Below are 72,089 nucleotides of genomic sequence, written 5' to 3' on the forward strand. Positions count from 1 at the left end.
AACCCTGAACTCTTCAACTTCTCAACCTCTCCTTTGATAGCTTCGTGCTTCTCCTTTGGATCACAGGTTTTGCCTTTGGGTCAATCCAAAGCTTGTGTTCCACCACTTTTCAATCAATTCTTGGCATGTCCTCAGCAGACCATGCAAATACATCTTTATTTTCCCGAAGGAAATTCTTTAGTTCTGAACTTGAATTCTTCCAGTTGTTTGGATCCAATATGAGTTTTCTTTTTTCATCATCAGGATCCAGATGGATTCGCTCCAACTTCTCCACTGGCTTAGGCCTTTGCATCTCTTCTTCATCCCGATCGTCACGTATCTCAATTGGTAATGCCGTGGCCTTCTTTGGACCATCCTTATCCTTCAAGTACGCTACATAGCATTGTCGGGAGATTCGTTGATCGGAAGATACTTGACCAATTCCCTTATCAGTTGGGAATTTGATCTTCATATGCTTCGTTGATACAACAACACCTAGCTTGGTTAAGGATGGGCTGCCGAGAATGACATTATAGGCCAGGAGCTCCTGAACCACAAGGAAATTCACCCGAATTGTAGTTTCCTTGGGGAAATTTCCAACCGAAAGGTCTAGTTGAACTAATCCTTCGGCTATGGCCGACGAACCAGCAAAACCATACAGATGCGTGGACGACAGCTCCATTAAGTCATTCTCAACTTTCAATTTCTGATAAGCTTCGTAGGATAAAAGATCTGCTGAAGATCCTGTATCGACTAGTACTCTATGCATCTCCCGATGTTCGATCTCCACCTTGATTACTATGGCATCATCATGAGGTGTACACACACCTCTTTCGTCTTTATCTTCAAAGGTAATCGAACTTCCATCATTTTGCCTCTTTAGTTTCTGGGCTCCCATCCCAACGATCTTAGATTTGGCCTTCAGCTTTTGGAGGGACTCTGGCTCGGGTCCCCCAAATATAGTTAGGATAGGGGATTGGCTAGCGTCGATCACCTCCTTTCCCTTTTTTGATTTGGGAACCTCGACCCGTTGTTCTCGGCTTCCCAATTGTTCCCTTTTCTCAACAGCTACTCACGGCTCAGTTTGTCATCCTTTGATAAAACTGGAGAGATGCCCTTGAGATATCAATCTCTCAATATCAGCCTTTAGGTGCCTGCACTCATTAGTGTAATGCCCGTAGTCTTTATGAAAACGGCAATATTTCTCCATGTTGCGCTCTCCTGGCTTAAATATGACATTCGATGGCCATTTCAAAATATCTTGATTTTTTATGATGTTCAAAATTTCCAACCGAGGAGTATTCAATGGAGTGTACTCGCTTTGATCGGGAGAACACTGCCTCCATGCTGGACGGGGCTTCCTCGCCCGATCATGATTGGGTTGCTTTAGCTTCTGTTTTTTTTCAGGAGCCTTCTGTTCTTTGTTAGAGGTTTTTGTTTCCCCTTGGCGCACGTCTAGAATCTCGATCACTTCCACCTGCTTTTGACACCTTTGCACCAATTCGGCATAGGTGGTTGGCATGTCCTGAAGCACCAACTCCAAAAGCCTCCGGTTTGTAAGTCCAGTGAACAGAGCAGTTTTAGCTACCAGCTCATCCAAATTCTCGATCTCCATAGTGACCTTGTTGAATCTTTTCAGGTATTCCCGAATTGATTCATTATTGCCTTGCTTAATAGTGAATAGAGTCTCCTCCATCTTCTTAATCTGGATTCCACTCTGGAAGCGACCGATAAACTTTCGCGCCAATTCCTCGGAATCCACAATTATTCCCGAAGGAAGATTTGAAAACCACTTTTGTGCCGCCCCAGTCAAGGAGGAACCGAACACTCTACATAGGATCTCATCAGAATTACCAACCACACCCATAGTCTGCTGGTAATAGCTGATATGGGCGATGGGATCTCCCGAGCCGTCGAACGAGGAAAAAGTTGGGAGCCGAAAATTGTGAGGAAACTCAAATCTAGCTATAGCCTCAACAAATGGGGTCTTTTTGATGACCGAATAAATGTCATCGGCCATCCTCCCTCGGGAAAGCTGTCCCAGCCTTTGATTGATGTCAGCAAGCTCTTGTCGATGTGCACTGAATGTCCACCATTGATCCAAATGTTTTCTCGTCCCGAACTTCTGAAGGTTGGCGAATGAGTGCGTACTCCTCGGCCCAACCTTGTTACTGTCTGGGTTCGGCTCGTTTGCGGCCGTTCATGAAGATCATCCCTTTTGAGTAAATCCCCAGTTCTCAATTACCTCTTTGCCATCGGGAATCCCCCTGCAAGTTTGAGTCATAATTTTGGCCTTCGGCCGGTTGCCTATGTCCTTGTGGGGAATGCCCTCGTGGTGGCGGTATAAGCATCTCTGCCTCTCCCACATGCCTTTTAGCCTCCTGTTGGTCAGGAGCCTGGGGAGCCACCACCTGCCTGACCAACATACGAAGCGTCTGGTTCATCTCCAAGAACTGGAGCTGCATTTGATCCAACTGTTGTTGGAGAGGGTTTGGAGGGTTCAAGCGTTTGTTGTTGCCCAATCCTCCTTCTTCACGCACTTCACGAGTATGACTTACTTTAGGGATATCTTCTAGATTATTCCCTTTTGGGAGTTGAATGCCAGGCTCTCGTTGAGCCAGGGCAGCTGCTGTTGCTGACCTGGTAACCATGACTTTCTGAAGCGTTTCCCACAGACGGCACCAAAGATGTGTCCAGAATCTGCTCAGCCCTTAGATCACTGATGAATGACCTGCAAAACAATTGTCAGATGTGGCCCGACTGTGAGGGTCGGGAGGCCACCTCCGAAGGCTAAGTCAGTTAATGAACTGATTACAAAGACTTTGGCTAATTGCAAAGCAAAAGTATGAATACGATTACTAGGAGTACGATTCGGTTACCTTCTTTGTACATAGGTTATGACTTATATAGTGTTTACCTTCTAATCTTGTCCGTTGAATTCGATTGAACATTTTTCTGGTGGCCGTTGGATCTTTACGATTAGACCTAATCGTGGGGTGTTGGACAACTTCCCTTGATCACACGATCCCTTGCTGCGGGTGTGGGAGTTACCCTAGTTTGCATGATCGTCTGCTTTCGCGAGAGCTAATAACCGCCCCTTGGTGGGTTATCCATCTCGAGATTCCCAGACGTGCGCTCGTCTTCTGAATGTGCAAGGTTTCTTCCTTAGCATGCTACCTTCAAACCTGGTTCATTCGAACCTAAAACGGTCAAATCGTTCTCGATTGGGGTCAATGGTTGAATCGAGGGTGGACCCGGTTTCTTTATATTTTTCCCGTATCAAAACCAAACCTCAGAGGTCCAAATGAAAATTACTCAGGATCGGGGTCAATTACGGCAGGAATGAGCTTGACTTGGCCCTCTCCCAGGCAAGGTTTAAAGTATCCCACGGTACTATACGATACTTGCCGATACGTATCCATATTTGATCCAACCGATATGATACATCTCGATACGTCTCTCCATGAATTACACTAAAATACATTAGCCAGAGCGATACAATACTCGATACAGGACGATAAGTCTCTTAAAATCACTTGACAGATATGATATTCGATACCAATACTTTAAACCTTGCTCCCAGGTCAATTTAAATTTAGATATATTTATATTTATTTGTCATTTCGTGTCGACGATATCGGTACCTGTCCGGTACGTAACCAACCTGCTTCGGAAGAAAAACAAGGGTTTCTTCTTAAAGGCAGAACTCAGGTCTCTTCGATCTGCAGAGTAGTAACCGCCTCCTCTTCTGCTGCTGTTCCAGTGACTTCTCCTATAGTAGCTCCTACCTCTTCTCCTCTGTTCTTCTTCTTTGCCGCAACTCCTTCTGCTCTTTCTTCCTCCTTCTCCTGCAACCCCACCGCCACTCGCCCTGCTAGTCGCCCCAGCTATCTCCAGTGTTCAAGGACAGTAGCCCATTTTAGGTGAAACTTGAAATCGCAGTCATATATCTATGCATTATTAGTAATAATAATCTGAGTTTTGTCACTTTGATTTTAATTTTTTTGTTCTCCGTTTGGTGGTTTGCGGTCCCAAGTGTGATTAGGTCCCTAGGAATTAGGATGCATTGGCTTCCATGGAAGTAATACGGTGTGGTGGTTAGATATTGGTTCATTTTTTCTTTTATGCAGGAGGGAATTCTTGTCTCTAAGCACTTGTTCAGGCTATAATTTTATTTACAGGAATATATGGGATCAACCTGAGTTCCTGCTTTTAATGTGTATTTATTTTTGAGTTTTGTCGTGATTCTTTTTCCCTGTTTCAGTCCGTCGATTGGCATAATAGTTGAGTGGTTTATCCATGTATGGGGTGGTGGAGAATACAAAGCAGTATATTTGCTGGGCACTAGTTACTAAAAAATTATCATTTAGTCACTAGACTCACTACGTGTTACAAAAGGGGGGAAAAACTTAATGGCCACTTATTCAAAAGCTCCTTACTGCTATGAATATAAACATAGCTGAAGTGTTCGTTATTACAATCTTGTTGCTTTTACTTGTCACTGAACTTGAATGAACGTGTTTGTTTAAAATAAGATCTTTCATTCTTGTTGGGTATGAATTACACATGTTCAAGTAATAGTTGCATGATAGAATGATTATTTATGAGCTATATCTAAGACCATTTCCTTACATATTTTGATCATTTCCATCCAATCCAAATCCATTGATAGGTATCTACGATAGGATATGATGCAATACAAAGTGAAACGTCTCTTAAAATCACCTGACTGATAGATGATATGTTAAACCCTGCTTAAGGTCAATACTCATTGTTGGAGCTCTTATTGCAGGGTAGGGAAAATGGCAAAGAAGAAAGAGAAGAAGGTTAATGTATCTGGGAAGCCAAAGCATTCTTTGGATGCCAACCGAAGTGATGGGAACAAAGAAACTCGGAGTGCTGCAACGGTGCGGCGCCTTAAGATGTACAACACCAGGCCAAAGCGTGACCGGAAAGGAAAAATTTTGAAGCATGATTTGCAGTCGAAGGAGTTACCTTCTACCCGGATTCAACCTGACCGTCGATGGTTTGGTTAGTGTACTATTTATTACCAATGGGCTTTCTACTAGACCATCTTTCTTGCTGATGTGCACTTCTATTACTAGTTTTGAACTTCTAACTAAACTTACTTGCATGGTCGAACTGGTTAATTATGGGCTAGCAAAATGTGATAGCATTTACTTATTTTACTGGATGTCAATACTTTAACCATCAACAGAAAAATATGACCCATACGTTGGAGTATTTTTGGTTACTTAGAAAAGCCAATCATGTATCCTGTGTCTCCCCCATATCTCATCTGACCAATGGATTAATTTGTTAGAATCATTCACCATCTTTATGATCTATGTCCGTTGTTATTGCATGTGCCATTTATTTTTGAACTTTGCAGGAAATACCAGAGTGGTAGGACAGAAAGAGCTTGAGTTTTTCCGTGATGAGCTTCAAAGTCGAATGTCAAGTAATTATAATGTCATTTTGAAGGAGAGGAAACTGCCACTGTCCCTGCTAAATGACCACCAGAAGGTACAGCTCTTAGGATTACTGCAGTTTGCTTGCCAAAGGCAGTTGAAGAAGGCCCTTGTTTCATATTAATTGGCTTACTCTTTTGAGAGTTGCTAACTCAATTTTGTTTGATGCCCTCTTTTTTATGTGCTACTTTTCATTGAGTCTGCCGACTCTGCCCTAGTATTTTGTGAACTGTTGCCCATTGGTACATAAATTCTAGGTCTAGATATGGATTGGGGGGGGGGCTCCCCTTTCTTATATGAGTTCATTTGGGTGTTATTTCTGTAGTTCTAGTTTCCTACACTTTTCCTTGACTGTCTCTTCCTTGGGATATTTTGATAAGTTACGAGGTGATTATTGGTGAAGTTATTGCTGCGCTGATCTGATACCTGTATATAGCTTCAATGTAGTTTGGTTATACTTGGACTGTTGGACATATGGATGTCCAAACTGTACTCATGCATTAATGGGGAAGCATTGTTTTGAGGGTGTTGAAGGTCCCCTCCCCCCTTTCTTCTTTTGATTGCAATTTCTTCATTTTCTGTTGATTCCATGCAATCCATCTCAGGGACTACATTTGCTGATACTTGAAAACTTCCTAATACCGTACTATCCATATGGATAGAGTGGAACATAATTTGCTGCTTGAAGGCTGCTGATTTTTTTTTTTTGGGGAGATGAATACAAAAAATTTAATTTAATTTACTCTCTTTTTTCTGGGCAGAAATTCATTATACACAATCTTTTACCCTTAACTCAGTTGCAGGAAAATCTGAGGCTAAGAATTCAAATCTGAAGGAGTTTGCTATAGTTCACTTACACTTTTATTTTTGATTTTTGAAAAAAAAAGAAGAAGTGAATATGCTATGAATTTGGTTGTGTCAGTATCTTAACTTTTATTGTTTTCTACTGATTCAAGTCTTTCTTGTCAATCTAGCAATCTCGGGCTCATCTTCTGGATAATGAACCTTTTGGGGATGCTTTTGGACCTAAGAAGAAGAGGAAGCGCCCAAGGCTAATGGTTTCTGATTACGAGTCTTTGCTTAAGAAAGCAGATGGATCTCAGGGTAACAACATTTTTCCCCTTCTTATTTTCATTATTGGCATTGTTAAATTGATCTACTTTCAAGTTTCAATGCATTAATCTTATTACTTTCCATGATTTAATTTGAATTTTCTGATGTTAATATGGAGATATAACTAAACCCAAGGGTTAAAAAAAGGGTTCATATTAAGAGTTCCATGAGTTCAACTCTCCTAGGGTTTTATTTGTTAAAAATGAAACTTACTCCATGTTTGTACTAGTGTAGATAATCAGTATCAGAACCATTGTAATTTTTGTGATGACCTTATTGCTTGATTGCGATATTCATAGTGTTTGAGTTGATGAGACAGTTATGCAATTATCTCTGCGTTTGAGTGTCACAGATGCTTTTGAGCAAAGGTCTACAGCCAATCCTTCTGCAGAAGGATGTGAGGAGGATGGATTCAGAGACCTGGTTAGGCACACGATGTTTGAAAAGGGACAAAGCAAGCGCATATGGGGAGAGCTCTACAAAGTCATTGACTCCTCAGATGTTGTGATCCAGGTTTGTACTCCTGAGGCCACTTCTGGGCCATATGAATCAATTGAATTCAACTCAGTCAAGCATTTGTGGCTGCAATTGCAACTGGATACTTGAATCAATGATCCAAGAATCCATGAATCCTATTCTAATGTTCGTCTCTGTTTAAATCCATAGCAACTGTTAACTCTAGGCCCTTGTGTCTTTATCTGCAATCTGACATTGAAATATTGACCTGCGACTGTCATAATGGACATCCTGCATATTTGCTTCCTGAATTATGAGATTTTGTTAGAGAAATATAAACCATGCAATATACACCATGAGCCATGACAATACCAATATCAGATATTAATTCGTAACTTCTCGTTCATTTGACTTGCCACTCTAGCATTAGACAACATCTGTTTTACTTGTATGTTCATGGGAAATAGACTATGTGAGGAACTGGATGAGAGTTCTAAGTCTGGACTGGATCAGTATAAGAAGTTAATATGTGTTCTTCAGGGAAAAGGGTGAAAGCTGGGCGGGTAGGATGATAAAGTCTTTTGGGCAAGCTGATTACAATGAATCTTCCTGCCAATACAAGTTTGCAATGGATCATCCATTGGGGGGGGGTTGGGAGGGAGTGGGGAGCCAATATAGCTTAGGTTGATTGATCAACTAGTCGCATTTCTTCTGAGATCTTGATCAAAACCACCTTATGGGACAAAATAGGTTGGTTTGTTAATTCTGTTAGGACTTATAGGGAGGGTTTTGTGATATGTGATCAATGCTCATCTATGCAACTATGCCTATTAACCTCACATAAGAGGGCTAGGTTAGGATTCAAAGGAAAGTAGTCCGGTTCAGTGCTAGATCTGCATCAGAAACAGTTCAACATGGTCATATATTGCTTCTTTGGGTTTCACTTTATCTTGGGTAGGCCCTTCATTTAAAAAATTCCGCTTGTCTCTTTTGATAAAGTGAGGGCCTTTTTATTTTATTTTAAATTAAAAAACAAGGAACATAATCAAAAGCCTCCACCCTGGTTAGGACTTCTGTTACAGGTTTCCACTTCTCTGTTTTGATAAATTTTAAGAAGGGAAGATAATCGATATCCTCCCTATTCATGTTTTATTTATGTGCATTCACTGTGCAGCTTGTAGTGCTGCGTCTTCTATTATGGCTTATTTTTTCTTTTCCTACTGCATCCAATCTCCACTTATTTTATTCTGCTACAGGTGCTGGATGCTAGGGATCCACAAGGTACAAGATGCTATCATCTAGAAAAACACTTGAAAGAGCATTGCAATCATAAGCACATGGTTCTTTTGCTAAACAAGGTTGCTGTTCTATTCCTGTTTGAGCTAAATGTGTTTGGGGTTATTTTCTTCTATTGTGTTCTGTAGAATGCAGTTAAGGATTTCCATTTTTTTCTTATCAGTGTGACTTGGTCCCAGCATGGGCTACAAAAGGATGGCTAAGGGTTTTATCCAAGGAATATCCTACTTTAGCCTTCCATGCTAGCATCAATAAATCCTTTGGCAAGGTAACTTTTAGCATGTCTCTCAATTTTCTTTACCGTTGGACCTCCTCCTGGTTTTCTTATTCTGCAACATTTAATCTGTTTGTCGGCTTCTGTAGCTTCATAATTTTATTTTGTTGTCTGGCAGGGCTCTCTTTTATCTGTACTGAGGCAATTTGCTCGTTTAAAAAGTGACAAGCAGGCAATATCTGTGGGCTTTGTTGGCTATCCAAATGTTGGGAAATCATCAGTGATCAACACATTACGTACAAAGAATGTAATTATCCTTCCTCATTCTGGATATAATGTTTCAAATGATAAATGTTGATTTCATTTAGCTGAAATCCATGGTTGTCTTTGGAATATTGCAATGCTTCAGTTATCAGATGTAAATGAAATCCATGGTTGCCTTTGGAATGTTGCAATGCTCTAGTTATCAAATGGCACTGTGTATTAGATGCTATTCATTCTTATTCTGTTGCATCTCTGTATGATTATGCTTCATTTAACTGTGAATTCTCTGAATAAAAGGTTTGTTTGCGCAATGTCAATTGTTGTTGAGGCAAAATGCATAGGTGACAAAGTGCTCTTTGATTCTCAACACTCAAGGCATATATCAGTAATGCAGGAGCAGTTCTTTGGACCAGGCTGAAGGCACTGAATCTGTTTGAGGGTTCTGACTAAGAACAGAGGCAGGAATGGGATTTGGATTTAGTAGGATATCTGCAGTTTATCTATTCACTTAGGGTAAATGACATACTCAGCTGCTTAGGTTACTTAGTGTTAAGCTCTGCCTTCTTAGTTTGATAATGACAAATAGCTCCCGCACTATACAATATGACAAATGTACCCATTCCATGAAAAGAACTGTTAGTGGTGACATCTCCATTAAAATTTAATTTAAACCCCAACATGCTATCATCCCTAATGAAGAAGTACCCCTTCACTCATCTTCTACCTTCTTCCAAAGCAAAACCCAACCCCTAGCTCCACCTTGCCTTGGACTTCACTCCCCCATCCCTATGCCAACCCCACATCCACCACCTGAAGTTCATAAGCCTTAGAAATACCTTGTGGTTTTGGCTCTGGCTCTAGGTCTTGCTCTGGTTCTAGTTTTGGTAACTTCAACAATGTGTTCAATCCATGGTACAAATTTCTTGAAGATCTTGATTTCCCTTTTTATGTATCTTGATTTTGGCCTAATAGTTTCATCCCTTATTCAATGTTTGCTTATGCACCTTTTTTTAGATGATGATGATGGTTATGTTGATTTTATTTCCTTATTTTGTTAGATGCATGTTTAGGACTGTTAGTTTAATTAATTCAATTAAAAAGATTATATTTATTTGTTTGTGAAATTAAAAGTAATCGCAAGTGCATGGTATTGTGTAACTAACGGGTTGATCTCAGCAAGACATACCACCTATTTTTAATCTTCTTCAAGGGTGAGGCCGTGAGAGTGAGATATTTTTTTAATTAATTACTTAAAGTAAATTAATGGTCTTAACACATGCATCTAATGAAATTGATTTGAAAAAATAAAATAAAAATAACAATAAACATAATCAAACGATACCATCTATCTAATATTAAAAAGTGCATAAGTAAATAAAGACAAGAGTAATGGATGAAAATAATAAATTAGTAAAATAAAGAAATAAGTATAAGGGAAGTTATCCGAGTGTTAACTCAGGATCGAGGGAAGTGGAGCGTAGTTAAGATGCGTTTGGCTTTGGACCCTTTGTTGTAGTTTATTGTCCATTGAGTGGGGGAAGGGATATAAAATAAAAATTGCGAAAAAGAAATCACAGAATTACAAATAATGAGAATAATAAATGAAAAGGAAACCTTAACAAAAAAGATACACGAATGTAAGCATTTTTGGTCAAGGACCCATGGGGAAGGGAAACAATGATAAAAATTATGGAAAAGTAAATTCCTCAATTAAAACTAAAAAGGGTAGTCAAAAGTGGGAATGGAGGGGGAGAGAAGACTACTGAAGAAGGCTACTTGCATGTTGAATTGAAAGAAAACTTGATTGATTTGAAATTCAACAACCCTAACAACCAGATCTAGAGTAAACCAAATTTGAAATTGCTAGACCAATAGAAAAATGAATCCCTTTAGGCCCTCTAATAACCTTAAACTTGAAATTGCTTTAAATGAAACTAAAAATTACACTTGTATAAGCAAAAGTAAGTAAACAACCAAAAAAATTCATTGCATTACATGAAAACTTGAAACCTAAGCAGTGAATCTAAAACTTGAAACCCACAAAGCATAATAAAAATGAGAAGGTCTTTAAAAAAAAAAAAGACGACTACTAAAGAGAAGGAAATGTAACTTAGGTTTAAAATTGAGAGGGGTATTTATAATATTCTCTCTCCTCATGTCCCTTTCATCCTCTCTCTCTTCCTATCTTTCTCTCCTCTTAATTTCTCTTGTACCTTCCCTTTGTAATTTCTCTCTCTACTCTCCACTTCTTCTCTCTCTTCTCTTCCTCTTCTCTCTTTTGTGCATGTTATTCTCTTGTGCACGTATTTCTCTTTTCTTTCTCTATGTTATTTCTCTCTCCTCTCTTCTCCACTTCTCCTCTTAATTATTCTGTAGATTCTGTACTCTTCTTTCTCTTTCTATGAAAACACAAGTCTCTTTAATGGCTGCTCTCTCTTTCTTCTTAACTCCTCTCTCTTTGTTTACATGCATAAATCACTTTTCCCATTTCTCTCTCCTTCCCTCTTATCCTAACACCTAAATAGGCAACGTGTATAACACTTACTCTATCATATATGCCACCTTTTGTGAAAATCAACCACATAGGTGGGAGGGAGAGTGGGAGGTGTCACTCCCTCCTCTCTCTCCTCCTTTTTACCACGTATAACAATATATATGTAAATAACTTAATAGTGGGCTTCTTTATGGGCTTGTGGGCCCGCTCTATTATCTTATGCAAGGCCTACTTTGAGGTGCGAAAATTAATACTTTCGGGTTCAGAAAATTATGCTGATCATTTCTTTGTTTTCAGTTCAGTCTAATTATACCGTTGTGGGATCCACAAGTGATGTCAGACCTCGACCAAGATATCAATTGGAATTCAATTCCATTTAAGTTATTCTTTAACAACACTCGAACTAGTTGATTAAACCATCAAACCAACCATCATGATTCTTTAATAATCTTAAAGACTGAAACATTCACTAATAATGATAAAATAATAATATAAAAAGATGCGGGGCATCACATCCTCCCCTCAAAATAAATTTCGTCCTCGAAATTTGCGTACCTGATCAATTGAAAAGTTGGAGATATATAGGACCATTTGAGATTTTGGAGAGAATTGGAGCAGTAGCATATAGACTTGCCCTACCTCCATATTTGTCCAACATATATGATGTGTTTAATGTATCTATATGCTAAAGAAGTACGTAGTATACCCTGCTCATGTGTTACAATACGAACTGTTGGAGTTGAAGGAAGATCTTTCATATGAATAGAAACCAATTAAGATGCTACAACGAAGAGAGAAGAAACTGAGATATAAGGTGGTACCACTAGTGAAAGTGTTGTGGAATAATCACTCGGGTCAAGAAGCCTCATGGGAGCTTGAATCAGATATAAAGACTCGATATCCCCAACTTTTCAATTGATTAGATACGCAAATTTCGAGGAAGAATTTTTTTTAAGGAGGGGAGGATGTAATGCCCCGCATCTTTTTATATTTTATTTTATCATTGTTTGTGAATGTTTCAGTTTTTAAGATTATTAAATGATCATGATGGTTGGTTTGATGTTTTAATCAAATGGTTTGAGTGTTGTTAAAGAATAGCTTAAATGGAATTGAATTCCAATTAATATTTTGGTCGAGGTCAAACATCACTTGTGGGTCCCACAACAGTATAGTTAGATTGAACTGAAAACAAAGAAATGATCAACATAATTTTCTGAACCCGGAGGTATTAATTTTCGCACCTTAAAGTGGGCCCTGCGTAAGATAATAAGTGGGCTCACAAGCCCACCACTATTAAGTTATATATGTATATATATTTGGTTATATTATATATATAACAATATATATTGTATTGTTATATATATTATATATATAAAATATAATGTTATATCTAACCATCCATATATATATATATATATAGAAGGAGGGAGTGACACCTCCCACCTACGTGGTTGATTTTCATACAAGGTGGCATATATGATATAGTAAGTGTTATACACATTGCCTATTTTAGGTGTTAAGATAAGAGGGAAGGAGAGAGAAATGGGAAAAGTGATTTATGCGTGTAAACAGAGAGAGGAGGAGTTAAGAAGAAAGAGAGAGCAGCCATTAAAGAGACTTGTGGTTTTCGTAGAAAGGGAAAGAAGAGTACAGAACCTGTAGAATAATTAAGAGAAGCAGAGAAGAGAGGAGAGAGAAATAACATAGAGAAAGAAAAGAGAAATACGTGCGTAGGAGAATAACGTGCACAGAAGAGAGAAGAGGAAGAGAGGAGAGAGAAAATAAAGGGGAAACCCCTTGATGGCCCCCGCGTCCTTGAAAATAGCTGATAATTGTTCGGAATACAGGAGAGAGAGGAGTTTTAACTGAACCAGGATCAAGACACACATGGAACAAGAACAAGTAAGTGATATCGACCAACCTATGTATGTTATAAGTGGGTGATTCCACTTAGTAGACATGTAGCATTCAAATGTTAATATAAAATTTATCTTATTTATTCACTTATACAATTTATGGAAATGCATGATATATTGCTTTGTGAATGAAATAGAATTGCATGGGATTGAATGACAGCTTGAGGACTTGATTGAAATGCTTGAATTGAAATGTTGGTAGTATTCTTGAACTGTTAATCATGAATTTGAAATGATGCTTATGCTTGTTAAATTCAGAATCATCCTGCATGTTTTCTTATTTAAATGATGGGATTGTATGAATTGTATCACGTCTTATTCAGATAAGGCTAAGTGACAATTGAAATGTAAAAGGTACATTGAAATGGACAGGGTATAGTAATGCAATACGGAAATTGAATATAAAGAAAGAAATAAAATGTAATGGCTTCCGTAAGTCCTGGTACTTAATGTATCCAAATGGGAGGGCATGAAGCAAGACTGAAAAGTGAAAACACTGAGTTTGTGACAATGGCAATCCACAAGGTGTACAAGGCCTTGTGCCTAGAAGCCACTTCGGTGGTGAAGGTATAGAAGCCACTCCGGTGGTGAAGAGATAGAAGCCACTTCGGTGGTGAAGAGACAGAAACCACTTCGGCGGTGAATAGAAATATGCATCCTCTGGATTTGCTTAGGCTCAAGACTATAATGCCAGATGACAGAGATGAAAATAAATAAATGAAAGGAAAATTGGAATGCATAATGTTATGTGAGATGTGATAATGGATGCATGATGAATTGCCTGACTTACTTACATGGTTATCTATATTGCTTACTGGGCCGTAAAGCTCACTGTTGTAAATGTTGACAGGTCCCCATATAGATTATAGGGGCAAGGGTGTTGCCACCTGACAATGCCTTTGAAATAGAAGATGGAAAAGTTTTTTTTTTTTTTTTTTGTTGCAACTAATGGTTGCTTAATTGGACCGTGGATGTATATATTTCCTTTGAGACTGTATGTACTTAACTAAATGTTGTTGAAAACTCAAATGTAAACGTAACAGGACTTTGGATTGTATACAGATGTTTATAAGTCAAACTGTCAAATAGATTGTCTGTTTTCGTCCTTGGAAATGTTTAGTTTAACATTTTTGTTTTAGTGGTTATAAATAGGTTGATAAAAAGAGGAACTGTCATGTGCCCTTGGTTGAATGTCTGTAATGTGGGCCTCACCAAGCCTATGAAAATTGGGGTCGTGACAGAGATGGTATCATGGTTGGTGAAGAGGGTGTAAGTAAGGAAAGAGAGAGATAAAATAATATTAGTTATAAGACTGAATAAGATAAGATAAAATAAAAAATAGAAACTAATGTATAGAGAGGTGTGGAATTCGAAGTTGAAGCAGAGAGAATAAAAGGAAAAAAATGGAGAGAGAGAGAGAGAGAGGGGGGGAAAAAGGGCTGAAAATAAAAAATGTATTAATGATAGAAAAGGAAAGATAGAGAATTAGGGGAAAAAAGTTGACATTTGAAATGTGGAAGTGATGTGGTCAATTTTAAGAAATTTGAAAAAAAAAGGGTAGAAAAAGGAAGGTAGGAAGAGAGAGAATCTTTAACTACTTTTGTGGGCCTCATGTGTACACTTATAATAAAAAATAAATTTTAGCCGCTAATTGTAAATAATTTCCTTTTACGCCGAAAATATATTTTGAATGGTTCAATCTTGCCTGTACTTGCATCTCAATCCACTTTCGCCTGTCATGCTTAGAATTGGGCCCTCTTTGTAATTGAGAAATTAAACTGGACTGCTTTTATAAAATTATATGTATCGTACTTGAAAAATCCAAATATTTTCTGAGCTCGCAAAAAACATGCATTTTACACACTTAGAGTGGAGCTACCTTGGGTTTCTTCTTGGTGTTTTTGTAGATTTTAGGATATTTTGGGAGCATAGAGAATATTTGGAACTTTCGGGTACGATACATGCAATTTTACGAGTAAGGAAGGTTTACTTTAATTTCTCAATTGCAAAGAGGCACAATTCTAAGCATGAGGACCGGAAGTGGATCGAGATACAATTTTGGGCTAGATTGAACCATTCCAAGGATACTTTTTGAAAATTAAGGGAAATTATTTACAATTAGGGGTTTAGGTTTATTTTTACAGGTGTACATATGAGGCTCACGAAAGCAATTATATATACTCTCTCCGCACTTTCTTTATTCTCTTTTTCCTTTTGTTTTTTGTTATCACTAATATATTTTTATTTTCATTTCCCCCTTTCAGTCTCTTTCCTTATTCTGTCTCATTTCCAATTCCACACTTCTCTCTGTGTTAGTTTTTATTTGATTTAGTCTTATTCATATTATTATTGTTTCGTATATTTCTTTCCTTACTTGCACTCCCTTAACCAACCCTTATAAATATCCCTTTCAACCTTAAGCGTAAGTTACATTCCCTTCTCTCTAATTTTTTGGCTGTTTCCATGCTTTGTGGGTTTCAAGTTTTTTGATTCATTGTTTAGGTTTCAAGATTTCATGTAATGTAATTAATACTTTTATGTGTTTACTTTCTTTTATTTATGCAAATGTAATTTTAGCTTCATGCAATGCAATTTCAAGTTTCGAGTTCAAAGTCATTAGAAGGATTCATTTTTCTGAGTCTAGTAATTTTAGATTTGGTTTACTCTATATCTAGTTGTTAGAGTCGGTTTAATTTCGAATCGATCAACTTTTGTTTCAATTCAAGAATGCAAGTAAGTAGCGTTTTTCAGTAGTCTTTTCTCCCCCTTCCATTCTTTCTATCTACCATTTCCATTCTTAATTTAGGAAAAATTGTTTTCCCGCAATTATTATCATAGTTTCCCTTTCCCCCATTGATCAAAGATGCCTACAGTCGTGCATGTCTTTGGTTAATGTTTCATTTTATTTATTGTTTCATTGATTTATTATTCTATTATTTTCTTTCTGCAAATTTTCTTTTATATTCCTTCCTCAATAAGTGGATTGTAAGCTACGGCGAAGGATCCACATACAACGCGTCTTAGCTGCACTCCCCTTCTCTCGATCCTGAGTAGACACTTTGATCACTTCCCTTTTATTTATTGTTCGTGTCTATTATTCCTGTCTTTATTTATTTATGCACTTTTTAATATTAGATAGATAGTGAATGGTTATGTTATGTTTTTTTTTTTTTTTTTTCAATTCAATTTCATTAGATATGTGTGTTAGGACCTTTAATTTAGTTTAAATAATTAATTAAATGAATTTCTCACTCTCGTGTTTCTTGAAGAAGTTTAAACTAGATTATATATCTTCTTGAGATTGATTTTTAAGCTGCATGATACTATGTGTTTGCGGTTATTTTTAATTTCACCAACAAGAATTATGAAATCTAAGAAAAAATTCCAGCAGATATAGGTTCTTAAATCAAATCAAATTAAGTGGTTATATAAGGGTGCTCAGATCCAAGGAAAAAATATCGATCAATATGGGAATTTTGACCTTGAAAAAGGTCGAAATTTCCATGTTTCGGTCGAAATTTGGACCGAAACTGGATACTTTTTATCTGACTCTTGAAAAGTCAATTTCAAGCCTCAAATGCACTCAAATTGATTTGGATTTTTGCATACTACCTATTTCAAGCATAATAAACACTATAGAACTACTAGTTTACTTAAAAACGACTGAAAATGTAACATCCAACATTCCAAGTATATAGTACATGAATCAGAGAAGAAGCGGGAATGTTATTACTTACAAGTTACAAGTCTATTCTATTCAAGCCTCAAGGTCTCCCTCTTCCGTCTGCACCCCATACAAATGACAATATAACTCCCATGATGTTTGCCCCATATAGTTTTGGACATAGTCAACAACTGCATCTCTGTACGTGGCATCATCCACATGCATAAGATTTCTTGACGGTGAGAAGTTGTGAATCTCCAAAGGAACTGGTGGCGGTGGGCCTTGTGGCTATGGAATAGTGTGGAAGATCTGCTTAACAAATGAAAGAGCACCCTGACTCTCAGGACTAGGAGAAGGATAAGGATACTGATAAGGTCCCAGTGGCTGACTCCAATAATCGACAGTGGGGAGGGACACCATAAGCTCCATAGGCTGCTCCATAACCATTAGGCTCCACTAGTGACTGACTAGCCTGACCCTGAAATTGATAGCCAAGAGGGACACCATATGGTCCATAACCATAAGTCGACTCGGTAGAACCAATACTCTCCACAGCAGTATCATAAGAGGACTGTGCAGGCTTGTGCCATTCGGATCCTCTGGAGGTGGAGGAGTCTGTAGCATCATCAATGCTCATTGATCTCATAGATCCCACCAAGCTCTTGGCATCGGGTGGATGGTAGGACCCATATGATGGCGTGTCCTCGGTGCTCTAGCTGTGCTATCTTCCCTTCCCCTTCCTTGAATATGTAGAGGAAACATTTTTGCTTCGAGATGCAGTTCCAGTATGGTCTGAATCCTGTGTCACGTGGGTGAACTGACTCTCGCCTGTAAATCTCGGTGGTCGTCCCCCCTGACTCTCACGTGGTGGTGGTCTGTCCCTAGGATCAACTGAATCCCGTTCACGAGGTCCCACACCCTCCTCATCCCCTCCATCATCATCGCCATCGCCATCATCACCGCCATCGTCATCATCACCAGTCACCACCATCATCGTCATCGCCAGAGGCCTGAGTCACCTCATCGCCGGAGGCCTGAGTCACATCATCGCTGGAGGCCTGAGTCACCTCATCATCACCACCATCATCGTCATCAAATCCTCACTCTGGGTGGATGCACTAGGGTGTGGCACGAAGGGACGGGACGGGCGGGCTCTGCATGTGCCCTCCCCTCTTGGGCCATGTAGTCATCCACATCAGCCCCCATCTCCACTGCAATCTTCTTACTGGGACGACCTCCCTCCTCATCCAGCAATGACTCTCCACTGTCCTTGATCCAATCAACTACTGGGTTATGATCATCATCCTTCTCAAATATGTCGGCCAACTCGATATTGGTGCTCTCTCTGTCCATCCCCTGTCTAATATGATCCTCTCTCAGTCTCATATTATAATGTATGTAGACAAGGTCCTCTAAACGCTTCACACCCAATCGGTTGTGCCTCTTCGAGTGAATGAGGCTGAAGGTGCTCTAGTTTCGCTCACAACCAGTGGCAGTAATGTTTGGGAGAGCACTTTGCTTGCAATCCTACTCAAGTTGTGTGAATCACGTCCAAATTGCAACCACCACTTAGCTACAACAAACATTGACTCCAAGTCATTTTAATACTTAAATAACTAAATTAAAGATAGAATATAATAATTAAATGTATAATGAAATAAATGAATGAACTTACCCGCAGGGCCAATACGGCCACAGCACGACCGAAGCTCCCCGTGGCATCCTTAAAAGCCTATATTTATTCTATAAAAAGAAAAAACAATAACTAGTTACTAGGTTAATGACTTAGTATAAAACTATGAATTGTGAATATCAAATGATTCAAATCACTATCTCACCTCCATAAGGATGACTGCTTGTTTAGCTGAATCCGGTTCGAACTTCTCCACTACAATTTGGACAACATCCATCAAATCTTGCCTCATCCCAAGATTGTCCTTGTAATGGTACTTGGGATTTAAATAGTATGCTGTGTAAGAAAGAGTATGTCATAAAATGGGAATAGTTAATGCTTAATAGTGTGATAACATAATGAAAATTAAATTAAATACTAGACTTAACAACTCGCTAGCCTTATGCAGTGGATGTTGCAACATAGACTCCCATCTAATGTCGATGATTTGAAGGACTTTCTTGTTGCCGTGTGGGTGGACCTGAGCAACTTGCTGCTTCATCCTCTCTATTGCAGCAAATATGTGTGCTAGAGTAGGTTTTCTCTGCTGATCTACCATCCTCAACACATTCACCACAGGCTCAAGCATTTTCACCACTATCCTCACATTGTGTCAGAAAGTCTCATCGAGTATGGTCAACTGTGCTCTCCTTCCTCCCACTGATGAAGAACCCTCCTAGTTAAACTACTCCTCTGATGCAAACATACTCCTAAGGCCAGTCTTCCTACTCTCAAAGCTTTGCAGTGCTATCCAATTAGTAGCAAATCTGGTTATGCCTGGCCTCACTAACTCACCCTGACACTTGTCCCTCATCATCCTTAATGCATAGGTGTGGTTATATATGAAGGTGCTAACATGTTGAGCTTGCTCCACGGTCTTCTTCACAAGCTTGACCTTTCCAATGTCTTTCAACATTAAGTCAATGCAGTGAGCAGCACAAGGAGTCCAAAAGAGCCTATATCTGTCCATCCATCAAGGTATCAAGCCATCAATACAAAGTTATAAAGTGTACATGTATATGTGTAATGTAAATATATGTATTTACAAATGAAAATTAATACTATATGTTTAAATACCTGGAGTTCTCTGGCATATTCAACCCAACTTTCTTGTAGTTGGAGCCATTATCAGTCACAATTTGAATCACATTTTCCACTCCAACCTCCTTCACCACTTGCTTCAATAATTTGTAAATGTATTTTGCATCCTTCTTCTCACCGGATGCATCTACTGACTTGAGGAACACTGTCCTCCCATCACAATTCAATATGAAATTGATGATGGACTGTCTAGTGGGACCAGTCCAACCATCAGCCATTACAGTCACTCCATAATGATTCCACATGCGCTTTAATCCCTTAATGTACTCATTTAAGTCCTCTTTATGCTTAGGCAAATACACATTATATATCTTATATGGAGTGGGGCCCTGTACACCACTCCCAGCCCTGCCTATCTCTCAATCGTATCTTTATAATAGTGCCCCTGGGCTGTATGTGCTGGAATACTATGGTAATAGGCCCATTTGGAGAAAGCCATCCCCACTTTTTCCTTCACACTCCCCCATAAGTGCTTCAACTTCCTCTGCTTTTGCTCAGGTCTCCTAAATAGGGCCGGGTCATTGCGAAGAATCTCAAGATCCGGATCTGTAGGTGTGCTGACGAAGCTCGACCCCTTGTAGGGGCCCATGGAATAGGAGCCTCCTGCCTCACACTCTGAGTCCTCCTCATAGGGACTTGGGAGCCACCTGTGCTTCCCATACCTACTGGCTCTCTAGAGGACCCACAACCTAGACCCCTCTGTTGCCTCCTCATGTCATCAATCCTCTGTTGCTCCCTACTCATCATCATCGCCCTCCTCAGCTGATCGGCCTCTGGATCAAGGTCACTCTCTCTTGGCTCATCCCTACCATAATCCTCAGGATCTGGAAGGTCATCTAAGCAGGCATCCTCGAACTCATCCCTCTGTGTTCTCTTCTCTTTCCTCTTTTGCTTTCCACCACTAATATATGAGGCCATTGCCCTCTTGACCTCTACGGGCACCTTTGGGCACCCTGTTACATCCCTGTTGCCACCAGCTAGATGCAGTTTCAATCTAGTGGCCCCACCTCCTCCTATTTGTTTCTTACAATAATTACACTCGCTCTTCCTCCTATCAGCTGTCAGTGGCCTCCCATGTTCCCAAGCTATGTCTAACATCTTTAAAAGAGAGTGCCTGATACAAGAAACACACACTAAGTATCTTGAAAAGCTCCACAATATACTCCAAAAATGACATACATGCTTCTAATAATAACCTCCTATTTTTAAATATAAAAAATATATATGTATAACTATATAAGTATTTTTTAATATATAAATAATTTTAAAATATATAAAATACACAAACTATCTTAAAAATATCCACAACATGCTCAAAAAATTGCATACATGCTTCCACTAATATTCTGCTATTTTAAAATTTAAAACAGAAATTAATTAATTTTTATAATATTTAAATATTTTTTTAAATTATTTAAATATATATTAAATACAGTAAAATAACATAATTAACAGAAAAAAAATTAATTCAACACCATCACAACAATATGGTGTCTTAACTCTCACATACATTCATTTGAAGCTTATACATGTACTATACATATACATTTTTAGCAATATACATAATTTAGTAAATAATTTTTAATAACAGAAAAATAAAAAAATAATTTTGACGCTACAAATTCATAGATCAACACTCTAAAGTAAACATACATAAATTTGGAAGCAATCTAACATGATTTAAGGCACAAATGAAACAAAAATAAAAAAATGAGGAAGTTAGTTACTCATCTTGCAAGATTTGAGAAATGCACAAACGGAGGAGCAAATCAAGTGTTTGAAGGAAATGGAATACTAGAAATTAGGTGTAGAAGGGGATGAAAGCAAAAGAAGTCAGCAAAAATTTCAAACACAGCTCGAAATGGCAAGGGCGATATCGCTCGAAACAATCGAAAATGACGGTAGGTCGAAAATGAGCTCGATTTTTGACATTTTAAAGCCTATGCAAGTATCGTTTTGGCCCAATATGGTATCGGGCCAAAATTTCAACTTATATCGGTCGATACGAACGATATGTATACTTTCTGTTCCTACAACTACATTTTGTTTTGAATTCAAAATATGCAGACATATCGATCGATATTTCGACCATATCGATCGATTTTTGTTCAATGCTCAGATCATAATAGAACTTCAATATCTAATATGATTCATATTGCCTCATTGCATGTAATAAATTAGACGAGGAGGGGATCTACATAGGAGCAATTGCCAAAACAATACATCATACCATATTTTACCATAAATACTTTATCTAATATAAACCATCATTGAGATAGGGGAATTAGAACTATACTTAATAACCCTAAGAAGATACCTTACTAGGGAACCATATTGGGTAGATAGTCAACATGGGTATCTTGAGACTCGACGTATGAATAGTGGCACTTGAGAATTTGTGTGTAGTCTTGCAAGAATGAGTCATTGAGCCTTTTATAACTTGGTTTATTTGCAGAGGATGCAAGGAAGAAGACTATCTTGAATTCTAGGGTTCATAGAGGACGCAGGGAAGAAGGCATACTCGAATTTTGGGTTAGGAGTTGCATGATAGACTGATTCTGTGGAATCATAACCTCATGGGTTTATTTTGGTCACTCCAATTGGAAAAAGAGATGGTTTCCATGGAAACAGTGGATTTCTGCTAAAAAGTAGAATCAGTCAATCAACTTGATTCTACATTATCTTGTAACCAAACGATCTTACTAGGTTAGAATCATGATTCCACAAAGTCTAGTTTCATAAATCGCAGAACCATATGCAACCTAAGTAACCTTACCAGAAGCATTTGTACTTGGTGCGTTTGTGTGTCTTTGTTATTTGTGGTTGCAGTGGCTTCTAGGCAAAACCTTCAAATGAGGTCTGTTAGAGCAGATTATTTTGTAGTTCGAATCAAATCAAATAAATAAAAATGTCTTTCTCATTTTCTGCCACTGATTCTTCGTTCTTTGAAGTGAAAGGTGAGGGTGTGGTTCTTGCAAATGTAAAAAGCAAAAAGTTTGCTTTGCTAGAGATGATTATCAAGCACCTTTTGAACCTAAAGAAGTCTCTTAAACCCCCCAAAAATAGATTGGCATGCAAAGCACTGTTCTACTCATAATGTGCTCTTGATAAAACAAGAAATAAAGGAAATACTTTCAGAGAATCTTACCGAATGTAGACTTTGTGATGTGGCCTCTGTTGGGGTGGACTAGCAGCAGGCTAGTTCTTCCAAGATCTTAAACAGAACCAGCAGAGGTTAGGGTATTCAAATGTCAGAGAGGGTGGGGTTGAGTGGTCTATTAAGGGTCTGTGAGTGTCTGATGGCGATGGGGCTTTAGTGGAATCATGTGCAAGTGTGGGGGAAAGGTTCTATCTTGATTACAGAGAATTCTGATGGCTGGCTATGAAACCTTAAGAGATTGATCGTTCGATGGAGAAATTGTGGTGGATAGTTAATTGTGTAAGACCTATGTGAAGTGGGATGAGGGGATAAAAAAGGAAGGGAACATAAGGTAAAAGTTGATTTAGGGTTTCACAGTAAAAAGGGTAAACTTTTCTTGCTTTTGCTACAGAGTCCCACTCAAAATGGGAAACTTTTCTGAGGCATAAGGTGGGAATAGGTGATTGCCACCTTACTATGTAAGCTTCTTGATTTAAGGAAGTTTGTCTCTTCATTCTCCCACCCCACTCAACCAAGCTCATTCTCCATTGGTGTTTTGTGGGAAATAGTACGCTTCTCCAGCCTTTTTTTTCTTTTTCTTTTTTCCCCTTCTCTCCCTCCACCTCGTTTTATTCCATCAAATAAATGATCTCAAAAGTAAGGTAGTCGAGAAAATGTGGGAGGGGTTGGTCAAAGGGCTTGGTGTCTATGTTTGATCGAGGAAATTTTTTTCTAAAGAGAGCAACTGTTTGATGGTATAAAGTGGGTTTTTTTTTGTTTGGGGGTGGGGGTTTGGAGTGTACTATTTCCCATAAAATTCTAAACATTGAGTTTGACTAGTTGAATGGGCTGCGAGAATGAGTAGACAAGCTTCCTTAAATTAAGGAGCTTGTCTGATGAGGTGGCACTCATTTGTTCCCATCCCATGCCTTAAAAAAGTCCCACAATTTCAGGTGGGATTTTGTGGAAAACATAAAGCCAACTTACTTTTTGGCTATGGAGCTCATATATTTCACTTTTCCTTCCTTTACTTTTCTGTCCCCTCACCCCACTTCACATGGGGACCACTCATTTAACTATCCTATCCCTTCTTTTGCATCAAACAAACAGTCTCTAAAAGCACAATGGATTCTGATGTTTAGAACCTAAGAGAGTGCTTGTTTGATGGAAAGTGTAAAAAAGGTACAAAGGGTGGGATAAGTGCATTTTTCCCCCACAAAATACTTAAATGTGGGTTTGGTTGGTTAAGCAGGATGGAGAATGAAGAGATAGGCTTCTTTAGATGAAGGAACTTTTTTTGCTTGGGTGGTGAAGACTTTTTATTCGCCATCCCTTGGAAAAAATCACACCTGAAACATAAGCTCATTTTTTGATTGTGGAGTCTACAGTTTCACTTTTCCCGTATTTTGCTGCCTTCCCATTCTGTCCTGTCACTGTACATGGTCTCTTGTTTTTCTCCATCTAACAAGCGTAGTCTTACGGGAATGGAAGTTGCAGATTCTGGGTTGTTAGGGTTAGTTATGGTTTGAAGTGGTTACGTTTTAATGGTTTTCTTGGGAAGCAAAGGGAATTGAGTGTGGGGGATTATATATGGGGCTGTGGGTTGATGTTGCATGGGTTCTAATGGTAGATATAGAATGTGGGTAGGTTCTATCAAACTTGACTATCCAAAAGCAAAACTAGAAGACCCGGGGGGGGGGGGGATAGGTGATTGCCAAGCTTTCTTTTATAGCAGATCCTTGTTGAAGACTGTCTCCCAGTCAGAACTTGGATCATGTGATTCGAAAAACAAGAACAGGCAATCAATTCCCGACGCGTAGCACAAACAATTGAATATAAATAGAGGGGCTGTAATCAGCAATACAAACTCATATTTTTAAAGGAAAACTAGCTAACGTGATTCTTTATCGATATGGACTTCGTAGTTATATATGCTAACTTACTAGGTGCCCCAAAGTAACTTGTGACTCCAATTTTATTGGCAAAAGTGTTCCTAGCTACTAGCTAACCAATTAGCTGACCCAAACTGACTCTAATTAAGTCATGTGACTTGAAGTGGTCACATGACCCTAAAACATAGCTGGGTTAATAGAATTACATGCCAGAGCCATCTTGGAACCTGCTTTTACCCATTGGGGGGCCGATTACCAAGTAAGGCTTATTCCACTAAATAGAAGCTCAAATCAGTCATGTGCTACTTTGTCCCTATCATTTATAGAGAGAATGCTGCGTGCTTTCCTCTAAATTTATACTTTGAACTGACTGCAGATTATCAATAATTATCAAATATGATCCATGAGGGATAATTTTCTGTACTTTATATGTTGTTGCATTGTGTTTTCACTTGAGATGGTTAATCGGTCATGTGCTACTTTGTCCCTATCATTTATAGAAAGAATGCTGCGTGCTTTCCTCTAAGTTTATACTTTGAACTGACTGCAGATTATCAATAATTATCAAATATGATCCATGAGGGATAATTTTCTGTACTTTATATGTTGTTGCACTGTGTTTTCACTCGAGATGGTGACGGTTGTCCAGTATAACTAAAATTTTATTTGGTTTTCCTTTGTGCCCTTCAAGGTTTGCAAGGTTGCTCCCATTCCTGGGGAGACGAAAGTTTGGCAGTACATAACACTGACCAAGAGGATCTTCTTGATTGATTGCCCTGGAGTTGTGTACCATAACGGCGATTCTGAAACTGATATTGTGCTTAAGGGTGTGGTAAGCGTCTGTCACTTGCATTTGGAGTATGGTTGAGATTAGTAGTGCATTAGTTTTATTATTCTGTCTGCTACTTATTTCTGTATCTCTTTCATTCTTGAACCTTGATTTTTGATATTTCTCTTCTGTTGTGGAAAAACCAGTTACATCTAGTACATTCTCTCTCTCTCTCTCTCTCTCTCTCTCTCTTTTCCCTCCCCTACATAGGCGTTTGCAAATGGATCTTTTCTGCTAGTTTTTGTGATGCAAAGCTATATAATAGTTTCTTGTTGATGAGAATCTGTGTTGTAACAGGTACGTGTAGCAAACTTGCAAGATGCTGCTGAACATATAGGAGAAGTCTTGAAACGTGTGAAGAAGGAGCACATAGAAAGGGCTTATAAAATAAAAGACTGGTAACTTATCTGCTTGGCTTTTTAGGTTTTTCCTCTCTTATATGATTGCTTGTTGGCCATTTCTTGCGTGATTGATATTTTAAATTTCTTTTCTAATTTTTTTTTGTTTTCTTTGAGATTCTTTTAGATAATAATTATGTAAAACTGGTGTTCTGTTTATGATTCTAATAACTCATAAAATTGCCTTATATGAGCTTTGTTTGTTTTAAGGATACTAGTTTACCATCAATTTTCCAGATGTTGTTTCATATCATATTCTGTATTCTAGTGTCAAACTGGATTTTCACTGGTTCTTAATAATTTGGTTGTCTTCTGTTTGTATATGAACATAGTATGGCTGGGACTTAATTGTAATACCAAAAAGGATATTAAGAGAACCAATTGATATGGAGGCTTTAAGCCTTGGAAAAGTGAGCTTTACATGGAGGGGATCATACTGACAAGACTAATTGGAATTATCTATCTAGAATGAATGAAAATGTACGGGATTTTGACTTACCAAAGGTGGTAGGAAGTCCTAGATAGATGCCATGTGATTCTACCTCTTGGATATCCAGTGTAGAGATTACCTCGGTTCTGGTGGTGGGGAGAGTAGCAGGACTAAAGAGCACTTTGGACTTTTCAGAATTGATGTGAAGCCCTGATACTGATTCATATTATTGTAACAGAACATTTATTTGTGAGGCATTTTAGATAAGATGCAGGAGTGAAGATGAGAGAGTCATCAACACAAAATAAATGATTGATTTCAGAACCATGTCTAGCTATGCTGAAGCCTGATAATCTGGGTATTCCAACATTTGAGGAGAGCCTTTGGCTAAGGGTCTCTTGGCAAAGAATAAAAATATATGGGCTCAGTGGGCAACCCTGCCCAATACCTCTCTGAGGAATAATCTTTTCAGTCAAGTCCCCATTAATCTTCAGCTGATACTCCACTGTTGTGATACATTGCATCACCCACATAGTCCATTTGTCTGCAAAGCTGAATCTCCTGAGGACAGCCTCAATGAACGGCCACTCAAGCTTATCATAAGCTTTTCATAGATCAAGTTTCAGGGCTATGTAACGTTTTTTTGATTTAGACCTTTTCATGAAGTTCCAATACTCGTGGGCTAAATATATATTATTTGAAATAGCCCTCCTTGTTACAAAGGCGCTCTGTGTTTGGCTAATAAGGTTCCCTAAGATGGGTTTAAGACAATTAGCCAAACACTATGCAATCATTTTATAAGGGACAGTACACAAACTAATAGGTCTTAGATGAGCCACCTCCTAGGGATTTGATCTCTTGGAATCAATGTTATCACAGTTTTATTAAGACTCTTGAGCATATAACCCCCGGTGAAAAAATGTTGGATCCCTTTGATAAGATCCGAACCCAAATGGTCCCAATTTTTTTGAAAGAACCTCGCAGGGAGGCCATCAATTCCTGGTGCTTTAGTCCCCTTCATTTGGAACAATGTCTTTCTGATCTCCTCATTGGTAAAGGGTTTACACAATGCCTCATTATCTTGAGTTCTGATGCAGTGAGGAAAGCTTTCGAGAAAGTCATGGGGAGGGGAAGGGTTAGAAACCCTTCCAAAGTTTTCTATAAACCCTGAATTTTCCCCAGGCAATCCTCTCACTTTCTGTTACCCAACTCTCCCAACACAACTCTTTCAAGATCATCCCTTATACCTCCCCAGGCCCAACCACAGGTTTCCTAGGAAGATTTGATACACCCCATATTTGTTGGTTACATCCAATAATAATTCTGAACATCTCAAAACCGTCCCAAGGGAACTTGTTAACACATATAGGCTTTTTCCTATTGTCCCATAGAACTCATTAATTGTTTTCTAGTGTGCCCCTCCAACTCCCATCTAGTTCAGAGGAACCCATAAGCATCCTATAAAATTATTAATTTCACTTGCTGGAAGATTCTGGGCAAATCCTCAAGTTTTGGGAATTCTTCCAAGAAACCTTAACCCTAAAACTGGGTTTACATCAGTTCTTTATTCATGGATAAAAAGGGTGTTCAAAATAAATTTAAAGTGAGTTATCATTGTATCATTTTCACAAGCTGTCATTGTCAAATAGAAATGCCAGTATTACCTCTGCATTTTTAACTTTTGGAATAAGGTAACAGGAAAACAAATTATGCAAGCAGCTTTGAAAGGGATCTCCAATGGAAAGTAAATTTCTGCTAAAAGCAATTCGTGGACAGCTAGACCCCCAAGACCTAGGTGGGGAAATATTCTATCCTAGTGCGGCCATAATCTAGTCTTTATTTTCAGTTTAGACAGAATATCTTATTTCAATTATGTATCTTATAAATTCACTTTGTTACTTATGGGCAGTACGGCAGTGAAGTTTATTAGAAATTTCTATTCTAGTTGCTTAAGTTCTATTTAGAGGTTTCTGTCTTTGAGACTTTCTATTCTGTCAACCTTAGGCTAAGCTATAAATAGGCCCCATCAGTTGTAATTGAATTAAAGACTATATTGCTTGCTAGTGTTTGGTCCAATGAGGGCTTGTTCCAACAGTCGAGATAGCTTTGAGAGGCCCAGGTCTGAGACAGCCTACTACACCCATACCCCTTTCCTCTGTATTGTCTTCTTCTTATTATTTTGTTTCTTTATTCATATGTAAGCAGGGGGAAAGTGAACAAAGCATAAAAGAGTCCAGTTATTCAATATGTTCGGCCTTCTTGTGTTTTGCAATGATCTTCCACTGGTGTCTCTGGTTTGAGGTCCACTTTTTGCATGATGTCTCCCTGTTTTGATTTTAATCCTTGTATGAAAGGATGAATTATATGCGATTGGTAAATCAAGACAAATGTTGCTATTGCACATATGATCAAATATGATAGACCTAAGACATCACACAAAATTTTCCTTTATTATCTTGTTTCTCTCTCTTTTATTTGGGAACATAGAGAGAAGAGACAACTTAACGTCTGATCAGTTCAACTACTACCCCCACCCCCTTCTCTTTTTTACTGCAGTTCAACTACAGTTTCGTACTGAATGGATTTCCTGTCTATGATTTTGGCTATGTGACATCAAATTTTATCTTGACTAACCTATGCATTCTAATATCTTCTTAGGGTTGATGAGAATGACTTTCTAGTTAAGCTATGCAGAATGTCAGGCAAGCTATTGAAGGTATTTTCCTCCTAGAAAACATCCCCCCCCCCCCCCCCCCCCTTTTCTTTTTTCTCTCTCCCCCCCCCCCCCCCAAAAAAAAAGGGGGGGGGGGGAAATTATTTCAGTGCTGACCCTAAAGAACTTGAGTTCTCAAATTTCGTGGCATCTTTCTGTCAGATACCCAACAGACCAAGTAGTTTAAACTTCTGAACTGTGTTGAATGTGCATGTTGAACCGTGTACCTGTTACTCTTTTTTTTTGGGGAGGGGGGTGGGGGCTGTACGGATGTATCTGTTACTTTACACATCCATGTTGTTGAACTTCTTGAACCTTATTGTGAAGGATCCATGCGTGGTTACTTGTGCAGATGGGAGTTCATGGGTACTTTTTTAGGAGTAAAATTGGTCCTGGGAGGGGGGGGGGGTTAGGGGAGGTCTTGGATTTAACCATCCAGTGCATGTTTTCCTGCTTGAAGTCAATTGATTTATTGGGTGGATTGTTGTATCTGATTGTGCTGAATGGATTTGTTAGGGAGTATTGATGGAACATCTCCACACCAGAATACTTGCTTAAATTCCTTAGCTTGTATGAATTAAATATGTTCCTTTCACTGAATTGTTTGGACAATTGTTTTGAGTGCTCGCCTGGATGGTTTTGTATAGGGTGGTGAGCCTGACTTGATGACTGCAGCAAAGATGGTTCTTCATGATTGGCAGAGAGGCCGGATACCCTTCTTTGTTCGCCCACCACAGCAAGGAGATGACCCATCAGACGAACCCACTGTTTCTGGAGTTGACAAAGATGATGAAGAAGTCCATGGAGATCGTGCATCAGCAGCTATGAAAGCCATTGAGAATGTTATTTTGTCCCAGCACCGAAAAAATGTCCCTGTTCAAAGAGACCTCTTTAGTGAAGATGAGCTGGCAGGTACGAAGTCTGAGGGTGAAAATCCTGAGCAGCTTCTGGCTACTGATGAAAAATCTGAGGAGCTCCTAGCCACCGAATCATGAATTAGTTTGGATCTGGAGATGCTCCTCGCCACTGAATCATAATTAATTTTGGATCTTTAGTGATGCAGAGCTGAAAATTTCCAAGAGGAGGAGAAACATAGTTCAAATTTGTGTTCTTTGGCCAACTTTTTCTTTTGGGTTTAGGGTTCAATCTTTTGTATTTTCTTTAAATATAGTTTTTTCTATAAATTATAAAGATGTTACCCTAGATAGATAGAATGCAAAGCAGCGAAACAGTATGCATCCCGTAAAGGGCAGGGCTTTGTATTGTTGAGTTAGCGTTTACCCTGCACTGTAAAGGGCAGGGCTTTGTATTGTTGAGTTAGCGTTTACCCTTGCACTGTAATAACCTTTTTAATAAGTAAGCTGAAGGAAAGTTCTGTATACAATTACGTTACATTGCTAAAATTGTCAATGTGGGTTGGTAGAGTGGTAAGATTCATACTTCTTAATGGAAACGTTATGGGTTCGATACTTGTGGACGACAATGCTCTCCCCATCCTGAGGATGTAATCGAGGTGCGCGCATGTTTGTCCGGATAAACCTCGTATACGAAAAAAAAATATAGGGTAAATATCACTTACCTCCCCTCTTAGCTGGACAAATAGCACTTACACTCCCTCTTAGTTGGATAATATCACTTACCTCCCCTCTTACCTAGCAAATATATCAAACACCTCCCCTCTGTTAACTTTCTAGGTTAAATTTAACTTTTGCTGTTAAATATTTTTCTAAAATTCCAAACTACCCTTGACTTAAAATATGCTTTTATTTTAAACCATAAATTGCCATAATCACCCCTAAAAGTTAAAATACTAAATTACCTCAATTAAAATAATTATGAAAAATCAAAACTAAAATCCAAATTATCTTTAGTTATTAAAAGCCCAACATGCCCTTTTTAAAAAAAAAAACTATCAAACAATTAAAAAAACCCAAAATAGTACTACGTGTTTAATTTTATAAAGATACCCTTTCTTTTTTAATTGCATTTTTAATTTACTTGAGAGTAGTACGTGTTTTTTTAATTGTTTGATAAAAATAAAAATAAAAAAGGGCATGTTGGGCTTTTAATAATTAAAGATAATTTGGGTTTTAGTTTTGGTTTTTAATAATTATTTTAATTGAGGGTAATTTAGTATTTTAACTTTTAGGGTGATTATGGTAATTTAAGGTTTAAAATAAAAAATATTTTAGTCAAGGGTAGTTTGGGATTTTAGAAAAATATTTAACGTCAAAAGTTAAATTTAACCGATAAAGTTAGCAGAGGGGAGGTGTTTGATATACTTGCTAGGTAAGAGGGGAGGTAGTTTGGGATTTTAGAAAAATATTTAACGTCAAAAGTTAAATTTAACCGATAAAGTTAACAGAGGGGAGGTGTTTGATATACTTGCTAGGTAAGAGGGGAGGTAAGTGATATTATCCAACTAAGAGGGGGTGTAAGTGCTATTTTAAGAGGGGAAGTAAGTGATATTCACCCAAAAATATATTGTTGAAATTTATTTTATTATGTTTACCCTTTTTATGTTTTTCTCGTTATGTATCAATTGCTTCCAGACTGTTAGAATTATTAGGTTAAGTGATCAGCATCTGAAAATTCCATGTAGTCTTTTATGTCAAACCCAAAATTGAGAAACTAATAAAACGAAGAACAGCAACTGCAGAAATTTCTGCAACTTCTTTCTCCTTTTGAACATAGTTCTTCCCGCGTTTTCAGTTAAAACACAATTATTTGCAGACACATTGAAATAAAAAAGCAAGCATTGGAGTACCTCTAGAAAAGTTCTTTCGGTCCTATCCTTGCAATCCTATCGCCATTCTGTTAAGGTCATATGATTACTAATCTTCCATTGGTTACTAATATTAAGGGTTTATCCTTGATCCACGAGTCTCAGTTCTGTTACAAGGTTACACTGAATGATGACCATTTCGTTACAGTAGAGCTGTTTCTATGATTGCAATTGTCACCGCTGGGGTCACAATTGCAAGTTCTTGCTGACAAAACTAGAATCACAAAGAGCTCCAGCATACATTTATTGAAACTGCTCGACAAAACGCTTATGTTGGAAACTTTATTCTGAAATTGCACAGGATTTCAGTTATTTACAGAGAAGTGCTCCCTGCTAATTTTCCTATGACTCGAAATCGATTAAGTTCTTCGGTCCATAATTTGAAAATTGAAGACATTGCCAATTAAGGTCCATTATTTTGGAAAGCTGCACACGATGCATTACAATTACCATTAGGGAAATCACTTTTTGATCGACATAGATCTCTCTCTCCTTTATGTTTATTGTGTAGTACTGAGCCAGAAACCACTTGTCACATGTTTTTTACTTGTCCTCATGCAAGGATTGTTAGAAAGCTTCCCGTCTTAGGGTGGATGTATCTCAATTTGTAGGAAAGAAAGAGTCTCGAACTCTATATGGAGTTGTTTCTGTTGGATAATCTGGAAAGAGAGAAATGATGCTCTCTTTAAAGGTACAATCCCTTCTCTTCCTAATGCTTTGAATGTTTTTCCACATGTTATGGAATACCCAACACTCTCCAGGAGATGCTTCTATTTGAAGGGAGGCTCAACATAGTGACCCTTCTAGTTACAGCATTTTTACTGATGAGGACAAGTCATCATTGCTAGCTTTCTCTCTTCAGATTGTTAGGGTCACCATTCTCTCAGACTGTCGAGCAGTTCTTCGAGCTCTTAATGGGGAACCTAATGGATTGGATTGGGTTGGGTTTGCTCTGGTCTTATTGAGGAAGTTCTGAACTTAAAATAGAGATCTGATAGCTTAGTTTTCTGGTTTGTAAATGAAGATATGAACTTGTTCGCAAACTACTTTGCTCTGTGTTAATAGATCTAAATTTTCAACAACTCCACCCACCTTTATTTTAGACCCATCTTTTTCTTTCCTTAGAGGGCTTTATTCATTTTTCTTGACTAAGAAAAGAAGTTAGCAATGCCATCAGAAAAAAATTATAACGAAGAAAACAAAGAAGGAAACCAAGGAAGGAGTATAGGGCAATTTTATTTATTTATTTTTATGTTCAAAAATACCAGTGTTAAACATAGGGGGTATTTGTAATTGTATAAAATTGTTTACAAGACATAGTACATGTTACGATGAAGACCAATTTTCTTCATGTGAAATGTTTTCGGGCTTGTTTCGTGGCCATCTTTTGTCTTTAGCTAGACATGCATGGGTCTTGTTCAAAATTTTGAGTTATTCAAAACTACTGATTATGGGTCCTTATGTTCAGAGGTCATGTATCACTTTTTGGGCTTTTTTGAATCCAAACATATTTTGGTCTTTTATCAGGGTTGAAAGGGGGTAGAAAAATAAATAAGTTCTAATGTTCGTCTTCTTTTTCATGGTAAAACATAATATATACCCGACTGTGGACATAGCTTTTGAGGAAATCACAAAATCTTGACGTATTACATTTACAATAGAAATGGACATCCAAATAATCTTTGCTTTACGACCAGTTAATGCTCAAAGGTAAGTTCTTTCTTAAATGTGTGGTAAAGGGATGTGAAAAGGGTGCAATTCTCTATTCGACTCCATATCCTGAACTTGTCCTAAACCTAATCTAACCTTACCATTCTTGTGAAAGTTTAAACTCTTTTTTTTTTTGGGTAATCTATGAAAGTTTGAACTCACTACCCCTCACCAAAGTTTAAAGTATCCCACGATACCATACAATACTAGTCAATACGTATCCATATTTGACTCAACCGATACGATACATCTCGATACATCTATCCGTTGTAGTACACTAAAATACATTAACTAGAGCGATACAATACTCGATACAGGACGATACGTCTCTTAAAATCATCTGACCGATATGATATTTGATGCCGATACTTTAAACCTTGCCCCTCACTTATGAAACATAAATCTTTTGTCAACTTACCTACTCTTGTTGTATGTATTGAGTATGGTATATGTACATCTATACTAAAAAGTATACGGCCGGATCCAAACAGGAATTATTAAAAGTTATTTAACGACCCTAATTATTGTTAAACAGAGTTATAATGATTTTTAATATAATTCAGTCAATGATTGTTCAACCTGACTTCTTTGACGGTCCAAAGTTCGAAGCTCCTTGTCAGCTTCGCGTGACATCTGTTCTCTCCAGTCTGACTCTTTTCTCCCCTTTACCTTTATATATTCACTTTTGTGTACTTTTAAAATAAATAAAAATCATCCTTTTCTAATTAAGAAAAGAAAGAAAATCAAAGTAGAAACTGAAAAAGGCAAAAGAGGTAAGGGACATAGTTGTATATAAGTGAGACTTGTATGGGTAATTTCGTAGTTTCACAACTTCACATTCCCTCCATTTCTCTGTCTTTCCCATCCACGACATATTGTCTGTAATCTGCACTGCAAAGTCCAGTGTGTCACTCTGAAGCTTTTGTTGATGAAAGTAAGAGAGAGAGAAATGGTGTCTGAGAGCTCTTCTTTCTCTTCCTCTTCTTCTTCTTCCAACCGTTCCATGGCCACTAAATTCTGCAACACTTTCAATAACAGGTACAGGTTTCTTCTTAATCTTACTATTCTCTTTTCTTTGAATATAACTGTTAATCCTTCGAAGCTCAATGCTATAATGCTGATCTTACTTTCTTTGTCTTTGTTTGAGTTTCCACTATCAGACATTAATCTTGAATCATTTCTTGTTTCCTTACTGTGACATGTAATTCTCTGTGTAAGCTGTTTTTAATTCCCTTTGGAATTACTACGGTTTCAAGATTCATTTCAAGTTAGCGTTATTGTACGGTTTCGATGGAGGGGGATATAGACAATTCAGTTATTCGTTCTTTAATATTTAGGCTGAAATACTGGAATTCTTCTCATGTTGTTGTAGTCTTTGGTTGCGCCTTTTGTGACGATCATCTGTAATTGGACTTTATCCAAAGGTTTCTCATCTTGGGTTAAAGATGAGTAAAATGCCCTGTATGTGTCGGTTTGGGTTGTGAAGGACGTGGAGAAAGTGAATATGTTTGTTTGAGCTTTGAGTTCCTACAAGGATTCTATACCGAAAACATCCTAGAACCGTTTAACTTCTTGTGAGTTTTTATGTATATGCAACAGTTGTACACTGCCATCCCCTCCAGATTGCTCTTAGGAATGGGGGAAAATAATTTTCTTGATAGCTTTGTGAAAATATGTTTTCGTCTAGTGTTGTGATGGGTTAATGATGGATCGCAGTGGAGTGAGTATTTCTGTGGGCAGGGGTTTGCTTGCTGTATTAGATATTTGCCATGAAGATAAGTTCAGGTGGAGAAGTTGATATGAGATGGTATTATTAGATTGTGTTTAATTTCTCAGTGTGCAATCTGACTCCCATAAATTTAAAGATTTTCTGTTTCCTTATGCCTGAAAAAGTCTCAGGGATATCTTTGACCATTTCCTCCATAAACAACCTGTAAATTTGCCTTTGGTAAAAAACTTTTGTTCTATTTTTTGGAATTTAGTAGCAACTGCATTTCTTTTTCTAGGTAATGCTTGGCCTTAGCTATGTTCATTATTCATGTTATTTCTTCATAACCTTAGTGGCACATTAAGCAAGATTCCAGTCCTACAGTGCTTCTCCGTTATGTGCAGGATCTTCTCTGATGTTGCTGGGGACATTTCAATTATTGTTGATGGGGAGTCCTTTTTATTACACAAGGTAAGAATATAATTTTTGGAAATGGTTAATAGGTTAATCTCCTCTTCTATTGCTAGATTTATCAGTATTAGTGTTTTATGTAGCTAGTATTGGTATCATAATTATTCACCTTATTATTGCTATTATCATCATTGTCAAGAACTTACAATTTAGAGTTGAATGGTAGGAAGACCAAGAGTGTATGGTAGAGATAAATTCAACAGTCTCATAACAAACTATTTGTCTTGAGGCCCCAATTTGTTCCATGTAGCAACCACATAAAGCAAAAATTTCTTGGAAGACAGATTTTTCCTGAGAAGTTTCTTTTTTCACAGGGTTTTCCCTGTAAACAAACAGAACCTGAAGTACACAATAACTTTTAATGGAAGGGAAGTTCATTATTCTAATTTCCTTTCTAGATTGTGTGCCCTGACCATTATTCAGCTTGGGTTGAGACCTGAGAGTATCATTCCTAAAATCTCAATATCCCAGGTTAGAGGTATTGAGCTTTTGCCTGATTTCCTGTCCAGGATGCTGGTAGAAACAATTTTTTTTCTTTTTCTTTTTGGGAGGGGGGATTTGAACTGTTAGAAACAATTTTCATTATATGCTAATGAAAATTTTCCATTGTGGACCTCTTTTAAAGATGTTAGACTTTTGAAGAGTCATGATTGAAAAAAACTGATGTACATTGACCTCATATCAGTGAGATTTGTCTTTTCATGTGCTGGTTGTTAGTTGATCTATATGTATTTGAGTCCATGATTTTCAGGTCACACAGTCAGACTTTCTATATGAATGAAATGTGTCAGACAATGACTATCCAGTGCAGTCTCAATCAAACATAGTTGATTCATTAATTCCTCCTTTGGCAAGAGAATCTCCCTATCATCAGCCAAAGGCTTAGCTTTTATTTACTAATGTTTTACTGATATTTCCTACTTATGATCCAACGTATTAGCTAATGTTTTTATTTTATGTGAAAAAAAGAAAGGAAAACAATTTAAAAAAAAAAGAGTCACTATCACTGGGGTTGGTCTTAGTTGTGCAGTGTTCATCTATCTGTAAAATTTTATTTTGTATTTCCGTATTCTGCCTTCGTCATTCCAGGAAGTATGAATCAAGTACCCATCTTACTTTGTATTGGTGAGGGCAGAGTCCAAATTTGAGAAGTATGAATAGTTGTGGCTCACAGATGTCATGCGAAGAGTTATTCATCAGTAGCATCAATCCCTGAAATTTGTTCAAGTGTTTCATAGTAACTCTTAATTTTTCAAACTCAGGTTCAGTTTTTTGAAGTTTTGTATCATTTCATCAAGTTCTGTTACCAAAAATCATTATGTCTGACACCTAGATGTCCTGTCCACTTTGAATTTGTTTTTACAAAAGAACCTGCAGCTTTTTCAATTTTTGAGAGCTTCTGGTAGTTATAATTTTGAGGTAACTGCCCAGCTAAGAATTATAATGTATCCTAATGACTTGTGATAGTCTGGCCGGTAACCTAGGCCATTCCATTGGATAAGATCATCTTATGTTTATGTCATCTGTTGGTTTGATACATGTTGTATGTCTATCAAAGGAAAACAGGAGATATTTTCTATTACATATCAGCTGAGTTGGCAATCAGTGGTATGTGTTCCATCCACTTTAGCCATCTTAGCTCAATTGGTAGAGAAGGTGAGATTAATTCTGCTTGACCGAGGTTCATTTGCATCAACAAGTCATCTGAGGCTGCACCAAAACATAGTGCAGCTCTAGCTGCCAACTGATCGTGTAAGGACGCATGCCATAGTTTTCAGTGTTGATGCAAGGCGTTGGAGGGAGCTCGGACATAAGGCACCCACCTAGCCAATGCCTTGAAATTGCAGGATGCCTAATGTAGATAACTCTAGCAAATACCTTGCCTGGGTGCAACACAGGACCTTCTAGGCACCCTCCTAAGCGACTCCTTTGACAACTATGAAGCATGCCTAATTCAGATGAATCTAGCACTACCTTGCCAGGTATCCTAGACACCCTCTGCTGGCTCATTACGTGGGCCAGTTGTTTGACTGGTAGTTCGCCTGTCCAAATCGGTTTCATGCATGCATGCAAAGGTTCAGACCCTAGAATGCTGCTTATGAACCTGGGTTTTTGTAAGTGGTTCTTATGTTTGGTATAGTTTGGTTTTCAAATTCTCATTTGTTGAAATTGTTAACCATCTTCTCCCTTGGTCTTTATTTGGTTGCAAGGGAAATTTACGTCTAAAAAGTAGCAGTGTTATTACTAAATATGGTAAGAAATTTAACTAGTTTATACAATTGTGATGGATACTAATTACAAAAGTATCCTTCTTAGGTTTAAAACTTTTAATTTCCTACCCTTTAATATCCCTTGCAACAAAATGGAGCCTTGGAGATTATCATTTTGGCTTTGCTTCATGCAATCAAAGAAATTTTTGTTGTAAGTTCTGATAATGACTTTCTTGACCATCTTTACTTACTCTGAAAATTGATTATTCTCTTTTTCTGGTACTTGTCTATGCTAAGTTCCCCCTGGTATCGCGAAGTGGAAAAATCCGAAAAGTGGTGGCAGAAGCCAGGGGTTCAAATATTTCCAAATTGGAGCTCTTTAACTTGCCCGGTGGGCCACAGACATTCGAACTTGCAGCAAAATTCTGTTATGGTGCAAATTTTGAGATTACTTCCATGAATGTTGCCCAGCTTCGCTGTGCTGCAGAGTACTTAGAAATGACTGAAGACTATCGTGAAGAAAATCTCGTTTCTCGAACAGAGACTTATTTGAATGAAATTGTGTTTCAAAGTCTTGAAAAAGCAGTGGAAGTTCTATCCACTTGTGAGCTGCTGCTCCCTATTGCAGAGGAGATTGGGCTCCTTAACAGATGTGTGGATGCAATTGCAATGAATACTTGCAAGGAACAGCTGGTATCTGGTTTATCTCGTATAGAATGTGAAGGTGGAACTGAAAAACTAAAAATGGACTGTGCTGATTGGTGGATTGAAGATCTCACAATCTTAAGAATTGATCTTTACCAAAGAGTGATTTCTTCCATGAGAAGAGCAGGAGTTCGATTGGATAGCATTGTTAAATCTCTAATGCATTATGCCGAGACAATGCTAAAAGGTACTGGAAAACGTCAAATATGGGATCCAGAAAGGGTGAAACTAGATTCTGGTGCAGCAGAAAATGAAGATAGGGTAATTGTGGAAACCATTGTGAGCCTACTTCCAACAGAGAAAAACGTCTCTGTCCCACTGAGTTTTTTGTTTGGGATGCTGAGGATGGCAATCACGTTGGATGCCACTCTTGCCTGCAGGCTTGAGCTTGAAAGGAGGATCAGCCTCCAGCTGGAAATGGCTTCACTAGATGATCTCCTTATCCCTTCTGTGCAAACTGGGGATTCTATCTTTGATGTCAACACTGTTCACCGGATTCTGCTACACTTTGTGCAGCATATTGAAGAGGAAGAACCTGAAGAATCATCACAATTTGGTTATGAGTCTGACTGTCTTGGTTCTCCAGATCATGGTTCTGTGTTGAAAGTTGGACGGCTTGTTGATGAATATCTTGCAGAAATTGCACCTGATCCATATCTTACACTGCAGAAATTCATTGCTATGACAGAGATTTTACCCGATTATGCACGTGTTGTCGATGATGGACTATACAGAGCAGTTGATATATATCTGAAGGTAATTTCTTGGGGCTTAAAAATTTTGTTGTGAATATGTATGTGTGTGTGTATACTGGCAAAACTCCACGTGCATTTGCACATGGTTTTCGTTGTTTTCTTTTAAAAAAATATTTTAATGTTTTCGTTGTAGAAACATTTGTTGGAAAATATTGTGATATACTTGGTTCAATATATTAGATGGAATGTTTCTTTCTGTGAATTCATCATGGAATTCATAATATAGGTTTTAACAGAGAGAGTGGGAGAGAGAGTTGGGATGAAACGTGGGAATTTGGGTTGTCAATTATTAGTTGAAAATGGGGATGGTTTTTATCCCCTCCATACATTGGATAGGTAAATTGAATGGTTTTTTTTGGGACTATCATGCTTTCACTTTTTGAGGAGGATTGTTGATTTAGGGAATAGGGAGTACACTGTAGAATTTATGTAAAGAAATTGAATTTAGTTCTAATGAGTTTTGTTTGGGATACATGTTTAAGTTTTCGTTTCCACCAAACAAATGAAGAGAGTTTCGTAAAATAGTGACTACCAGAGTCTATACCAATATCTGGTAAACTAAAATTTTTGTAAAGCATGCATCCATATGCTCATTGATTGACAGGTTACACTTGAAAATCTCCTACGGAGCCTTTTCTGATCAAGTGCTCCTAATGAAGTAGTGACCACAAATATGTTGCATCTGTATGAGGAAGTATATCTAATAATGAAAATAGACTGGTTAGAGAATTCAGATTTGATCATATTGGATTAATATACACTTATCACTAAATCCTCTACTGATGAAACATTACTGGTGCTGGCATTTTGTTTTTTTAACCATTTGACTGGAATCATTTGACTTGTATTTTTCTATGTTAATTCGACATTCACCATTGTGTTCCTTACAATGGGAGAATAGTTTTCAAACTCTACTGTAGATAATGCATGGAGTATAATTGTGGCTGTAGATGTTGGCCTATTTATCATGGGTTTTAATTAGAAAGTATGATGTTCTAGTTGAATTCACCTATGCGTCTCAAAAGCAAACTCTTCTCTTTGATTCTGCAATTTTAACTCAAAATGTCAGATACTTTCATCTGAGTGACTGGTCTGATGAAATGACGGTTGTTTTCTACTCTATGTTGAATGAAATTTTCTTGCATACTGAGTTACAACTTACAATAACTACCAGATTACTCTTCGCCTTAACTTTCTGAAACTTGAGTTATCCTTCTACTGATTCTAAGTCTCCATCATGAATTGAAAATGTAATGAGATCTCAGTAGTATTTCCTCTTTTGGGATTCTGAGACAAGGTGGCATATGAATTAATATTTCAGTATATTGGCGAGACCTCAATATATCTTGGAATTTTATATCGATTTTTACTTCCCCTCTCAAACCTAGCTTCAATCTAACCCAAAAGAAAGTGCACCAACTCAGTTTTTTGGTTGATCGACTTGCACTTTGAAGCAGAGTACTAGACCCTCCCTTTGGCAAAAATAAAGTAAGAGAAGTGACATTGGTCTAAAATAAACTAGGAGATGCTTCTGTAATCATTACCTAAAATGATTGGGGTCACTTTCATAAAATTGTTAGCATGCATGATAATTATATTTGTCAAATATAATTTTATTTTGTTTTTCAAATCCAATGAATGTGATTCCAAGGTAAGATATTCAGAAGGACTTAATTTTGTTGTGAAAACTTCTCTTGTAGTATTGATTTAAATTCTTTTGTGTTTGAAAAACTTTTGTTGACTAGTGATCATTAGAGGATTTCATTATCCAGGCAAATTGGTTGAGTGGATTTCTCATCTTGTCTATGTGATCTCTCTAATCAATGCCACACCCACTCAATGATGCCACTGAAGGAACTGGTGAACATTATACTCTTAAATTTCAACTGATATACTTGTTTGCTATCTGCATGTACAGGCTCATCCGACAATGGATGAAAATGAATGCAAGAAGCTGTGCAAGTTGATAGACTGCCAAAAACTCTCACAAGAAGCCAGCAACCATGCTGCACAGAATGACCGTCTTCCAGTTCAGATGGTTGTGCGAGTCCTCTATTTGGAACAGCTACGCCTGAAGAATGCACTCTCAGGAAGCCTAGGAGATGGGCTCCTACTGTCACAGAGGATCAGCAGTGGCATTCCTAGTGCAGCTATGTCCCCTCGGGATAACTATGCATCATTGAGGAGGGAAAATCGAGATCTTAAGTTGGAGATATCAAGGATGCGGATGAGATTGAGTGAGTTGGAAAAAGAACAGGTATTCATGAAGCAAGGAATGATAGAAAAGTCCGGTCATGGCAAAACATTCTTTACCTCACTTTCCAAAGGGATTGGACGAATTGGGATCTTCAGTGGTCCAACTGGTGGGAACAGAGTCAACCGAAACAAATCTGGGAGGAAACCTCAGGGATCAGAAGTGAAGAAGGGGAGGAGAAGGAGCCATTCTGTCTCATCAAGGGAGAGAACATAACAAGTCACTACAAAAATACTTGATGTTGCAAATGACACTACAACCGATCGAGTGACTACTACTAGTTCACCATACGCTAACCACAGAACTGCATGGTTCGTTCAGCTAACGTGAATCTCATATCTTCATCCCTTTCCAGGTTAGATCAATAGTTACATCTCACTTGCGAACTGCAAATTATGGATTGCATTCTCCTTCAGTAGTGGATGATGAAAAGGATGATCTGCAGTCTTTACACTCTACCATGGTGTGTTGGGGAATCTTGTCAACCTTGACATCGGGATATACATTGTGAATTTCCACATTCAATCAAGTTGTGGGTTCTTCAACCCTTTGATATGATATTATGACACGTTACACATCTACAAGGAAATGAATGAAATTCTTGTCAGAAATGGACTGAATAAAATTCCATAAGATGGGGGGCGAAATGACCACCCTCTAAAAGGTAAAAATACCGGTCTGAATGATGCTTCTGGGCATATGCCCATTGGCGCCACACTAGAACAGGGGCTACTTTCATCCTAAAAAACTTTTACCCAAATTCTTTTGAGCAAATTGCATTGCCATCCAAAAATAGAAGATTTAAAACACTCACACCCCACTTTATGTTTGAAAAATACAAACACCCTAAAATTAGATTTTCATTGGATATATTAATTCAATTTGTCATTGAAAATCGTTAAATCATTGTTTATTTTCTTTTAATTCTAAAAATATTCTTATCAAAATATGAAGGAAAAAAAAAAATAGTGATTTAACGGTTTTTAGTGACAAACTAGATTAATGCGTCAAATGAAAATTCAATTTTGAAGTGTTTGTGTTTTTTCAACATAAAGTATGAGTGCTACTGCTTTAAGTCCTTCATTTTAGAGTGTTAGATGCAATTTGCTCAATTCTTTTTTTTCCATTTGCCAAGGGTGGAGGCAGCCTACACATCTTTAAACTTTTTTGTTTTTCACAAAAAAGTGAAAATGCACTCATAAATAAAAAGCTGTCGAGCGTAATTCTCCCAGAGGTTGAAACCTGCTGTCCACAAGAAAACGGGGTGGAACATACACCAAGAACGAAAAAAAAAAAAAAAAAGGTTTTGACTCCATGGGCTATATTCCGCCACCAAAATTTAACACCTATTTACATATCTGAAGTGGATGGATTTAAAATGGTAGATAAGTTTAGAATTTCCCTAACTAAGGACACCCAATGTAATGAGGGAATTTTACAAAAGATTCATTTTCCTCTTGATGAATAATGATATGTGTCCATCAATTACATCTAAAAGTTAAGATTAAATAAAAATAATTTTTTTTTAATTTTTTTAATTTTACTTCAATTTTTGGATGTGACTGATAGGTGTTCTTTATCCAGAGAGAAATGAAATGGACATGCATCTAATGAGTAGCAGAGTTCCACGGTAAACTGTCTGAGAACACGAGTAATTTATCAATACTAAGTGTCGTGTGAATATTAAGCTATCTCTAATGGCTTCAGCCTCCACCGAACTTGCTGAGCATGCAGCTTACGTAGTACTTTGCTTGAGCGGCCAAGAAGGTCCCTGTTGGATCCCAAAGCACCACAACTGGAGTTCGAACACCATGCTCCATCTGTACATAGGTTGTGAAAGTCTGAGCCATCCAAGCCACCCATGAGTGTTGTTTACTTGTTGGTGATGAAACATTAGATTCTGTGAGTTGCTCCTCATGGTTTACCTTGAGGCATGAAGAAATTATGCAGTCATACTGGGAATTGCTCTACAACTCCAAAGGTTCACAAATTTCTTTTATTGGTAAATAATACTACCCGCTATATCATAGTTTAATTATTATTTTATTTCTTCTAATTTTTGAAATTATTAATCTAACATTTGATTTTGTATGTAATTACTAATACCCCTTGTTGTGAGGAATTCTAACCATTACGCAACGGATAAACACCATAGAACAGTAGAGAGGAAAGAATCAATCAAACACATAACACAGAGGTTTTACTTGGTTCGGTCAAAGACCTACATCCAAGGATGAGATATGCTCTCACCAAGCTTATGCAATAGAAGAATATCAAAGAAGGTGGTTATAGCACTATGATATCTACCCAACAAGAGCCCAAGCATGAGACAAGAAAATGATTAACTAAACAAGAACGAAAGCACCTGTTTATAGCTGAGTTCCAATCCTTTTTTCCAAGGCAACTGAACCACCAAACACCAAGGATTCTCTCAAGCCTTCAGAAGCAAGCAAGCTTCAACAATCATACTTCATCACTCTTGTATCTAGCAGCTTCAAGCACAGCAACCAGCAACCATTCGGTTCTTCAAGAAACCAGAAACCTAAACCAGAGAGGAGAGGAGAGAAAGAAGAAAGAGAGGAGAGAGAGTGTGCTTGATCGAATGAATTGATAAAGCCCTAACCCCCAAATCTTGTATACAAATAGAGATAGTAAAAGGACTATCATACCCCTTAAACAAATCAATATGACAAAGCCAATCCCAAAACCTATGGAAAGACTAAAATACCCCTGTACTCATTACAACATTCTCCACCTTGACTTAGTTATTTTGCCGATGCATAAACCTAAGAGAAACACAACCCATCAAATAAAATATAAAACAATGTAAAGCAAATTATAGAGATAATAATTTCAATTTAAGGCAGACTTAAACTTATTAACAGGTACAACCTTAGTCATAATATCTGCAGGGTTAATAGAAGTATCTATCTTACATATATCAATTAAATCCTTAGCAATTATATCTCTAATGAAATGCAACTTTACATCAACATGCTTTGTTCTTTCATGAAACACACTGTTCCTAGCAAGACACAAAGCACTCTGGGAATCACAATAAACAAGAGAATGCAACTCATGAAAACCAAGCTCCCCTAGAAGCCCCTTAAGCCACATGCATTCATTCACAGCCTCAGACAAAGCAATGTACTCAGCCTCAGTGGTTGAAAGTGCCACCACATGTTGAAGTGTGGACTTCCAACTCACTAGATTCCCACCAAGAGTAAACAAGTATCCAGTAATGGATTTTCTCTTATCCAAATCAGAGGCAAAATCTGAGTCACAATATCCAACAATGTCTAACTTATCAACACAAGAGTTATCATGAACAATTTTATAAGATGTAGAATTTTTCAGATATCTCAACAACCACATAACTGCATCCCAATGTGAATAACATGGCCTACTCATGTATCTACAAACATGAACAACAGTGTATGCTATATCAGGTCTACAACAAACCATAGAATACATGAGACTACCAACACATTCTTGATATGGTCTATTAGTTACAGCAGCAATAGAATCCATTCTAAGCTTGAAATGAGCACCAAGAGGAGTATTAACAAGTTTTATGAATATATTCAACCTGAGACAAGGTCAAAACACCACTAGGCCTATCACCATGAATATCAATGCCAAGAATCCTTTTAGCAGCCCCTAAATCTTTCATTTCAATCTCAGATTTCAACATAGACTTAAGCTTACAAATATGAGATTTATCATTTGATGCAATAAGCATGTCATCAACATAAAGTAAAAGATAAATGAAAGAATTAGTGCTAAACTCACAATAATAAATACAACTATCATAGGAGCTTCTCTTGTAACCATTCTTAAGCATGAATTCATCAAATCTTTTATACCATTGCCTAGGAGATTGTTTCAAGCCATACAATGACCTTAACAATAAACAGACCTTAGTCTCACTCCCCTTCACAACAAAGCCCTCAGGCTGAACCATATAGATATGCTCATCTAATTTACCATTCAAGAATGCAGTTTTCACATCTAATTGTTCAAGTTCAAGATCAAAGAGAGCAGCCAAGGCAAGAAGTACTCTAATAGAAGTATGTTTCATAACAGGTGAAAACACTTCATTATAATCAATTTCCTCAACTTGAGAATACTCCTTAGCTACTAATCTTGCCTTATACCTAGGTTGTTCAACACCAGGAATACCAGCCTTAAATTTATAAACCCACTTACAACCAATTAGTTTCTTTCCTTTGGGTCTATCTACAAGAGTCCAAGTCTGATTTTTCATCAAAGATTCCATTTTATCTTCCATGGCAACAAGCCAAAGCTTGCTATCCCCACATCCAAGAGACTCTTTATAGGTTATAGGCTCACATCCCTCAAGCTGGTCAGCTACATTTAAAGCATAAGAAATCAGATTTGGATCACCATTAGATTCACACATATTAGCATATCTAGAAGGCCTTTTAATCTCTCTTTTAGACCTATCTCTAACCAATAAATAACCATCTAAAGGATCCTCATCTTTAAGCTCTTCTTTAATATCAAAAGAATCACTACCAACTTCTAGATCATCATCCTCAACCTTAGGATCAGACCCATCAATCTCAGTTTCAGACTTATCCTCTAACTCCACCTCAAATATAGTCTTGTCTAGATCATTGGAGTTAGGTCTAACACTAGATGAATCAACTTTCAGAAATTCAAGTTCATTGAATTTAACATCTCTACTAATTACAATTTTCTTATCTTGTAAACACCAAAGCCTATATCCTTTAACACCTAAAGGATACCCTACGAAGATACACTTCCTACCCCTAGGCTTTAGTTTACCCTTGTTTTGATGAACAAAACAAACACAACCAAAGGGTTTCAACAAATTGTAATCAGTATGCACTTTAGTCCACCTAAAATCAGGTGTTTCAAAGTCAACAGAGGAACAAGGAGATTTGTTAATGACATAACAAGCTGTACTAGCAGCTTCAGCCCATAATTTCTTACTTAGGCCATATTCAATCAACATGCATCTAACTCTATCCATGATTGTCCTATTCATCCTCTTAGCCACTCCATTCTGCTGAGGAGTATAGGTGCATGTTTTATGTCTAGTAATATCATGTTCCTTACAAAAAACCAGAAACTTTTCATTCACAAATTCAAGACCATTATCAGTTCTAAGTTTCTTGATTTTCTTTTCAGTTTGATTTTCAACCAAAACTTTCCACTCTAGAAATTTATCAAAGACAACTGATTTATCCCTAAGAAAATATAGTCATGTCTTTCTAGAGTAATCATCAATAATAGACAAGAAATATTGGGCACCAGAAAGAGATAAGGGTACATTTGGACTTCCCCACAAATCAGAATGTATATATTCAAGCACATGAGAGGTCTTATATGCAGAATGAGGGAATTTAGTCTTATGGAGCTTACCCATGGCATACACATCACAAAAAGTCAAAGGGCTAAATTTCTTAAGACTTATCTGGCTACTTTTATATAAGTGTCCAAGCCCCTTACTACTTATATGACCCAATCTCCTATGCCATAACTCCACCTCACTAAGAACCCTACTAGAGACTGATGCTGCCCCTAAAACCACACTTCCATTCAAGAAGTATAAACCATTCTTCAAATCAGCAGTTAGAATTACACTACTACCCCTCATAACCCTAAGAGAACCATCCCTATAGGTATAATGAAAACCCTAGTATCAAGCTGACTCAAGGACAACAGGTTTCTCCTAAGTCCAGGTACATGTCTCACGTCTTTTAAATCTCTAGCAGTCCCATCATTCAATTTAAGTCTAATTGATCCAATTCCCACAACATCACAAGCATGATCATTACCCATTAATACTTTACCACCTCTAATAGACTCAAAAGTGATAAACCACTCCCTTCTAGGAGTCATATGAAAGGTACAGCCCGAATCTAAGATCCAGGCATCATGATCACTACATGATGAAATCACTAGTGCATCACTAGTAACATCAACTACATGTGTAGCCTCCATTCTCTCATTTCCATTCTCACTTTGCAACTTTTGAAGTCTCTCTCTACAATACTTTCTTATGTGTCCCTCTTTCTTACAATAATAACAAACCCTCTTGTTATTATTAGACTTTCCATTAAAATTCTGATTTATACTTACATTATCATTCTTTACAACAAACTTCTTTTTTTTATTACTATTATTGAACTTCTTCTTAGGTTCATACATGCTTCTACTATTAGAGTTAACATACAAGCCCTCACTAACATGCTTTACCTTCCTCTCAGTTTTCAATTCTATATCCCTAATTTTCAATGCTTCCATCACATCATCAAGGGTTATAGATTGTCTACTATATTTAATAGCATTTTTAACACCAACATGAGAATCAGACAAATATTTCAATAATAGGACAGCAAGGGTATTATCAGATAACTCTTCATCCAAATCAGCCAAATCACGTGTTAATTTATAAAAATCTTCTACATGATCAGTTAAAGACTTAGAAGCATCCATCTTAAAACTAAATAATTGTTCTTTTAGTAATGTAACACTAGGAATAGAAGCAACCATATATAATTGTTCAAGTTTAAGCCAAACCTGGGCAGCCGTCTTACACTCTCTTACCCTTCTCATCACGGTGTTACTCAAGTGCAAAATGATAGTGCTATAGCACATATCTTGCATATCTTCATTTTCTTCATCAGTCATGGACAAGGGAAGTTCTTTATCAGTCTTTAAAGCCTTATGGCATTTGTTTTGTACAAGAATAACATGCATCCTATTCTTCCATACCATATAGTCTCCCTTTCCATCAAATTTCTCCAACTCATACCGGGTTGCGGCCATGATAAAAAAATAAAAGAATATACAATCAGATTTATATCTAATTAAGTAAACCGGTAACACAATTGATATTATCTACTAAATAAATTCAGAATTTAACTAAAACAGTTTCTGAAATATATATAGTAAATCAATATCAGATTTGAGACAAGAAACAAGATAACAGAATCTTTAAGACTATATATGAATATTATATTTCAATAATAATAAAGAATGATGTTAACAGTAAGTGACAATATAAATCAAGAATTCAAGACTATATGCAATTAGTAATTTGAGAATCAGAACTTGATTATTATCAAATTATAAACATGAAATTATAATCAATTTCATACACTCAGCCTGCATATCATAAAACCCAAAAAATTACAGGCAACCCTAATGGCCGAACCACTGTACAGGTTAACAGAGCCAAAATAAATTGCACAATCAGGTGAATAAGATGGGATTTTATATACAATTCACACCATACAATCAATCACATAAAAAACCCTAAATCAATTTTAGCAAAACCCTAGATTATGGTTTCGGTCAAGAGATCGAGTTACTAGAAATTGAAACCAAATGTAAGAATTGTATCAGTAGCAATTGCAAAGCATATATGATGAAAGAATTAATGGAAAGAAGCAAGAACAGAGTAATCAATGATAATCAATAGTTAACGTTTCAGGCCAGTGACTGAACCGAGCTCTGATACCAAGAACTGTTAGGAATTCTAACCATTACGCAGCGGATAAACACCATAGAACAGTAGAGAGGAAAGAATCAATCAAACACATAACACAGAGGTTTTACTTGGTTCGGTCAGAGACCTACATCCAAGGATGAGATATGCTCTCACCAAGCTTATGCAATCAAAGAATATCAAAGAAGGTAGTTACAACACTATGATATCTATCCAACAAGAGCCCAAGCATGAGACAAGAAAAGGATTAACTAAACAAGAACGAAAGCACCTATTTACAGCTGAGTTCCAATCCTTTTCTTCAAGGCAATCGAACCACCAAACACCAGGGATTCTCTCAAGCCTTCAGAAGCAAGCAAGCTTCAACAATCATACTTCATCACTCTTGTATCCAGTAGCTTCAAGCACAGCAACCAGCAACCATTCGGTTCTTCAAGAAACCAGAAACCTAAACCAGAGAGGAGAGGAGAGAAAGAAGAAAGAGAGGAGAGAGAGTGTGCTTGATCGAATGAATTGATAAAGCCCTAACCCCCAATTCTTGTATACAAATAGAGATAGTAAAAGGACTATCATACCCCTTAAACAAATCAATATGACAAAGCCAATCCCAAAACCTATGGAAAGACTAAAATACCCCTGTACTCATTACAACACTTGTCATCAGGGGCATACCCAAGATTCAACATGGGGGGTGATAATTACAAAATTTTTAGTATTAATATTTATAAAGATAACCATACTAATAATAATACACAAACTATACTAAATTCTTAGAAAAATGAGAATAAGTGTAAAGCTATAAAACACCTTTCAAGTGCCCCCAATAATATTGCAAGGATAAATAATGAAATACCAACCCAACACAATTGTCTTAAATGTTTTTATTTAAACAACAACTTTGGGGACTCATCAATGCTTATGTGTGCAGGGCTATTTGATGAACTAAATGGTGATAGATGGTGCGTAAGATTGTTATGGGATGGAAAGATCGAAGCCATACAAAAAGGATACACTTCGTCAGGATAGCTGTGAAATCCCACATAATCCTAACCTTCCTGCTGTGCCAAATGCATACCTACCATATACATTGTTCGATTTATTCTCTGTCGTACAAGTTGCCTAGTTTTGTTTGGTAGAAGTTCACCCCGAAGCTGATCTTTTCTCCTCTCAATTTCTTCTTGTGCCTTTTATTTACCTTTGATAGGAGGGTGATCTTAAGTAATTCCCATGACTGATCCTCCTATCCCTGCTGTTCTAGAGTGGACCTCCATACACACTATAACCTTGTGTTTACCCCACATGATGATTTCGAAGGGAAATCAAGTGTGATCTTCATGATTTGTTATTCCTTCTAATTATTTCAAGACTTCAAGCTTTTCATCCCCTGTTCCTCAATCAAAGGTTAGTAATCTCTCTTGTATTGTATTGATCTACTTTTACTATGTTATACCCTTTGTGATTGAGATTTAGAAGAAGATGCTGCATCCTTGCAACCATCTCTTTACAATCTCTTTTCATTTTTTTTGGGTTTTATGATCTTCATATTGATCTTTACCATGATCCTTATGAAATATTCATAAAGCCATGATCTTACTTTACTCTTACTATGTTTTATTCTTTGTGATTGAGACTATGAAGAAGATGCTGCATCCTTGCAACCATCTCTTCGACAATCTCCTTTCATTCTTAGGGTTTTATGATCTTCATATTGTTCTTTGCCATGATCCTTGTGAAGTCTTCATGAAGCCATTATCATACTTTTGATTTGATTTCAAGGCATGCTAGATTTATCCCTTGTTTTCTTACAAAAGTTTTATTGTTAATTGTTTTCCGAAGATTTTGGGAGAAGAAAAGTCAAGATAAAAGCAATGTCCTCCATCTCCTTAGAATCCTAGTACTCTCCCAATTTCGAGGACGAAATTATTTTAAGGGGGTGAGAATGTGACATCCAGCCCAAACCTAGCCCGGGATACCCTATTTGTTTTGGGATAAAGAAAGACTTGTTTAATGTTAGACCTTGAAGTTGGACCTTGATTTCAATGTTGTTATCCTTGAAAGACTTAGGAGGCCATGTCCGGCCTTATCCTTACCCTGACCCGGCCCGGAAGTTGTATTGTCTGTTGATCCAATGACCCAAAGTGGTGGGAAAAGTCCTTGTATACCATTTTGGTTGATGATTTGGTGTCGGAGCCCAAGCCCATGGACATTGACAATGATGCCCCTCACTTGAGAGCGTTGTCAGTGTTAGTTTTGAATCTGCGCACCGAAGAGGGGTGAATTAGTTGGTAGACCTAATGAACACCTGTGCACAATCCAAAAGTATTTCCCGAAACTAGACTTCTTGATGGACTTGTAGGAGAAAACCCCACCCAATTTGACCCCATATAGCCTTCCAAATCCCTGTCTGAAGTTGCTGAACTATGTCTGGCAAATCCTGCTTGCGCATCGAAGAAGGTGAGCTTAGTTGGTAGACCTAATGAATTCCCATGCTTGATCCAAAGGTATTTTTGGAAACTAGACTTCTTTATTGACTTGTAGGAGAAAACCTCACTCAATTTGACCTTGTATAGCCTTCCGAATCCCTGTTCGAAGTTGCTGAACTATTCCTGAGAATTCTGTTGAAACTGCTGTTGGTCGATACTATTGGTCGATACTATCAACCAAAGGTATCGACCAAAACAAGCCCAGAATCGTGAAAAATATGCTTTTTGGATATTCCTTTGTCCTTTTAAGTGAAACCTCGAACCTAAATCATTATTTCACTCATTTCAACATCTGAGAACGTGGGAAAGCTCCTCTAAGGCTCCTCCTTGGCTTGGGTGATGATCTTCTACAAGAATCATTGTTTCTCTTCTCTAATCTCTTCTCCAAGGTATGTAATCTCTCACTCTCTCTCTAATCTACTTCTACCTCATCTTGTTCTTGCTACTGAGTTCGTGGAGAAGGTGCTGCAACCTTGCAACCACCTCTTCTACAAGCTCTCTTGGGTTGATTAAACCTCTCTTCATTCTTTCCATGCTATGATTCTCATACATGATGTTCTTGCTTTCTTATTTTGATTTTCCTCTTCTTTACAACATGAATTCATCTCTTAATCTGATTTTCTCTTTCAATTAGGTCTGATTATATGTTAGTAATTGTTTATATTCTGTTGTTCATCATTCTATTGCTTAAATTCCTAAGTTCTCTTGCAATTGCAATTGATTTCATTGAAGAACATGATTCTTGCAAGTTTGAACCTAGGACCTCAAATTGGGGGTTTTCAATTCGACCATTGGATCATGTTAATTCTTGCTACGTAGTCTCCTGCTACTATTCTTAAGCATCCCTCCAAGTTTCGTATCGATTCGAGACCCGGAAGACCAATTTTGAGCCAAAACCCAAAGAAATAGCCAATGCCATGATTAACAACTCTTGAACTTGATATGCCAATTTGGGGATTTCTAATTTGACCATTGGATGATGTTAATTCTTTGATAATTAGTGTCTCTATATTGTGTTTGAACTGTTCCCCAAGTTTCGTATCGATCCGAGACCCGAAAGACCAATTTTGAGCCAAAACCCAAAAAGCCAGCTTGCTGTCCGAAATTCTTTTGGTCGATGCCTATTGGTCGATACTATCGACCCAATGTATCGACCAACAAGGTTGCTTTGTAAACTTTTGCCCAGTTTTGATCCGTTCGATCTCCGATTGTTTTGATTTCTTCTCTAATCCTTCATATATGTTTGTTTAGGGTTTTAAGACTATAGTTGGACCATTCTCTTGTGACTTCGGATCATCTTCTTCACAATTTGAGGTAAGGACGGTTATTGCCATATAACATAGAATGTATGACTTTTACACTGCTGTTGGTAACTTAGTATACTTAACTTATTAATTGATTTTAGACATCATATGACTACTGTAGTTACCTTATGACAGTAACACCATGCTTAATTACTTGATTTATCATGTTTACTTATTCTTGTCATTTATTTATATACTGTATTATGAGATGTTATGACATGTTTTCAATATGATAATGTATTGTTGATATGTAATGGATGGAAATAAGCATGTGATTGCTTAGGTATGATTTGGGATTGGGGAGTGCCCTACTGGTACTTCTGTCCTTGGACATCAGAGGGAATAGTATGGGATGTTCTCCGAAGATGCCCATCGACGCTTTCCTGGATCATTGGATGACATACATAGGACTTGTCTAGATGTATGACTAGGATGCCCCTGTCATATCAGACCCGAATCGGAAGGGCATTGAGACCGAACGACCCGTGGTAGTAGTGTGGATTTGTGGGTGCTCAAGACCGGTAACCACTCCGTGAGAGGACATGAATTGCATTGCGGTTACCCAAAAGGGGCCATTTATTGGTAGGGTTGCAAATAGCTAGACTTGGGCTCACGGGCGCTCAAGACCGGTGAAATGATCCGTGAGGGGACGTGAGAGCTTCTCGTCTACTATTTGTGGATGACCAATAGGGTTGATGAGTCCGGTGAGTAATATCCGTGACTCTAGTGTGAAGGATACCGGAAAGGATCCCGAGAGGGGAGGAATGGACGTATCCGGAACCGACATGATATGACTAAGTAGATGACTTGCATTGGGCTAGGCTTTACCTGGACATGCGCCAATACTTAGACCAAATGGTGATGTGAGAGAGTGGTGACCGAAACCCCCAACCATGGATTTGTCCGAGAGGGATGCAGGACCCAACTTCCCCCCGGTGATGAGTGACTGAGACTACCTGAAGAAGTATGGTGCTATGACTTAAAGCATGTCTACCATAGAGACCAGCATACTTAGAGTTAGAATCATATTTGCATCTTATGTCTCATATCATCTGCATCATTTCATGATCGATATCATATGGCTTATGTATTATGGAATAACTTTCCTTGCTGAGTTCTTTTGAACTCACTCCTTTTTGCAACATATTTTGTTAGACTTTTCTGCAGGTACTCCTACTGTTGACTGTGACGGTCAACACTTTGAGGACTAAGTTGGTGACTCATACCACTTTGGCTACGGTGACTACATCGGTGAAGGCTATCAGTTCAAGACTCATATTTGTCAGGAGTAGATCCGGCCTGGCTTAGTTTCTTATGATTATGTTATTGAGGAGACATTGTATAAGTTAGAAGAAAATGTAACTTAGTTGCTTACCTTTTTATTTTCCTTCTTTGGAGATTTGGTTGTAACCTTTACCTTATTTCGATCTACCTTCCGCACAGTTGTCTTTTGATTTGGTACTTGTTATTCCGCACTCTGATGTTCTTTGTGATCATTTCTTAACTTTTATTATTAGATTACTTGAATACTATAATTTGTTCTTGCTTTTGATTATATTATTGTGATAAGTGGAAATGATCGTTCCTAAACTGGATCTGTTGGGCTGTGGATCACTCCCGAGTAACCCAGATAGGGTACCCCCTGGGTGGATTTGGGGCGGGATGTGACAATAGCTCTTGCAGCATCTACTAGAAGCCACTTGGGCAATGATAAAAAGAGCACAGGAAAATAATATCCATCTAAAACTCCTTTGCTGTGATTACTTATCCAGAGATATCCTAATTACAGGAAAACTCAAAACTCAAATATCCCCAACTATGTTTCCTATTTTGGCGGTGATGATACCAATCATATCTTAACTAGAAGTCTGTAACTTAAATCAGGATGCAGCTGAAAACTGGCTTTTTAGGTTGTCGTATGAACATCGAGGACTTCCTTGTATTGAGACCATGTCTCACTCTGGATGTAGCTACCAAACTTAATATCTATAGATTTCCTTTATCATAAAAAAAAAGTGTCAATATCATAATGGAACACGTAAACATACAAAAGTGAAAATTTCATTGATTCACTATATTAAATAATAATAATAAAAAACGAAAAGAAAAAACCAGAAGAAGAGCAAATTGCACTGGCACCCCCAAAATGGAGGCTTTAAAGCATTGACACTCACTTTATGTTGGAAATATAATGACATCATGGACAATCATATAAGACAAATGAAACATAATCATAAGAATGAAAACTTATCTTATTTCGAATTGCATGAATGATCTCCTTATTGAAAGTATTGTTGCATACATCCATCTAATGATATACGAACATTGGCGGAGTTGAAAAGTGCGGTCGACACTTTCTTTAATTAAGGTATATAAACGCCCCAAATAGGCACACGGGTCAAGAATGCGTTTTCACCCCAAGATCAGTCAACCCCTCCATCGCAGATGGTGCACCCTGTAATTGATAGACTAAGGGATCTGTAAAGCTACATTCACCAATCTGTTTGTATGACACAATTTGAAGAAAACCAATGATTCTAAAAAATGTTCGTACACAAGAATAACAAACCTCTCTCAAATTTATATAGGAAAGTAAGAGGTACCACCAAAATTGTCTCCAACGGATATATCTCTTCCCTTAAGGCACGTTTGTTAGCCATCAAAGTAGCATTCCAAAGAGACACCTATTGGCTATTTATGTGTCTTTTAGGAAAAGACCCAACCTTTAGAAAAATACATTTTTTGAATTTTCGAATAAAACTATGAAAATTATAACAATCCCCCACAAAATAAAAAATTTTCGGAAAGTAAAACGCTGAACTAATGAACATATTAGATGCAATAGGACACGTAGTTATATGTGTCTTTTAGCCTTGAACCTACACTAGGTCTAATGAACCTCGCTACAGAGTACCGGTGATGTTGGACTTCTTGAACATTTCCTCAGCACGTAGCTGATGAACTCATAAGCCATATCCTATTAGTCGGTTTTACATAATAAACCCTTTCATAAAAATTTTCTTTTGGATTTTTTTTCTTCTAAAAGAGAATAGCCCTTGTCCCAAATCTCAGTCTCATGGATGTTTAGAAAATTTTCCTAAACAATTCTCATTGGAAAGTGATCATGTCGCTAAGCAATCAAAAATAAAATCCTATACTAATCTAGCTCGCAGAAAGTACGGGGTCGAACTATGGGGAACTAAAAGGCTAAGTTACTAAGATTGAATTGAACAAAACTAAATTAAAATTAAAATTGTTAATTAATGCAAAAAACTTTAACTATGAATACGTGAGGATCTTGGGATTTCAAATACCCAATGCTTTTCATTAAGCGATATAATTTTACGCTTCAAAACAAATGATGATCTTTCCTAGGTATGCCTTATCTTCGCAAGACTATCTTCCTTCGCCGAAGCTTGGCATGCTTAGTTTGCTTGGCTATAGAACATCTTTGGCGAGACTCAAACACAATTAAAAACATTAACTAGAAGACATAGAACAATCAAATTAATGAAATAAGCAATGGTTCATCTACATCCCAAATAAAAGAAACTAGCTACTCATTATAACAAAGCTCATAAAAAAATACAGATGAAATTTAGAGAGAGAGAGAGAGAGAGAGAGAGAGAGAGAGAGAGAGAGAGATGGAGAGATGTGGTATTCTTCTTGAGCAATGAGAGAGAGATGAGATCCAAGATCTGTGTTTGCCATCTTCTCCTCTTTTCTGTGGCTGGCTTCTCTTTTATGTATCCCGCACACAATGAATTCGTCTTTTCTACTTGTCAATTTGACATTTATTCTTTCGGATTGTGGAAAAACTCAAAACTAAAAAGTTGTATATATTTTCGTTATCTTTCAATAGCATCTTGAATCACCACAATCTGAGTTCATACGAGAGAGATATGCCCAAGTTATTCAAGGTGGGTCGGTTTACATGATTTTCAGATCTTATTACCAATTTTGTTCCTTGGACTTCCACCTATTTCCAATTTGGCTAAGATTCATGCTCTCTTTGCATTAATTAAGTTGGATCTTACCATTCATGATTTCTTGGGTGGCAAGAATCTCATGATTTAAAATCCACCAATATCTAATATATTTGCCAACTTTGCTCTACATAATCTCTAATAATCAAAATCACCTTATTCCTGAAAAATATATAAAAATACTCAATTAGCTCTATTTTAATTAACTAAGTATGAGAAACTAAATCAAATAAATAATGATAAATGCATGCTTATCAAAAAACGAGTTTACTTCCTACAACCATTTAGGTCAGCCAATGTGCACCACAATTAACACACCACCATATTTCATAGATTTTGGTTAATTAAGAGTTCATTGTTCAACCTTTTTCATTGTGGTGGTACTACTTTATCATAATATTAGAATGAATTTAGTAGCATTCCTCAAGTAATCCCATGACTATGTTGTTTACCCTTTAAACCTAATTCATGATTGAAACCTCTTCACATAGGTTGGGTGTCCATCGCATGACCTTGGATAGGTTTTCACAACTCATTCCTCCAAAAACATCACATTAGTGATTTTGAGGCTTTCCACAACTTTTAGTCAAACTATTTTATTGACTAGACATAGCACTATTCTATTAGCTTCACTAGACATATATATAAAACATAATGTCCTTTCCATTTATAAATATCTGCTTTTAAGACTCAATGTCTTTATCTATTGATCACATCATTTACCATCAATATAAATGCTAATTCCAATCAACAACTTTTAAAATCAAAAGCTTCAGTCAAATCTAAAATAAAATTTTTAGATTTAGAACTCCTCCTTTAGATTTGTTTTCTTGCATGCAACTTTAGCCATGGTTTTCAACTTCATCAATCCCACCTAGACTCTTCTCTTCTCCTTTCTCTCCATCGTTCTCGCTCATCTCCTTTACTGGTTTTTTTTATTTATTTTACCTCTCTTGAAGTTAACAAAGAAGATGAAGAATCATAAGTTTCACTTATTATTGGTCCAGATCTTGAACCACCTTATGAACCAAACCAGAATAACATGGAGCTAAGCCATAAACCAACTCAAACCCAACTTAAAATCCAATTATCTTAGGCCCAAAAGCTGATTCATAAACTGAAAGCCCCCATTACTATGAATGAAAAAAAAGGACCCATTTGATTATCACATACTCTTTTTATTTATTTACTTTTTATATGTTTCTTGAGTAAGAATATTAAAAACTACCTTAAATGTCATGCCCACCTTGCTTCATATCTGCCACCTCTCGTCTCTGTCCCTGACATTTTCAAAATATAAAATATGATTAAATTCATAACAGTGTGGGGCATTACCATATGACCATTTTAAGGTTCGAGGGCAATGATCAAGCCACAACCCCAGGTCTAGTCCATGCAAAAATGTAGTCAATCCACACTCAATCGATAGGATAATGTGATTTAATAAACTTTAATATAAAGCATGATTCTACACAATTCCATATACACCAAGGATGAAAGAAACACATTAAAACAATATATTATACATCATAGACATTGTAAATCATGCCTTAAACATATGCATACATGGTTGAATTCCCTTACCTAATAAGTAGAATATAACATTTCCAAAGAATACCAAAAGATGGCCTAACATGTCACAAAATGCCATAACTAATTCATGGTTTAAGTAAGAATTATATCAGAGTGTCATTGCTCAAAACCTAGACAACAATTGGGTTGACCTTGGGGAGGGGGTGGTTGCCTGGGGTGACCCCTTTGGGTGAATCCTGTAGGGTGCACAAACCACAACTCAATGAGGTTTCTATTGGTTTTGTTTTCTCGCTTTTGATGAATTTGAGATCACCCAAGGTTTCTCAAAACCTTCCCCAAACATGGTTTAACACTATAAATAACACTAGATCTCAAATCTAACAATAAAATTAATAGATCTTCATCTAGGTCTTCTCAAAGATCATGCCGTGAAGAAAAATTCAACAATTTATAGTGATTGGAGAATCATTCTCATCACTAGGTCCAATCAAGGTTAAGGTTTCCTTGCTTCCCTCATTGATCTCCTTCATCGATAAATCAAAAGAGATGATTCAAGTAGTTAAGAGAGTAACTTACCTCTAATTTCGTGGAACAAATCACGGATCACTTCTCGGATCGGTTATGCAACTTCCTCATTCTTCGAAATGGTTTCTCTAACATGTACTGGTGTTCTCTAAGGGTTGGGCAATAAAATCATATGTTTAGGACGAATACAACTTTAAATAGGGGTCCACAAACCCAAAAACCTGAATTTTCCCTTTGCCACTAGCAGACACTAGGGGTGGTCTCCAGGGCAACCCCACCCAGTCGACCTTCCCCCAAAGTTTCACCAGGAGGGTCTCTTAGGGTGGTTGCTTTGTGGCACTTTCTCACACTTTGCACACATTACTAGAGGATCTTACTTGAACTTGGGGACCTTTCAAATGCATCATCTGAGAGCTTTAATCCATCTTCCTAGTCCATCCATGCTCGTGTCAGATCTCCTTCCAAATCTCAGTAAAACACCAAACTCTTCATCTTCACCGTCCATATCTATTGGTTCCACTTTCAAACTAATGAACTTTACTTGGATGGACCACAACTGTCTTTTACTAGCATTTCAACCTATGAGATGGGTTTCGGGTTAGCATTATAGGGGATTTCACACCCTTCCCGCCTTAAAGAAATTTTTGTCCTCGAAATTTGAAGCATATCTGGGTTTCCAAAGAGGTAGGACACTTTTCTCTCGTTTCATCTTTCTTCTCTCAAGATGCTTCCTCAAGGTGTGATTCTTCCATTGGATTTTAACCAAGGGTATGGTCCGATTCTCGCTATTGCTTATCCTTGCAATCCAATATTTCTGTTGGCTCTTCTTTGTAGGTGAGATCCCTTGTTGAACCCTTAGGTTCTTGTGTGAAAGGTGTTTCGGAATCTATACAGACTTTTGTAGCATTCATCTTGTGAAACACATCATGCACATTGGCCAATGATGATGGTAAAGCTAATCGGTATGCAACTGGTCCAACCTTTTCAGTAATCTCATTGGTCCAATGTATCTAGGGTTGAGTTTTCCCTTAATATAGAATCTCATCATCCCTTTCATAGGTGATACCTTTAGGAATGCTTTTTCTCAATCTTGGAAGTCAACATTAATCCTTCTATCTACATAGCACTTCTACATGGACTATGATTGTCTTGATTCTTTCTCTGGTCATATCAACCATTGCACTTGTGGCTTCAATAATTTCGGACCCAAAATCTATCGTTCACCAATTTCATTCAAATACAGAGAAGTTCTACAAGTTTGTCCATACAATGCCGTGAATGGAGCCATGCCAATAGTTGATTGGTAACTATTATTGTAGGTAAGCTCCACTAGTGCTAAATGTTCATCCGAATTTCCACCCATATCCACTACACAAGCTCTCAATATATAATTACTCAGTTCAACAGAACTCGATGAGGTCAACATGACCATCTATCATGTATCCAATACACATTCCAATAATCAATCGATGTATATATGTATGATGAGATGAATAAAGGAATGAATAGCAAGTATGCTCCTAACTCTAACCATGAATTGTCTATGGTAGGCGCACATTAAGATACACAACAACCTCTTCTGGGTGGTCTCGTCACTCTTCCCTCAACATGATATGTCTCTTGGGTTCTTTGCGGTAGCTGGGTTAAGTCACATCAAACTGTGGCTGGGGATTAGGTCACCACTTTCTCGCATCACCATTGGTCTGAGCAAGAATAAATCAATATATTAATATTAATAAAGAATAAGAATCAAATGTTAAGGATCTCAGAAGGATCTTAAAGCAAATCAGAGTGCGGAAGTGATGTCAAATAATCAAAGTGCAGAAGTAATATAAAATCCAAAGTATACAACTGAAAAGAAATAAAGAAAATGTTAAAATTATCCCAAGTGTTACATTAGGAATGCGTCCATGAGTAAAAATGTAGTTCTTAAATTAAAAAATCCCCGTATTGCGGACAATATAGATCAGCTCATGAGTCGGGCTAATTCTGGTATGCATAGTTGAGACACAAACATTCTTCGTCGTGAACATCATAGTTGCTAAAATTTTGTGCACCGTATGGATCAATCGCTGGTGTCTCGTATTCTTGGATTTTAGTAATATCTGTATCTGCAGCAAAGTCTAAAATGACATTGTCCTTGAAGGGTGAGCTCAAAAGAACTTAATGAGTAGTTCACAAACAAATAACCAATGTCACAGTCCAAATCAATACATTACATGAAACAATACGATATGAGATAAAATGCAAGAATGCAACTATACTATAACATATGCTAGTCTCTAATAGCAGACATACATTAAGATGGAGCACCAGCCATTTCTAGGTAGGTTTCATCACTCTAATCTCTCACGGGTTGGTTATCAATCTTGAGATCTTGGGTAAGGGGCCAAGGCATCCCTCTCGGACTATCACCATAGTTGGGGTTTAGGTCACCGCTCTCTCTTACCATTGGTATGAGTACTGCGCGTGTCAGGGTTATACCTAGCCCAATACAAGTCAACTATTTAGTCACATCAACCTAGGTTCAGGTACTTTCCCTCATGCATCTCACAATCTTGGTTAGTATCATTCCCTACTAGAGAATGTGAATTGAGGCCCTTCTATGTTAAAGAAGGGTCTTACCTGATTTTTCGGGACCTTCTACACTTATCATCACTGTAGTTTTGATCCATTTACCAAGTTCTTCAACGTTCGAGTTAGATCTTTCAAAACTGATAGAACTCCCAACTTGGCATCATCTCCATCTACTTCCATTGGTTCAAAGTCTAATCCAATGATCTCAACTTGGATGGCTCACAGTTGCCTTCTACCTGCACTCCAGGTTTTTGGACCTACAATATGGATTTCCTGATTAGGGTTTTGCTGGATTTCACAATGACAATGAGCTTGCTTGATGCACACAACACCCAGCCACTGCCACCACCGGTCACTCGGCTTCAGTACCCTTGTTGAAAGGGTAGTAGTACTCAAGGGTTCCCTATCCAACACATCTAAACACTTATTGACCATGCAACACAACCCTAGCTGGTATATAAATATAAGTAGATAGTGTTCCACCATCAAATCCAATCACATCATTTCCACAATCATTATTCAAGTAATTTCAATAGTAAATAAACATAAACATCACATTACCTTCCGTTCACGCAAAGTCCCATGCAATTCATAAGAAATATCCAATATCGATATAAATTAAAATTTAGAAACAAATCAAATACACAAAATATGATGGTGTATTTCCTCACCATGTTAAAAATAATAATAATCTTCAAAGTCCAAAGGAATCCACAATAGAGAGTGCAAGTGTCACATCCCCCTAGCCAGTACCCTAATCGTAATACCCGGAGGTGTGATCCACAAGTCCCATGGTCATGTTTAGGGAAACCATATACCACATTACACAATAACACAATCACGAGCAAGAATAATCAATGTTTAACTTTATTATGAAACAAATCAAAGAAATACTCTTGAAATATAATCAGAGTATAATTAGAGTGCGGAATAAAATGATACCATTAAGAGAAAGTAACTATGGAGTATAGCGGAAAGATAACTCTATAAATCAAATGTGGAATAGTATATCAAACTCTAAAGTAGCTCTAAAGTTATTGCAAATGAAATAAAAATCTCAAGGAATAAAGACTAGGTCTATTCTAAATCTTCCATGGGCTCTTCGTCTTCTTCTTCTTCGATCTTTGTCTTCTTTGCCAAGGGTTTATGCACCTGCATCTTTGGATCAGCATCTAACTCAAGATCCCAATGGCAAACGAGATGATGTCTGCTACTATCAATAGGAGCCATCAGAGTGGTCCACACCGGTGTACAGGTCTTACCACTGGTTACTAGCTTCTTCCATTGTGTTCGCAACTATATCAAATAAGGAAGGGTCCTCCGTACTGGTGCACGGGATCTCTTCTAACCTGCAAGGTCATCCAAAAACATATCCCTTGAAAGGTGAGCTTAATAGAACTCAGCAAGCAGTTCAATCACAATAAACAACTACAAGCAGTTCAGAACAAGCATGATGCAATGATACGAGACAATGAATGCAAGTATGCTTCTAACTCTAAGTATGCTGGTCTCTATTGGCATACACGCATTAAGATAAAACACCATACTCCCTCGGGTAGGTCTCAAATCACTCTCTCTCATGGCTCTGATGCACGTCTTTTGGGTTCTTCGGTGGTAATTGGGTCCTGCATCCTTCTTGGACATTCCATGGCTGGAGTTTAGGTTAACACTATTGCTCACCACCATTGGTTTGAGTGCTTACACATGTCAGGGTTATACCTAGCCCAATGCAAGTCATTTACTGAGTCACATCTACTCGGAGGGGATACCTCCCTTCCATGCATTAGATAGTTTGTTCCTAAATGATAGCCTCCCTTCCATGCCTAGGCAGTCCGTTCCAGTATCTCCCTCCCTAGAGTCACCGTCTCCCTCTCGGATACGTAGACTCTTAACCCTATTGGTCATCCACCTATAATAAACTGGTAGCTCTCATGTCTTATCACGGGTTGGTTACCGGTCATGAGTGCCCACCAATCCCCATTGCTGCCATGGGTCACTCGGTTTCAATTCCCCTTCTGATAGGGTTAGATATGACAGGGTTTCCCTAGCCAAACTCATCTAGACCAATCCTAGGTATGTCATTCAGTAGTTGAGGAAAGTGTCAAGGGCACCATAGGAAAGTGTCCCATACCACCTCCACTGATGTCCAATGACAGAAATGCCGAAAGGGCATTCCCCAATCCACACTTAGGCAATCACAACATATAATGATTCCATAAATATCATAATAGAGTCCAACTCACAATCACATCATTCATATTCAATACAAGTATAAAAATTGTATCATGAATAGCCTATTGTAATTACAGAAGTATAACTATATAGAAAAAAGTATTACTACACTAGCTAACTCATGCATATAAGTCCTAACATATCAAAGGATGTGTTTGTGCAAATTGTGAGTGAACGTACTCACCTTATATTCAACTTCGTAAACTCCAAGTAAGAGATCAAAGAGCAAGTCCAAGATCACCAAAATAACCCTAAACAAACATGTAGAGAGTATAAGGAACAAACTCTAATGACCGGAGATGAAAAGGAGACAAAACTTGTTGTCTGGCTTCCCTTTGGTTGATTGGATTGACCAAAGCGATCAACCAAAGCTGCTGTGTACAGACAATAACTTCCAACTTCGGTCGAAAACTCTTCAAACGATATTGGAACACTCATAAATTAATAGGAAAATTTCTAAAATAACATATAAGGACTATCTATGATGATCTAAACATCAAACAAGGCCATTGGAATAGGAATATAATAAATCACCTAATGGGCTTGATCCGTGGATTCTCACGGAAAGACTAGAATGAATGGGGATTCATTATAAAGATAAGAAAACAATAGATCATGCATAGAAAACAACCTAGGAATAGGTCTAACATAGATTAGAATCAAATAACTGCAATAAGAACAAATCATGGTCTCATGCTAGATCAAAACATCGAAATCACACCATATTGTCTACGCAGAGATTAAAGTGAATGGGAATTCACTCTAAGGCTATGAGGATCTGAGATTAGGTCATTACAGTAGTGTAAGACCTTCCTCACAATCAAAACAAAGGGTAGAATAAGTAGAGAGAATAGATCAATATATAATAGAATCGAATACTAACCTTGTCACATCCACCCAAGGGGTACCCTATCTGGATTACCCGGTGGAGTGATCACAGCCCAAAAGATCAAGTTTAGGAACGATCATAGTCACTTAGCACAATAATATAATCAAAAGCAAGAACAATTCTTTGTATTCAAATAATTTAATAATAAAAGTCAAGAAGGATCTCAAAAGGATCACAAAGAGCATTAGAGTGCGGAAATGATACAAATAAGATAAATAGTCAAAGTGTGAAAAGGAGGGGGGAACCCATCCTATAATAATAGCGGAAGGTAGATCGACTAAAATAAGGATTACAACTGGTTCCCAAAATGACAAGGGAACAAACTAAACTATGGTCTCAACTAATCAAATAAAAGGTTGAAAAGGGAATGAGACGATATCCCATCCCTAGCACCCAAGTGCAAAACCGAACTGCTCCAGATAAGTCCCAATCTCAGACTCCTAGTCTTTATCAACTTGTTCACCATAACCAGTGTGGTACGAGTCATCAACTTGGTCTTCAGGGTGTTGACTGTCATAGTCAACAGTAGTAGTACCTGCAGAAGAACCTAACAAGAGATATTGCAAAAAGGAGTGAGTTCAAAAGAACTCAGCAAGGTAGGCTATTCCAATAACATAAATTACATGATACAAAACATAGCATGATGCAATATGATATGAGACAGACGATGCATGTATCATTCTAACTCTATGTATGCTAGTCTCTAGGGCAGACATGCTTTAAGTCATAGCACCATACTTCTTTGGGTTGTGTGTCACTCCCCCTCAACCATTTAAGGTATCTTGGGTTTGCCGGGGTAGTTGGGTAAAGTCCTCATCAAAATCATGGCTGGGGATTAGGTCACCACTCTTTCACATCACCATTGGTATAAGTATTGGCGTATGCCATGGTAAAGCCTAGTCCAATGCAGGTCATCTACTTGGTCATATCATATCAGATCTAGATACGTCCATTCCTCCCATCCCGGGATCCTTTCCAGTATCCTTCACATTAGAGTCACGGATATTACCCACCAGACTCACCAACCCTATTGGTCATCCACAAATAGTAGACGGGAAGCTCTCACGTCCTCTCACGGATATGACCCACCGATCTTCGAGCGCCCGTGAGCCCAAGTCTATCAATTTGCAACCCTACCAATAAATGGCCCCTTTCGGGTATCTGTAGTATGGTTTATGTCCTCTCACGGGTTGGTTACCGGTCTTGAGCGCCCATCAAACCATACCCTACCACGGGTTGTTCGGTCTCAATGCCCTTCCGATTAGGGTCTGATATGACAGGGACATCCTAGCCAAACACCACTAGACAAGTCTTATGTATGTCACCCAATGATTCGGGAAAGCATCGATGGGCATCTTCGGAGAACATCCCATACTATTCCCTCCGATGTCCAAGGACAGAAATGTCAATAGGACATTCCCCAATCCCAAATCATACCTATTCAATAACATTCTCAATTCCATCACATCATACATAAATGATATTTCATCATATGAAACGAGATATAATATAGCATGATCAATCACATATGTAATTAACAAGAATACATAATCATGATAACCAAAGTGATATATAACATGGTACTACTGTCTTGAAGTATATACAGCAGTCATATGATGTTAGAAATACAACAATTAATGTGAATCTACCAAGTTTCCAACATAGAGGCATAATTCACATAATCCATGTAATTATGGTAATAACCGTCCTTATCTTAAGTCGCGATGATGGTAATCGAATAATCTCAAAAGAATGATCCAAAGATGGTATTAAGACCCTAGACAAACATAAATGAAAGATTAGAAAAGAAATCGGGAAAATCGGAGGTCGAATGGGTCAAAATGGCGAAGGACACAGTTCAGTAGCATGTTTGGTCGATGCCCTTTGGTCGATGGGATCGACCAAAGGTGGTTTCGGACAACAAGTTGGATTTTGGTGATTTGGTCCCAAATCGGTCTTCCGGGGCTCGGATCGATCCGAAACTTGGAGGGGATGCTAGGAACAGTAGCAAGAGACTATGTAAAAAGAATTAACATGATCCAATGGTCAAATTGAAAACCCCCAGTTGAAAACTCTAGCTTCTATATGCTAGAACCAAAGCCTTTAATGAAAATCAATGTAACTTCAAGAGAACCTAGGAATTAAATCAATAGAATGATGAACAACAGAATATAGACAATTAATAACATATAATCAGAACTAATTGAAAGAGAAAATCAGATTAAGAGATGAATTCATGTTGTAGAGAAGAGAAAATCAAAATAAGAAAGCAAGAACATCATGTATGAGAATCATAGCATGGAAAGAATGAAGAGAGGTTTAATGAAAGCAAAAGAGCTTGTAGAAGAGGTGGTTGCAAGGTTGCAGCACCTTCTTCATGAACTCAGTAGCAAGAACAATAGTAAATAGGAGTAGAATAGAGAGGAAGTGGGAGAACACATATTGTAACAACCCCCGTATTTCTAACCCGAGATCTGTATTGCAGGTCCGAGAACCCGAAGGTCTAGTCAGGTAAATTTGTGGAGTGTCCGGATAGAAGTCCATGATCCATACCCTGAACCCATGGATCTAGATTCTCTGACTGAAGAGCCTGCCTTGCTTGGTAGTTGGACTTCTGGAAGGCAAATGATGTTTGGGGATGTCTGGAATGAAGGTAAGATCTCCCCCATCTCTTCTTTAGGGCTAGGTTGTACTTGGTCATCAACCCCATGAGCAAAGCACCCTTGTATAGCAATATACATGGGGGCGGTTGCTAGTGGCAATCGATTGAACCAAGCGACCGCCTTGAGTGACCGCCTGGTTCTGGTTGTGGGGTTTTGCCTTATTTTGCCCCCTGACTTCTATAAATAGTAACCCTCGCCTAATTTACGAATATTTTATTTGTGGTTATCGTTTTTGGAGGTTAGACGGCTGCGTAGAAGTGCTGAAAGCAGAACTGAAGTGCTGTTAGAATCCTAGAAGGTTCTACTGTTAGTCATAGTCAATCCAGTTGAGGTAAGTGGTTCCCTATTCACTTATGTTTCATCACTTGCTATGATTAAGGTAGATTAGTGTTTCCCTTTGGTTGTTCTTGATTCTTCTATTGCATCGCCTACCTTTTTGTTAATCTTGGTGAGATCAGATCCGAAAACGAAACCCTGCTTTCATGAAAAGGGCTAATCTAATCAAAAGGGAGGTTTTTGGATATCCAATTTGATGTCTTTGTTAGGTTTCCTTTCACCCATTGGCTATAGGAGTGTTAGATTCGAGATTTAGACTATGATCACTCGAAATCCGGATTGAAAACGGATGATCAAAAGCCTGAGTTTCGGATCTGAAACTTACTGTTTTTGGGGCGGTCTGTAAAACCCAGCCCTAACCTTGACCCGGAAACCTTGTTATTTGTAGGTCCGATGACCCGAAGTAAAGTAAGAAGTCAGCTTTGGGCCATCCCAGTGGAGGACTTGGTGTCTGGCTTTGAATCCATGAAAGTTGATGATGAAGTTCTATTTATGGAAACTGAATCCTGATGAAGATCTGATTAGTTGATGGACTTGGAGTGCTCTCTATCTTGGTTTGAAGGCATTTTCTACCTATTAGGTAAGTCACTTGACTTGTGTGCAAAACCCCTTTAGGATTGGATTTGATCTGGACCTTCAATTCCCTGTTTTGGACTTGCTGTCAGCATTGGTCGACTGATTGGTCGGTCGGGGCCGATCGACCAATCCACTCGACCAATGAGTGTTGTCTTTGGCAATTAGGTTGTTCTTGCTCTATTTAAGTCCAATCTCGAGTCCCACTTCGTAGTTGCTGCCTCCAAACTCTTGGGAGGAAACAAAAACCCCGGGGGAGGGTCATCTCCCTTGCATCCTTGGTGTTTTCTTGACGGATCTTCGTCGAAACTCTTCTTTTTGCATCAAAAGGTATGTCTACTCTCTTTTCTTCTCCTCCATCTTTGTTTTTCTTTCCTTTTTGAGTTGAGACAGTAGAAGAGATGCTGCATTCTCTGTTGCAAACATCTCTGAACATGTGCTCATGATCATCCTAAGGATTTGAGGCTAGAACAATGATCTTAACCATGATCATTGCAAGCTTTTGAAGGAATCATGATCAAACCATGATCTAATCTTGTTAAACATCTGATTTGAATTCTGATCTCTTTGGATCTTCTATATTGATCATATTAGTAGTTAATTACTGTGTTTTCCTTCCATGATCCATGATCTATAAATTTCTAGTTGTTCTCTTCTACCATACTATGTGTTCTTCATGATGCATGGTAGTTACATATATGGTAGGTTTTATTTCCTTATTTAGATTTATGCTTCTAAGCCTTGTTCCTTGAAGATCTAAGTATGTTTTCATGATACCTTTTCCGGAAGCAATGATCCATCCTCCTATTGTTCTTGTCTTTGTTTTCTATTTCAAATTCATCAAGATCCATGGTTGATCTAATTATGGTAACTTTTTGTTTCCTAATTTGGATCTTGATATCTTGATTTGATTGGTGTTTTGAGGTCCCCTATATGTTAGAATACTACTGATGTAGTTTACCCCTTGATTAGTACCCTTTTGAACCACCAAATTCGGATTTCATATCTTAAAACTCTGTTTTTTTTAGGCTTATCTGCATTGTCGATTGGTCGACTGGACCAGTCGACCAATCCACTCGACCAATGAGTACAGCAACTCCAGAATTGGTCTGTGTTGGATGTTTTGGTATCTTTTCTGTTAGGGATCTTTCCTAAATTGTTGTATATACTTGTTTAGGACCTTCTTCTCAAGTTTGCCAAGATCTTACTTGATTTCTTAGGATTCCTTTGCGAGTTATAAAAGGTAAGGATGGTTATTTCCTTAATTACATAGATAGCATGAATCTAGTTTCTATATTTGAATATCATAGATATGATTCCTAAATTAGATTCTTACAATGATATACTACTGTTGCATAACTTTGATTACAAGTAGCATTACTTATTCATATTGAATTGATTCATGTATGATTTACTTACCAATGTTATACAAGTGATTGTAATTATTGATTTCTTTCCATTTATGAAGTTACCATATATGTGATGATATGAATTGATGCATGTGTATGCTTAAGTATGGTTTGGGAAAGGAGAGGTGTCCTTTTGACACTTCGTCCTTGGACTACTACGGGAATATTATGGGATGTTTCCGGAGATGCCCTCTGGACACCTTCCTAAACTGTTGGATGACATATCTAGGATTGTCTAGTAGTGTTTGGCTAGGATGTCCTGTTATGTCGGACCCTAATCGGAGGGGTATTGAGACCGAACGACCCGTGGTAGCAATGGGGATTCATGGGCGCTCAAGACCGGTAACCAACCCGTGAGAGGACAGGAATCACATTGTGGGGGCCATTTATTGGTAGGGTTGCATATGGTTAGACTTGGGCTCACGGGCGCTTAAGACCGGTAACCAACCCGTGAGAGGACGTGAGAGCTTCCCGTTTACCATATGTGGATGATCAATAGGGTTGATGAGTCCGTAGTCGTGGGCTATGAGGACTCTAGTGTGAAGGATACCGGAAAGGATCGTCGGGGACGAGGAATGGAAGTATCTGGATCGACTTGATGTAACTAAGTAGGAGACTTGCATTTGGCTAGGTTTTACCACGACATGCGCCAAGATTTATACCAAATGGTGGTGAGAGAGTGTGTTGACTTAACCCCCTCGCCATGGTTTGTCCCGAGGGATGAAGGACCCATTACCAATCGGCTGCTCAAGACCGGTGAAATGATCCGTGAGAGAATCCAAGATATCTTAAATGGTTGAGGATGTGAGTGGACTTTCCTAAAGAAGTACGGTGCTATGACTTAAAGCATGTCCGCCAATAGAGACCAGCATACATAGAGTTAGATTCATTCATTCATTGCTTGTCTCATATCATATTGCATTTATGTTTGTTCTGGAATCTCGCCATTTATGTTATTATGGAAATTTAATCGCTTTACCGAGTTTCTTTGAAACTCATTCCTTTGTTGTACAATGTTTGTTAGACTATCCCCAGTGTACCGAGTACTATGACGGTCCCTATGAAGAAGCGCAAGGCGAAGAGGCATATCTCCGGGAAGGTGATTGCGGTTACCACAATTACTCGGAAGATCCCGCGAGTGGTTATGCTCCGTACGATGCTTAGTCCGACCATCGAGTGGAAGCGTCCTTGTGCCATTTATGAGATTTACACTTACAAGGATGTTGTCTATAAAGTGGAGAACAATTTAGTTACCCAATGTACTAGCTACTGGGATTAGATTTTATTTAGTTTATTCTCTTTAGAGCCACTTTTCCCCTGGTTGTAAAGTGGGATTTTTGCCTCACTTTACTTATCTCGTTTGATACTCGATTATATCTATTATTCTCGATTCATTTATGATTCATTCTTTCTTTATTGGATCTATGGTTTATCTTCCGCACTCTTGTTATGATTGTTCATGATTATGTTATTGTTTATGTGGGAGGTTGATCACTCGATACCTGATCTTGGGCTGTGGATCACACTCTCGGGTATGCCGGATAGGGTACCGGCCGGGAGGGCGTGAGGATTGGGAAGGGGGGGGGGGGGGGGGGGGGGGAACCAAAAAAAAAAAAAAAAAGAAGAATTTTGGGGGGGGGTTGGGAAGGGAACTCTCCTCTTTAGGTGGAGAGAGAAGGGAAAACGGGAGAGGAAGAGGAGGGGGGGGGGGAGGGAGAAAAAAAAATGAGAAAAAAAAAAAAAAAAAAAAAAAAAAAAAAGGAGAAAGAGGGAGAAAAAAAAAGAGGGGAAAAAAAAAAAAGAGGGGGAGGGGGAGGAGTCATTAATTTCAAAGGTTTCTTTTAACAACGATTACATCCGAGATGCATAAATGGAAATCCTAAGGTACAGTCTATCTAGGTGATCTTCTCGATCTCTGTATGCTCCGAACTCCTCTCGCTAGCCGAGTCACCCGATGCTCTATCCTATCCCGTCGTGACTCCATCCTCTTGTACATCTGCTCTGTCGACCTCCATTCTCTCTAGCATGGAAGTCATCGATCTCATCTCGTGCTCCAAGATCCGAAGTCTCCGGAATCGCATGTGAAGGGCCACCCGCCTCGAAGTGTGATGAAGGAAACTCGTGATGCACGGGCTCAACCTCGCGCATATCTGCATCATCTCCGGCCCGATCATCACTATCGGGACCGATATCCTCTCCTCCATCCTCCGACCCCCGATCCTCATCCTCGATTCATCATCATCCTCACCCTCCGGACCGGGAGATCTCTCGATCGCCGTAGTCTCATCTCGACGAATGGTCCGAGTCCCAATAGAGTATCCCCGTGATCCAGGTGTCCACCGGTGTATCCTCGAAACTCACCCCGAAATGCCCGAAGATCGGAGTCGGTAGCCTCCCATAGCAAAGGTTCCGCATGCTAGGCCGCAGAACTAAGTC

General features: G+C 38.0%; 2 protein-coding genes across 2 annotated transcripts; both read left to right on the forward strand.

Annotated features, from left to right (window-relative positions):
* The first annotated feature begins 3,626 nt into the window (after nucleotides 1–3,626).
* Nucleotides 3,627–30,466, forward strand: LOC149004646 (nuclear/nucleolar GTPase 2-like). The gene is made up of 12 exons (XM_089167953.1): nucleotides 3,627–3,902; nucleotides 4,772–5,010; nucleotides 5,372–5,505; nucleotides 6,425–6,554; nucleotides 6,916–7,076; nucleotides 8,276–8,377; nucleotides 8,479–8,583; nucleotides 8,708–8,836; nucleotides 25,363–25,503; nucleotides 25,798–25,898; nucleotides 28,987–29,044; nucleotides 29,689–30,466. The coding sequence occupies exons 2-12, from the start codon at nucleotides 4,782–4,784 to the stop codon at nucleotides 30,034–30,036; spliced, it is 1,638 nt and encodes a 545-aa protein (XP_089024079.1). The 5' UTR covers nucleotides 3,627–3,902; nucleotides 4,772–4,781; the 3' UTR covers nucleotides 30,037–30,466.
* Nucleotides 30,467–34,428: 3,962 nt separating this feature from the next.
* LOC149004647 (Phototropic-responsive NPH3 family protein) lies at nucleotides 34,429–42,218 on the forward strand. The gene is made up of 4 exons (XM_089169469.1): nucleotides 34,429–34,574; nucleotides 35,649–35,715; nucleotides 38,223–39,386; nucleotides 41,304–42,218. The coding sequence occupies exons 1-4, from the start codon at nucleotides 34,465–34,467 to the stop codon at nucleotides 41,853–41,855; spliced, it is 1,893 nt and encodes a 630-aa protein (XP_089025595.1). The 5' UTR covers nucleotides 34,429–34,464; the 3' UTR covers nucleotides 41,856–42,218.
* The last annotated feature ends 29,871 nt before the right edge of the window (nucleotides 42,219–72,089 follow it).

The sequence above is a fragment of the Hakea prostrata genome, chromosome 9 (genome assembly GCF_041222555.1).
Source record: "Hakea prostrata isolate BN-2017 chromosome 9, UWA_Hpros_2, whole genome shotgun sequence".
Lineage (NCBI taxonomy): Eukaryota > Viridiplantae > Streptophyta > Magnoliopsida > Proteales > Proteaceae > Hakea > Hakea prostrata.

What these genes read in the sequence shown, in the direction of transcription:
- LOC149004646 (XM_089167953.1), top strand. Translation starts at nt 4,782, where the DNA reads ATGGCAAAGAAGAAAGAGAAGAAGGTTAATGTATCTGGGAAGCCAAAG. An exon ending in TGCTAAATGACCACCAGAAG is followed by an intron (nt 5,506 to 6,424) that starts GTACAGCTCTTA and finishes TTGTCAATCTAG; the next exon opens with CAATCTCGGGCTCATCTTCT. An exon ending in TGGTTCTTTTGCTAAACAAG is followed by an intron (nt 8,378 to 8,478) that starts GTTGCTGTTCTA and finishes TTTTCTTATCAG; the next exon opens with TGTGACTTGGTCCCAGCATG.
- LOC149004647 (XM_089169469.1), top strand. Translation starts at nt 34,465, where the DNA reads ATGAAAGTAAGAGAGAGAGAAATGGTGTCTGAGAGCTCTTCTTTCTCT. An exon ending in TGCAACACTTTCAATAACAG is followed by an intron (nt 34,575 to 35,648) that starts GTACAGGTTTCT and finishes CGTTATGTGCAG; the next exon opens with GATCTTCTCTGATGTTGCTG. An exon ending in AGTCCTTTTTATTACACAAG is followed by an intron (nt 35,716 to 38,222) that starts GTAAGAATATAA and finishes GTCTATGCTAAG; the next exon opens with TTCCCCCTGGTATCGCGAAG.